Genomic DNA, 72,089 nt, shown 5'->3' on the forward strand with positions numbered 1-72,089 from the left:
CTATAGACACTTTCTGAAACCACTCTAGAGAAAACCGAGAGGAAATCATTGAATTAATCCGCTAATGGTTCTGCTGAAACCGGATGATCGAGAAGACCGCCTGGAAAGAAACAGCTTTCCGGTGCAAATGCATCGCGAGTATCAATCAAATTGAACCGGGTTTTTTTCACCATGGGGACGTCGATGATTGGTTGTTGCCAAGCAAAAGTCGGAGTTGTGTCACGTTTCAAATCGACGATTTGACGCATCGCGTTTTATTACACCGGCCAGAAGTTTTCGGAAGAATAAATGTTTGTAAGAAAAATATCACGTGACTGAAACAACTTACAAAATGAGGGTTTGAACCTTAAATAATCTCACGCGTATATTTAATTTTTTTTTAAATTTCAAATTCCTTGAAAAAATGCAAAATAAACGCAAACCAGTTTGCTTTCCAGGCTCAACCTGACAGATGCATCTGAGCAAAACTTTACCTTTGTTTGTCCCCGAAAAACCAACCTTGCCAAACGCACTCTGCTGATTGAAAAAGTAAACAATCATGGTTTGTTTATTTGGAATTTGCTGTCCGTTCATATATACACAGGCTGGCCTTCTGACTCACTTCACAGGTGTTCTGCCACAAGTCTTGACGTTCCAGAGTAAGCTTCGGGGGAATTTTAACACAAACCACCCTATGACGTCTGATAGCCGGCTGGCTTCTGGGCTGGGCGAGTGACAAATTCATTTTCATACAACCGCATGTTTATCCACCTACATGTAGCTATTCAGGTATCTACCAGATGATGACGAAGATGCTACAAACTAGGACTATCGTTTGAAACTGTGCTACTTTGCATGTCACTCCTCTGTCCTTTCGCAATAGAACTGGAAATGTTTAACGGACTGAATTAAAGCAAAACTATGGGCCAGCTTTTTTTGGCGAAATGAAGAATAATAATCAATTGTTGCATGTTTTGATTTTGAAATTTAAAACGGGTTTGGTATAAATATATGTAGGTACCGTAAAACGGGGTAACATAGATCACCGGAGTAATTTTGATCGACATAAAATTTGTCCAGCTATGAGTCAATAACTAAGTCTAAAGTTACAATATTTCAAACATTTTCTACGTTTTAAAACCTATAAGTTGAGTTTCAAATAAAAAAAAAACCTGGTTTGTTTTTAAAATTTTCAAATGAAGGTAAACATGTAATTTCTAAATTTTGAAATACCTTTTTTTCGAAGGCTCGCAAACAAACACCTTTCCTGATGAAATCAAAGCATTTAGAAGCAAACAGGTTGATTTATGTGTTTATGTGTAGTTTTTTTGTTGTAGTTTGAGGTTAATTATTGATATTAAAAAATAGGGAACATTTTCAAGAGTAAGCCAGTCTAGGACGAAGGGCTATAAATTCCACCAAATGAAAAAGGTTAAAAGAAAAAATAAAAACGAGATTAGTGCTAGAGCCTAAGGAATTGAATAAAGGCAAAATTTTATTTGCTTCTGTAGTTAAAAGTTTTATAAGTTATGTTAAAAAAAATAAGCCTCTCAATTTATGCAGCTTCATTGGACCGCGAAGAAATCTACACCAAGAAACACAGAAATTCAGAAGATGTTTTGTGTCCTTTATGGTCAAGAAAACTCGTTCATAGGAATCCGGTACTGGTTTTAAAAATATGAAATATTCCACAATCCCCTTAACACATTAAATAATCGAAAAATATTGGAAAAAGTGATAAATCTTACACCGGATTATGGAAGTTACTTCTTATTGCGGTAAGAAGTAACTTCTCTTTATGCGGTAAGAAGAAGTTTCAAGAGTATGCTTCTATACCACACGGCGTAGAATACAATGGATATTAGGGCTAACACTCCCTGTTTACTAGATATCTATGTAATATGATGCTGATGCTGAGATTCGTTTGCAGGATAAACTAAGGTTGCTAGAAATTTTTACACTCGTATCTGGGCAAATCAAATCCGGGCAATTATATTTAAAATCTAGAAAAATCTGGGCGTTTCATTTCGAAATTTGTAAACTTTGTAAAATGGGCAATATCCGGGAAATTTGGTCGAAACCCCAAAATTATTCAACAAAAATCGAGTAGGAAAACTCTTGATACCTTTTACCATCTAACACATCAGTGGATTTCTAATGGTATTTAAGCTTCTTAAAAACTGGTAATTGTAATTTTAAAAAACCCTTTTCAAATAATTTCGATTTTGGACGCAAAAATTGTAATTTATAAAATTTTCTTTAATACTGGTTTGATTTTGTCAATGAAGTGAAAGATTCCGGGCATTTTTCAATGAGCAACCGGGCCGGACCGGACTTTCCCTCAAATTTTTTATCAAATATCAAATACTCTTACTGTAACTGACGATATATATTCTTGTCGTAAGGCCAAACCTATGAAGAAAAAAATTCCCATATATCAATTGATTAAGGAAATTTAGAAGAATACTCCGATCAAAAAGTTGTCACTAGATGCCAAAATACCATTTTTTTTCTATACTCCCGTTCACAGTGCGTACAATTAGCATTTTAAAACATTCAGAAGTTTTCTATATTTTTATATACTTGTAGTTGTAGCAGAAAAGTGTGAATACTGTGAGTGTATATCTTTGGAACCGGCAGAAGTTATGTGCAAATATTTTGAAAATAAGAAACCCTTAAATCAAATCGATTGCTCAAATATGTCAAATGATTCGTTTTTTTACAATGAGCGAAATAAGAAAAGTACCACTATGTGTTCGGCTTGTAAAAATATGAATGATTTAAAATCACCAGAATTTTCTTCTACAATTTGTTTTGAATTCTTAAATGGATAAATCAAGCATAAGTTTACTTTTTTTGGACATTGCAATTGGCGTTGAGCGTTGAAATGAATAATTGTGCTTTTAAGAATTATTTATAACTGCATTTTAAGGAGTTTTCTATAATTTCAAAGGTTTTAAAAGGGGGCTATTTATTTGAGCTAAAAAACTGTATCAAAATGCTTGATTTGACGAAACATAGATTTGATGCTGAATTTAAATAAAAAACAGGCTTCAAATTCAAAAATATTAATGTTTTTCAAAAATGGATTTACCCGGCTGGGATGCGTGCTAATGGGTGTTAAATAAAAAAATGAGAATTTTTTCAATCACATATTGTTATATTTTTTTCATCGATTTCAGTATTTTTTATTAATAACATAATGTATTTTCTTCAAAAAAATGTCAGTGAATGTTTGAGTAAGGGCCGTGGTCTGATGTTCGACGCAACTTTGTCGCGATGCTCTCACAAGAACGTTGTACGGCACTTTTCCATTTTCCGGATACAATTCCGGATTCTTGTAGTCAGTTGCTTCGTGTCCTTGGCCCTCCAATTGTTTTTATACACTAGGGCACTGAGTGAGCCAAAGAAATCCTCTATTGGGCTGCACTGGGGCAAGTTTGTTGGATAACGATCTTTCGGCAGACAGCGGAAAATAGCTTTCGTCATCCAGAACGAATGACGTCCCGCGGTTTTTTTTTTTGGTCATCTACCGACACTGTGATTTAACCGTCTCAATCAGCTCCTCCGTGTACTCCGGCGACCTCGTGTTCTTCCTGCAGACGATTCCTTCCATCTTGAGGGTACGATGGATCAATACGTGGGAGCAGCCATATTTCCGACCGGCGTCACGCAGGCTGGTTGCGTCCTTGTTTTCAAACAGCTTCTTTAACGATGTCTTCCTCTGCTTCGTCATTATCGTCACAGGACGACCACTTTCGACCTTCCGCTCTACGTTCAGGGAACTCAGGATACGATATACCGTACTGACAGGTAAATTTTCTTCCTTAAAATGTGCCACCGTGAACTTTTTTCCTAGCTGGAAATGCGTTTCGTAGAACCGTACAATGCGTTCGCGGAGCACGTGCTGTTTCGACGCCATCTTTGCTTTGACTAAATTCAAACTAGCAAACCAAACACGCCTACTGTTTCTAGGGAGCCCAAAGAGCAATTTTCTTGGAGAAAGAATATTTTACGCTTTTTATTTGAGTTACTGAAAGGTATTGAAAACATTCTCATTTTTTACACCCGTATAAAAATTCTGACAAGACTAATCAATAGGCCTCATTTTTGGAACGATAAGCTATGCATCGTTCAATCGAAAATTATTACTGATCGAATAAAAACGCAAAGAACTAAATCACTGTTTCTAACTGCCAACTTTGTAGTAACATTCAAAAACAATTTACTGTGAGTAATGTAAGTAACTAAAATGAACGAAATTAAAAATAATCAATTAAGGAAATACAGTGAAACCCCGATTTTGTCACGCACCGATTATGTCTGCCCCCGATTTTGTCTACCCCCGATTTTGTCATCTTTTTTGACCCGATTTTGTCACTAGGTTTTATTTAATGTAAAAATACTCAGATTCAAACCTTCTCATTTTGGGATGATTATTAATTGATATCGCGTTAATTGACAATATTGTTATACCACATGAAAACATCGATAGCGACTATGAATGATACAAAGAAAAAATGTCAGATTTTATACAAGTGTTTTTATCCACATTTGAACAGTAATAAAGTTGGTAAATACAATCAAAATAATAAATATAACGACACAATAAATCATCGATATGATATACAAGCTTGTTTTGAACCCTCGGAGCTAAAGGATTATAATGGCGAAATAGCTTATTTCTAAAAACACGCTTTAAAGTGGGCGTGTTATTCCAATTTCCATATATTTTTCAAAAAAATTGAGTTTTTCTTTCGAAATCAAAAGACGGTATTTAAATCTAGCGTAATATTTCAAAAGGGCGAAACTGCCAAATGTAAACAAATCGAGCTAACGGTCATTCCAGATGCACGCGGTTGCACTTTACCTATCAAACGCGGTTTCATTTTAAAATTACTTAAAACTTTCAAAAAAATGATAAAATTCAATTGGGCGAAACTTCCTGTTGATGCATTTTCGTTGGAACGTGAAGTTACGCCTATTCAAAATGGAGTGAATTTTTCTATTCGTGTAGAGCCAAAAGGCGTAACTGAGTTGACCGTGTGGGACAAAACGGCCTAATTAGTTTTTGCGTGTAGGATGAATGGGCGTAACTTCAAAACAGTTCAAAACCAAAACAAAACCGGCCGATCAATTGGGCGAAACTTGCAGGCGTAACTGAAATCGAAATCAATAATAGGGCGAAACTCGAAAACCTCTGAAACTACGCGAAAAAAGTTAAAGTTCTTGATAACCATCGAACAATAAGTGAATATAATGCACATTTTTTGATTTTTTTGAACAAAAAGTGGTCGATTTTATTAATAGGATTTGAATAGGTGTTCCGAATTTTCAAACGCGTTTTTCTCGTTTCGAGCTAACTGCTAGTTTCGCCCTTTTTAAATGTTACGCTAGAAATGTTATAAAATGATGTATTCCAGCAGGTGGAGGTCGAGGTGAAGGTGAAGAAATATGGTTTTGATAAAAGATCGAGTACACGGTTCCACGTTCAAGATACTAATGAACGAGAATTTATTTCCTCATTTGAAATAGGGTATTCAAGTCTCGCTCTCTTGATCGATGAAAACTTAGTTCATCTTACTCATTTCTAGGTTTAACACAACAGAAAATAAAACTCTAAAAATTTGACAAATTCTGAGGGCCTCAATTGAGCTTACTTCAAAGCAATTCCCTAAGATGACGTCATTTATAGAGAAATCTAAAGCATCAGCCGAATCAACTATGTTATCCGTACAGCTTCATTCGGAATAAGCAGAAAGAATGCACCCCCAGTTGTCAGTTTTGTTTTTTTTATTGGAAGTTGTTTTGAACAATACATTTTTAAACTTATTTCAACACCTTGATTTTTTATAAGATCATAGGGACTTGAATCACTGAGGATCATTAATTCTTCGTGATAATGCCGGTCCAAAAAGAGTGTTTTAAGAAACATATCAAGATCATTTTTTGATATTTCGATGAAAAAGAGCCTTAACGCTTTATTTATCAGCTAAAAGAACGCAAAAAACACCCTACACTGTTTAAATTACGCAGTAATGATGTTCCTGATTAATTTGATCAGAATTATAAAAAATAGTGCTTTCTAAAAATTACCCGATTTTGTCACTGTCCCCAATTTGTCACCCTAAAATGCATCATGGGGGTGACAAAATCGGGGTTTCACTGTATAATCGGCATAGGATAGATACTCTAGATTTCGACAGGAACTAGTTTTCAACAAATTATTAATTAAAGCCTTTTTTTCTATTTGGTTGCTCAAGTTATTTATGTTAATATTTTTCTATTTTTGCTCTCCCAGTTCGGCATATGTTGAATTTAAAAATTATTCTACATAAGCTGTTTAACAGTAGTGAATCATTTATTTAAAGTAACATTCGAAATCACCGGCTAAATTCAATGCCATCGACCAAATAAGAAAAATTTTGAATAACGAAAAAAAACTTACCATTTTTCGAATAGAGGCAACATAATAGAAACCAATGGATGAATAAGGTTCTGAATAAGGTAATTTTTTACACCCAACTTTCTGTGTATGTTTATACAGTTTTCATGGTCTAAAAACGCCGTGAAGTAGACAAGCAATTCCAATATGCAAATATTCATATTTCTTTGCAAACAAAGGAGGTGGAAATGTTCATGTCAAAAACAAGACCATGGAGAGGATTTAGTAAAAAGATAATAAAAGTTTGTTTGAGACATTGGCCCGATCAGGAGAGCATATCAAAATAATAACCCAAACATACCTCACCAAGATATTTACATCTGATTCAGTTATAATTAAGTACTCAAAATTTTCGGTTTTAAGTTTCTCCAATCTGAATTATATCTTATTCTGATTAACAGACTTGAATGGGGTTGAACTCATTTCCCGATCAGGAGGGAAAAACAAAATTTTATCAAATTGAGATATTTTGATACTTATTTTTTTCTATCTAAATGAGTTATAATTCAGTACTCGTAGGATGTTAAAATATCTCAAATTATATCAAAAAATATATACGATCATAGCTAAATTGTATCAGTTTTTGATATGCTCCTATCAAGATTATATCTCGTTCAGATAGCATAGTTTGATATTGGACAGAACAAATTATATCAAAATTATAACTTATCAAGATATGAGTGCTTCGAGAATTTTTCTAGTGGGAGGTCAATAAACCACATTATTTGATAACACCATGCCCCATTTTTGGTTTCCCAAAAATTTGATTCAATTTTATGGATCTGTTGAGCGAAACTCTTTAATGTAACCCGATCAGAAGAGAAAAACTAAATTATATCAAGATAAGATATTTTGATATTCAATTTTTTCCTATCTGGATGAGTTATATTTCAGTACTCGTAGGATGTTAAAATATCTCAAATTATATCAAAAAATCTATACGATCATAGCTAAATTATATCAGTTTTTGATATGCTCCTATCAAGATTATATCTCGTTCAGATAGCATAGTTTGATATTGGACAGAACAAATTATATCAAAATTATAACTTATCAAGATATGAGTGCTTCGAGAAAATTTTCTAGTGGAAGGTCAATAAACCACATTATTTGATAAAACCATGCCCCATTTTTGGTTTCCCAAAAATTTGATTCAATTTTATGAATCTGTTGAGCGAAACTCGTTAATGTAAGGTTTGAGCCGTTGACTTCGATGTCCGTGTTTCAGAAAAAGTTGTACGTATATCAAAATAAGATATTATCATTTTATTTTAGGACAATCTGAAAAAAAATCTTGATCATTGAATATGAGCTCAACCCCATTCAAGTTTGTCAATCAGAATAAGATATAGTTCAGATTGGAGAAACTTAAAATCGAAAATTTGGAGGACTTAATTATAACTGAATCAGATGTAAATATCTTGGTGAGATACTATTGAGTTATTATTTTGATATGCTCTCCTGATCGGGAAGGTTTGAGCCGTTGACTTCGATGTCCGTGTTTTAGAAAAAGTTGTACGTATATTAAAATAAGATATAATCATTTTATTTTAGGACAATCCGAAAAAAATCTTGATCATTGAATATGAGCTCAACCCCATTCAAGTTTGTCAATCAGAATAAGATATAATTCAGATTGGAGAAACTTAAAATCGAAAATTTTGAGTACTTAATTATAACTGAATCAGATGTAAATATCTTGGTGAGATACGTTTGAGTTATTATTTTGATATGCTCTCCTGATCGGGTTCCAATGATAAAGATTTTTTTTCGGATTGTCCTAAAATAAAATGATTATATCTAATTTTGATATACGTACAACTTTTTATGAAACACGGACATCGAAGTCAACGGCCCAAACCGTACATTGATGAGTTTCGCTCAACAAATCCATAGATTTGAATCCAATTTTTGGGAAACCAAAACTAGAGCATGGTTTTAGCAAATAATGCGGTCGATTGACATTCCACTGAAAAGTTTTCCCGAAGCACTCATATTTAGATAAGTTATAATTTTGATAGGATTTGTTCTGCCCAATATCAAACTATGGTATCTGAATGAGATATAATCTTGAAAGGAGCATATCTAAAATTGATATTATTTAGCTATGATCGCATAGACTTTTTGATATAATTTGAGATATTTTAACATCCTACGAGTACTAAATTATATCTCATTTTGATAGGAAAAACTTGACTATCAAAATATCTCAATTTGATATAATTTTGTTATTCTCTTCTGATCGGAGGAACAATACAAAAGGTAGAGAATAAAGATAAAAAGTCTGATTCATATAACCAATCAAGTTTTAGATGAATAACATTAGTCAATTAATTTATTTATATGGTTTTTCAGACAAAACAAGGAAAAACTGTCGAAAACTAAGTATTTTACCCTTATATAAATTGAAATGGAAAGGTATGAATTGGCTATATTAACACGTTCGTCGCCATGGGATCCATATTCGTGTGACGGGTGTTTTTACTGGGAGGCCCCGTCACATCAAAAACGTGTGACGCTCTCTTACTCATGCTCTCAGCCGCTCAGTTGAGCCACACGGTGCAAAGCTGGAAGCTCTCCCTTTTTATTTTGTCGCTCCAAGAATTTCTTTGGGCCCCGCTAGTAAAACTACCAAAATGACCCAATGTTAACACGTTCGTCGCCACGCTCATTTTGGTAGTTTTACTAGCCGGGCCCAAAGAAATTTTCAGAGAGAGAAAGCGAAGAGGGAGAACTAGGGTGGTCTAACCGGTTTTACCGAAACCGGTAAAACCGGTAAAACCGTCCATTTTCTCAATACCGGAATACCGACTTTTGGGACGGTAAAAAACCGGAATTTTCGGTAAATTTTTCATCATTATTTGGCATTCTAAAATTGACGCAGCTTTTTTTTACCGTTTTTTTTTACCAAATATTTATGAGTACAAATACTCAAATTTTGTTCAATCAGCTTTAAAATCAAAGCTCAATAAACCTTACTGCAAGGTTTATGTAAGATTTGATTGTTGCTAAATCTTGTCGATGTAACTTTATGAATTAAAGCTTTTTTCATGAAACTTTACACATTTCAGTTCAGCTATCGAACAAACGCTCCAAAACATTTATAGACTGTACAAATCTACAATGACTGAAAAAAAATACAGCTACAAGAAATTGAAGTTTGCTTAACAATAATCACTGAATTTTTCATTGAAAAGCTGAAATTTGATAAAATTTGCAGGCCAAGTTTATCAAAATCGTTCTAAGCAGTGCCAGGGTTTCACAAACTTGAAATTTAAAACGAAAAATATTGAAAACTGATTAGAAACTTCCTAGTTTGTTTCAAAACATAAAATGTTTCAGCAGAGTCAGCATTTAAACACATGTTTACATCAATTCTAACTTCAGTTCTAACGAAACTTTCAACAGAGTCAGCATTTAAACACATGTTAGACTGTTTGTATTATTTTTTTTTGTCAATATTGTCAAGGTAATTGATGGAACTCTGTTGTTTTTATTTTTAACGCTGTTGAAGCATTTTCTTTTTTCAGATAAAGCAGTAACAAAGTTTTTATAATTTTGCAACAGTATTATAGCAACAAAAAGCGTATGGGTCAGATCCAAACAACTAAATTTTTGCTGAATTTTGACTTGTTTTTTCATGAATTTTTATTTCGATTTGTTCGTTTTATTTTTGGAAGCGCAAACTTAATGCGATCACGACCTAGGTTGCGGGATTGGGTCAACCAAAAACTTTGTGGCAGTGTTTTGAGTTTTGTTTATTTATTAGTTAAGTCGTTGTTTTGGCGAAAAATCTTTTTGTATACCAATTTCATATCATTTTCATTAAAGGCTTTATAAACTTTTAATAAATCTGTAAATTCTGTTCTTAAATATGAATACTGTTTTATAGGACAAAATTTCGTTAAAAATAATATGAAACTTCTAAAATTTCCGCAACCTCACATCGAAATTATAATCACAACATGAGGATGATAAATATTATGATTATTATGAGGATGATGATAGATTTATGACAAAGGAATAATTTGAAGGCACAATACCATTTTTTTATTGGAAATGTTGCTGAATCTACTGCGTTATAAATTCTGAGCATTTTATGCCATTACTACTGCAATTAGACTTCATGAATTCATGAATAGGGGAGGAGCGGGCTATATGCGCCTATTAAGCAGAACACTGATTTAATCAAATATCACATCGAATATGTGTACAAAAACTATATACACGTGTGCAGGCATCTGTTTTCTATACATCGGAGTAATTTTTATGTTAAATTTTTCTTCTGTTTCCAAGAAAACGATTTTATTATAAGTTTTGTCTAAAATGCCGAACCTCAAACCGTGCGGGCTAAATGCGCCTATTTATGTTTTGAAAAAATTTCTGTTTTTGTGGCAATATTTCCGTATAATTTCATTGAAACTGCTAAAAAGTAATAATTTACGTACGATAAAGCTGAAGTTTTATGAAAATCTATGTAAATTATAATTTTATGGAATAAAACAAAAGTTAGGGTTGCCATACTATGGAGGCAGTTCATCCATGAGAAAAACTTTATCAAATCTGTTTTTGGATCTTCAATTCTCTCTTAAGATGTTATTCAGAGCTTAGATTTGAAGATTCAATGATAAAAATCCTTTATTTATTCTATTGAACCTGTTATTTTAGGATGGAGGCATTTTACAAACATGATGGGGGCATACAAAAACACTCTATTATTTCACTATATAATCATTATTCAACCTCCACAAAAGCTGAAATATGTTTAATTTCTTAAGTTCATTTGAGTCAGAAACAAAAACCATCCTAGTTTTTGTTTTAAGCTTCTTTACGTATAATTTTTAAAAGTCGAAATATTACATCAAAATGTATCAAAACTTTGTATGATTTTTTAAATTTTTCTGAGTTTGTAAATTCATGAAATTCTTTCTTGCCTTATGTTCTAAGAGTATCACACTCAAAATGTATTGGTCAGATAAGCTGTCTAGTCAGCCATTTCATCAAACAGCCGTAGGGTCATTTAACCCGATAGGCCCATTTAGGAAACCTTTCCCCTACATATACCGAAATACCGGATTTGAAAAAAACCGGTAAATCCGACCACCCTAGGGAGAACTCCCATATTTGAAACGTGTGGCGAAGCTGAGCGGTAAACTCAAGTAAGAGAGCGTCACACGCTTTTTGATGTGACGGGGTCCCACAGGAAATACAACCGTCACCCGAATATGGGTGCCGTGGCGACGAACGTGTTAAGAGAGAACATCTTCTCTCTATTTAGCAGTGCTTATCGTAAATGAAAGAGAACTGTGTAGATTTCCCTTTTTTTGGCTTCCAGATTTCAATGTTGCAAGCAAAGAGCCTCTAAACTAGCGGTCGGGGAACCGGGGTAAATTACCACAAATTTGGTAAAAGTGAAATTCTTGGGGGTAACAGTGAATATTTTGTGAGTGAAAAGTGTATATTTTCATTTTGCAATTTTATGAATTTGTTGATTTTATTTCAAAAATCAAGAACTAAGCGGCATATGCAGAAGTGAATATTTCATCTGAGGCATTCAAATAATACGGACACCTTATCAGGAAGTACAAATCGAAAGGATTGAAAGGGTTCAAAAGAAGTTTTTAAGATATGCACTCCGACGACTGCCATGGAATGATGCCGTTAGACTACCACCATACGTAGAGCGATGCACTTTATTATCCCTCGAAACCCTTCGTTGCAGGCGGACATACATTCAAAGAATGTTTGTCTTTGACCTGTTAATGAATAACAAAGACTGCCCACAACTGCTACAAAACATCAACATTCACGCACCAACGAGAAGACTTCGACAACAAAATTTTTTGTGGACACCACTCAGTCGCACCGTTTTTGCACAAAACCACCCCTTGTATAACTGTTGTCGTGTTTTTAACGAAGTGTCAAGCGTTTTTAATTTTAACCAGTCCAAAGATGTCTTTAAAAATATTATTCGTAGTCTTAGAACATAAGTTGTGTTAAGTTTAAGATATGTATGTATGGTGATTATCAAAGGCATTAACATAAATAAATAAATAAAAATACGCTTTGAGAACTCGTTTAGTATTTACGGATACGTTTTTTTTGCTCTTCGTCATGGGGTAATATCAACTTAAATAAAAATGTTTTGGGTAATGTTTCAAAAAGTTCCAGGGGTCGGGGAAACTCTAATAGCATGTTTCTGTCACAATCAGTGCCTGGGACTATACGTGCTCTATTTTACTCTCAATTTAACATTTGTCTTCGAAGTATTTCCTTTCATTAATAGCGTTCAAGCACTACTGAATCCATAATCCATAAATCATTTTCTATAATATCACACCAGGAATAAATATTGTGAATTTTCATAGTTTTCTAGAACAATTAACGTCCTAATCCAAGAGTCTGAAATTGTCTGGAAGAAATGTAAAAAGTCTGGAAGTCTGAAAACCTTAAAAAAATGTCTGGCTGAAGTTCAAAAAGTCTTGAAGATCCAAACAAAATCTGGAAGGTTTAGTTCACGGGCAAATTCTTCAAGAGATGTATGGAGAAAAGACTGTGTTCGAAAAGTCAAATTGAATGGAATTACACAAAAGTGGCGATAATTTCTATCGGTTTCGACATTGGCACAGTAGGTTCAAGGAACCGGTGTTAATTTTGTTTGGCCACGTAAGTTCTTTTCAACCGGCTGGTAATTTCAGTAAAATAGTCGACACGAACAAGAAAGAGTAAGTAGGAAAAAAATATTGTATCACGAATGATATTTTAATAAAGATTTTGTAAAGATATTAGTATTTGCCATCTCCTGAAGAAAGCCAGCAGATCGTGGCCTAGAGGATAGCATACTTGTCTTCTAAGCCAACGTTCATGAGATCGAATCCCGGTCGTGACATAACCTGGCACACATAGTATGATGAAGGTTGGCGGTTTTAGCATTAGTGAAATGCTAGCCGTGTATACCTTGGAATTGTACGCCGCAATGATGCAGCACATGCATGTGGATGGATCTTTTCAAGGGAACTTAGATTGCACTTGGAGATCCTACCTAGTTATATGTGTGCTCGTAGTGCTACCGGTAAACAACTGCAACTTCAACCAATAGTGCAGGGGTATCAAGTAGCATAGCAAAGTAAAAATAATAACGCGGGGTAATACCACAATAGATCAACTTAATGGTCGCAGTGGGCTCTCTCCCCAACAGGAAAAAAAAAATCTCCTGAAGAAATAGGGAACATTCAAATCTGTTGAAGGAAAAATTTCAATTTATTTTTGTGCTTTCAAAGATTATTAAAAATCCCGTGAGGATCAATGGAATGAAAATTGTTGTACAATGTAAATCCACTTTGAGAGACAGTCTTATGAGCTGTAGGATGTAAAGTACAAACCCCTGAGAGGGGCAGTACTTAAAGCCAGGAATGGTAAATATACACCTCTGAGAGGGGGAGAATCATAATGGGTATGAACGAAGTACGAACTGCTGAGAGAGGCAGCGCTAAAATCAAGGTAACACAGATACAAACCACTGAGGAAGACAGTATTCGGTTGTGGATAGATTAAATACAAACCTTTGAAAGGGGCAGTATCATGCCAAGGACAAAGGCAGTACAAAGCCCTGAGAGTGGAAGTACTTAAAAGTAGGAAACACAAGTGCAAAGAGGCCGCACAAAAAAGTTGGGATAAAGTCTTTGCTTTTGGCCAATAAATGTTTAATTCAACAAAATAAAATTAATTTTGGATACGTCAAACTTAAACTTCATATCCAGCCCACAGCGGCAGGAATAAGTTGAGGCAAGAAAGTCACATTTCTCCGGCAGGAGTCAAATTCCGATGTGTGACCTGTGTGTCTTCCTGGCATCATCATCGTCGTGTCCACCTTCATGAGCTTCCAGATTCCGGTACTGTCAAAACCTCCACTCTGATCTCCTCTTTCAGCTTCAGTCATTTTTTCAAAGTCTTCTGTACCGAGTGATTCAGCACGGAGGAAAAAGGGGGACATTCCAAACGAATCGGTCCGGATTGGGATGCATCACTGCTGGCCAACTCCTGCTAGAGTCAACAATTTGCATAGAAAAATGTTTTTCCTGCTCGTGTACCCCACAAACACATCTCTAACTGGCCGGCCGGCCGAAGACCGGAGGCGATTTGTGAAAATGGCGAAAGTTCAAATATCCGGCATTGGATGAGGGGAGAGTTCTCTTTTTTCTTGTTTTGGCCAGTTTGCTCCAGGATTCCGATTTAACAGCACATGATGAAGTGCGATGACTGTCTGAAGGCTTGTGTTATTGCAGAGATGATTCCGTTCCGGGTGCTCCGGAAGCTTCGGACACAGGGCTTTCGATGTGGCAAATTTGCGTAGCCCCAGAATAAGTTGAGGCCAACCGAACACCAGCCCGTCATGTCGTGGTGTTAGGCCTTAGCTTTAAAGAATTGGTTGGGAATCACCAGAAGAAAGATTTATAGACGACGGAGGAATTTGTATACGTTTATCCCATAGAAAAGATGGCTCGTTGAAGAAGTCCCGGGGAGAACATGAACAACGTTCGAGCTGCTAGAATTAAAATGGATTGTCGTTCATGGGGGATGGGTTTTGCCGATGGAAAGGCCATTCGGGTCATCGAAATGATGAATATACTTCAGAGGGAGAGGCTTTCGAAACAATTACTTTGGGTCCAAATTGTTCTAACAAATTGGCCCAATTTGTAAATCACATAAAACATGTTTCCCGTTTACCGAAGAGTGGGGATCAAAAATCTCCGGCAGACAAATATTCCTGGAACAGTTTTTCACAATCTGTGAGTGTTAGTTAACCTACTAGTTGACAAAAAATAAGCATTCATAAACCAATATAGAAGATGGGCAAAAATCAACTTGTAAGAATATTATAACGAAAGGACTTAAAATAATTTCTGGTGAAAGCAGCAGATAAATTAAACAAAACTATGAGACTTGGAAAGACATGGAAGACATGGAAAGAGCAATGTTTACAAGTAATAATCGCTATTATTAGTATACATATTTGAGTTTTGAGTATTAAAGTGTATGATCCATTAAGAATTAGTAAATAAATCACGTAATTCCATCTGATTGCTGTTCATTTTATAAGAAACCCTGACATTCACTTGAAAAAAAAATTCAACAACATCTGTTTAAACGTCTTTATATATAGCTGAGAGAAGTCTCCTCGACTATTGCAGCCCTTTTCTCTGAATCCTTATAATATTTTAAACGACGTAATGAAAGCGCACGCGAGAATGGTATTTTTAGATTTACAAAAATCTCATAAAAAAACCTCATCCTTTAGATAATTTTAAAATCCAAAATCGAGTCTACCTAATGGGTACATGCATGAAGATTGATGCAATCCATCGTGCCGGTTTAAAACGTCTAGAACTGGCAAAAAGTTACACGTGGATTCCAAACCAGGGCGGATAATTCCGAAGATTGGATGGGAAAATTATTCACCCGTAATAGAATCAATTCTGCCATAACTTTTAGTTGATTGATTTTTTTTTTTTTTTTTGGAGCAGCTCCTGTTCGCTCCTCACTTTGAAGATCAAACGACCGATTAAAGTCCATTCCGAAAGGGTATAATTTGAGTTGATTGCTTTTACCAAGTGAATTATTCAGTTATTTTCTCAATTGGTATTTGAGTTTCATTTTTTTTTTTTTTGCACGAACTAAAATGCTAATTGAGATGAGTTTTTCTTTCTCAAAAATTAAGCAAACAATCCAATTGAAGCATACACGCATTCGCTTCGCACTCTCTCGGCTGTTGTTGTTGTTGAAATGACGCATTCAATATGCAATGCTAACCACATCGTTATTTCACGGATATGCGGAGGGAAGCCATCCGGATAATGTGTCATCTAATTATTTCCAGCCAAAGAGCAGAGCACTGGTGATGAGCTAAGATCTCAACAAGCATATGCGTGCATACATACACAAACACATCCTACAACTTTTCGAACATGCCAAGTGACAGAAGCCGAGAAGCCAAGCTGCTAGTGCTATGTGTAGTATGAAATTTCGTCGGAGCACAGCTTCCACTTAAGTGACAATCAATTAAACTAGCTCGTCAAGTACGCGCCCACCGTTAGAGTGGTGCTGAAAAATATTTCTAAGAATTTCACAATTTGAAACTTCGGAGAAATTTTTCAGAATAAACAACCAACGAAAGCTTGGTTTCTCTGTACGGGAGCCTTTCTACTTACATGGCGACCGTCAAAAAATGGTTGCACGAGTTTCTATTTCCCTGTTCAAGTTCTTTGAGAAAAGTGGCATGACAAATCCTCATGCTTCAAGTATCTAAAAAAAACTGTGCGATACATTTGTGGAAATTCTAATACTAGAATGCTGTCAGCATGAAAGGTGATACAATTGTTCAGTGTCTGGTTGAGTTGATTCAAACTATGACAATTTATTGGTTATATATTTGACATCCTTCCTTTCCATACATCGTTTGATAGGAACATTTGATTTCACTTCATCTGAAAAAACTAAACAGTGCATTCAGCAATTTAATTATTTATTTAAAGCTAAGTTTTTGGCAGCAAAAGTTGCACAGAACATTTCCAATTTTTGAAATTGCAAATCTAACGTTTGTCCCAGTCCATTCCACTTATCAGATGGAAAATAGAACCCGTTCTTAAAAGATTTCCCAAAATTTTTGCGTAACCTCTAATGTCAATTCACTAAATGATTCCAACCCTGAATTCTGCGAACGGCTTAAGAAACTTAAAAAACGAAGAACTGACAAACAAAATTCTTATAATTCGGGGAAGTCAATGATTTACATGAAAACTCTGACTATCAACAGGTTGAAGCATTTCAAAGTATTATAAATAAGTCTCCCTTATATTCATCGCAAAGCAAAGCGTTTTAAACATTTTGAACTTCAACTTTAACTTTTAAATACGTTTCATGATCCATAATTGTGAATTAATATGATATTTTACTTAACTTCTTACCAATAATGATTGTTTAAGAAAAAACTTTATATTGAGATCCCGATTTCCATGTTTCTTTTATTTACCTTATTTAAAAAAATTTCTGCTATTTATTCATTTTTTATCATAACATTTTAATCGGAAAAAGAAAAATTGTTCCACAGCGTCTTTTCCTAATTTTGTTTCAAATCTTAATTTTGAATTCAATAATTTTTCTTTTCTTCTGCCCTTAGAAATACTACATTTAAGTTGAAATGCCTGTTATATTTTGCTTCAATTTTTCATAACACTTTGGAATTGATAATCGAAGTCAATTTTTGTTCCGTTTGACGGGGGAACATAAATCATTTCCAAAAAAAATCAAAATTTATTTTAAAAAAAGCGCTGTGATTTTGATCGGCAATCCACAGACTCTCTTATAAGAAAAATAAATAAATTAAAGGGAATCTATCGATTTTTGCTTTCATCCAGTCAAAATGAATAATAAAAACCGGAGTTTCACAGTTTCACTTTATTTTAAACAATTTTGGTATTTGGATTTAAAACAGAGCCGCAGAAAAAAACCGCCACATGAGGGGATTTCGTGAATGATTTTTTCTATCATATTTTCGCTCAAACAAACATGAAAAAAAAGAATTTTTCATTTTTTTTCATTGCTATTTGATTTTTTTTTTAATTCTTTAACATTAAAAGCTTTTCGAATAATAGGAACTTTTGAAACTATGTTCCAAAGTCTTTGAAAATATAAGCTAAATTTTTATAATGAACCCATTAGTAACAAAATAGGGAACTTACTTTCTTTGATGATAAAATATTTGAACTAAGTTAAGAGTCTGCTGGATTTGATTGGTTTGGTTTGAGTTAGAAATTGTTCTAGGCTCAAATCAAATAAGCTGGATCTTCGAGGCCCTTGTGCCAATTTAAAAATTTCAACCATGAATGGAAAAGGTTTAAATTTTAAAAAGTGAAAGTAAAAGATTTAAATTTTTCGGCAAAAATTCGATACTCACAAACTTGATCCAAATATGTATAAGATAATAGTTTGCAATTTGGCTCTTGAAAAAAATGTTGAACAGTTCAGCAAGAAAAAAATAAATTCCCAGTAGTTTTTTTCAACGCAATGATTGCATTTTTCACTATCAGCAAATACTTTTCATTTATTATCAATTCCATGATTTCATAAATTGTATAATTAAAAAAAATAAAAATCAGTTTGTTTAATTGAATAAAACTTTCAAAATAATCTCAAATTCTTTTTAATATTTGTGATTTTCATATGAGTTTTTATACACTACTGAAATATTCATTAAATGTTGTAAATCATGAAATTCAATTCGAAAAAAAAAAATTTTTCAACTATGCATTTTAAATTCAATCTGTGAAATAAATTTAAATATGAATTTCGAATGATTAATCTGATCATGAGTTTTCAACTCTGAAACGCCATATCTTAGCTTTGTAATGTTTGAATTCTGCATTAGGATTATGTTTAAGAGCTTTGAAACTGAATATGAAACAAAAACTCAGGATTTTTTTTTCATACATACTCGGATAATATTGAAAAGCATACGAGTTTCAAAAATCATGATTTAATTTGGAATGAAATGCAAAACCAAATTCAAACCATGATTTCAAAAAAAATGTTAATTTCTTATTTCTAATGATTATTCGAACTAAAAATCATGAACCAAATATGAAACAATATTAAAAAATTTAAAAACAAATAAAATTTTTATCCTAAAAATATTTCACTAGAACCTTCGAAATGATTTAAATCTCATTTCAAGTTTAAGATACACTAGGAATTAGTTTACGGGGTTTTGACATCAATTCTTAGTCAAGATTTATTCTCTAAAATAATCAATAATCAAAATTTGCCGTTCCTACGGCCATGATTTCAAATCATTTGCAATCAAAAACTCGATTAAAGAATTTGGATTTAGAATCAAAGTATCAGCATCAAATTTAGAATTTAGATAAATGCAAAGGTTGTAAATTTCAAGCGACTGCCGATCGAGACAATATTTAAGGTTTGATATTGAATTTTAAGTTGTGTACGTCGAAAGCAGGTTATCGTACTGTTAATCGTTCAGCGGTTTCATGGAAATTGTTTAAGAACATTATCGCCGGGTTTTGCCAGGATCTTTATTTGCAAATCAAACAAAAAAAATGTGATGTAATTTTTTTTTATTTATGCGTCTAAAACGAAGTTTTTCGAGCAAGTTTTATTAAAATAATCATGAAAGTGTTTTTGGAAGTCAAAACTGCGATTTAATATCTGCTGGTGAGATTGATGAACAAAAATTTGTTTTCAGATTGGTTTTCTTGATTTTTGTTGAGTGATTCCTGGGTTTTGACCAACTTTGCCCGGATTTTTTATCAAAAAAATGGAAATCAAATACCTGGATTAAGCGTGGTTTTTATGAAAAACAGCCCGGATTTGCCCGGCCCGGATAGGTTTTTTAAAAAAAATCCTTTCGAGGCGATGGTTACTCATAGTGTAATCATAACGATCACTGTCAAAAGAAAGCTTGTCAGTTAAAAACCGTCCAATTTTTGTTTGTTTTTTTCGGAACATTTTCCAGTTGCTTAGTTCAGGTTGCCAGAATTTTTCGAGCACGTATCCGGGCGGGACAAATCCGAAATATTTTATATAAAAACCAGGCTATATCTGGGTATTTGATTTCAAAATTTCCTACCAAAAATCCGGGCAATATCCAGGTTAATTTCTTAACAACCCTGGAGCCACTCAACAAAATTCAAGAAAAACAAATTGATTTTTTTTGTCAAACTCATCAGTGATATTAAATCGTATTTTAGGCTTCCAAAAAACCTCTCATGATATTTTTTTTTATAAAACTTGCTCGGAAAACTTAGTTTTGGACGCATAAATAAATAATAAAGTTACAACCCTTTTTTTTTTGGTTTAATTTAGCAAATAAAAATCATGGCAAAACCCGGCTTTTTTCAACGAAATCCGGGCAACCGAGCCAGGCTGGACCAGTTCAAATTTTATATTAAATATCTAGGTGAACCCGGATAAAACCCGGCAATCTGGCAACCTCATGCTAAATATCTGGGGCAAAATGACAGAAAGTGAGACCAGACAGTTTTTTTGGTCCGTTTTTCCTGAACATTCTGATGGTGCGTTTACAAAACGTTCGCAAAACTAATCAAGATCATCGTTGTCAAAATTTCAGGTAGCTTAAAACTTTTGAATTTGATTATTGCAATTTCGTTTATGGATAAAGCGACGAGAAAGGACAATGCATTGCATGATTGCGCTATCAAAAACCTATACGAGTAAGTTCATTGTTTATAATTATGTAATCATTTTAGTGATGATTTTTTCTAGAAACTTATCAGGCGGCAACACATCAGACATGACAAAAAAGTGTTTCGCCACCAATCAGCTGCTTTGAAATGCTCCGCCGGATGGAGTATTTTTGAAAGTAGTAAAAGAGTGTTTAACTTTGAAGTTGATAAATGAACTTTAAATTCAAAAATAAAATTTTTCATTAAAAACCCTTCTGAAATTCCTAATACTACTTGCCTGGAATAAATATTTCCAAGAAACTGACCGAATTTGGTCCGGATACTAACCGATTTTTGTGTGAAAATGGATTAATTTTGGTCGGATAACGGATCAATTTTGGTCTGGAAACGAACCGAATGTTTTGACAGCACACAATATATCGTCGTCAGGAAAACTGTGTCACCAAACATCAAATTGGTTCGATTTCTGATCTTTTTTCGAACCAATTCATGGGTTGAACGAACGGAATTCCGATCGATTTTTGTCCGATTTTTCGATCCGGGAAGTTACGTGATCCTGAGAAACACACTATTTTACATTTGTCAACATTCAACACCATACCGTTTGAACGGCACCAACAGCCCGGATCGAAAAATCGGACAAAAATCGGTCGAGATTTGGTCCGTTCAACCCGTGAATTCCTAAAACCGACCAGGAAATAAACCAAATTTGAACCAATTCTGTGCCCTGATGATACAACTTCCAAGACGACGTAAAATCAATCAGACCAAAATCCGTAAGTTTTCCGAAAAAAGTTGGTAAGTTTTTCGACCAAAATTGGTCAGTTTACCGACTAAAACCGGACTGTTTTAATCCGAATTTATTTATTCTGCCATGGTAATTTTTGCCATTCCTATTTTTAAAAAACCAATAATGCCGTCTGCAATTATCTGTCTTTATTTTATCTTAAATTATTATAATGAATGTTGAAAATCACTTTACACTAAAAATCACATATCATTTGGTCGTGTTGCTTCGCTATCCGGTCCATTGCTGGCACCGGAATGCCATCGCCTTGACGAAGGTCCTTGTAGAAGATTTTGGACGATACCTTAAAACTTAATTTACTTTGTTTTTACACCATTTTAGCACAGAATATTCTATGACATATAAACTTATCTTAAGAGCAAGTTCACTGGTGTTGGGAAAAAGTGGTAGAAATTTTGACATTTTGAAAATTTTACCATGCAAAAATGCTTTCAAGATCTTGGGGCGTTGTATTTTTTCACAACACTGTTTCTATTTCAGCCGTATGTGATAGAAATATTGCTATTTTTGCATCACATCATGCGAAAATACAACACGTGTTGTAAAAAAACTAGAAGGCCACAGATCTTGAAAATGTTTTTGCATGGCAAAATTTTCAAAATGTGCCGTAAGTGTCGAAATTTCTACCACTTTTTCCCAACACCAGTGAACTTGCTCTAAAAGATTTCACAACCAAAACCTCATTGCTCTAGGAATATGGGGCCCAACATGTATTCAATATTTTAAGTATTTATTGGCATCTGAAAAGTCATTATTGCTATGATTAATCCCCATTGGAAAGTCTGCCAAACTTTGCCCGCGACTTGGACTCGTTCAACCAGTGAAACCAGACGATGATGAATTTTTTCGTTGATTTTAGCTGCGGGGAAATCATCCGGAAAAACAGTCAAAAACCGAATAAAAATCGGACGGTTTTTAATTGAAAAGCTTTCTTTTGACAGTAATCGGTTCGTTTGTGGGACTCGCTCTGATCTGGGATCATTTACATCATTTTGCACGCTTATTTTTTATTAACCATTTTTGGTTCGAAAATAACCAATTTGTGGTTTTCAATGCAGAACTGCCAATATGGTCACCTATAAAAGATTTTTTCGAAAAAAATTCAACCATAAAGGAAGTACTCATATTCGAAACATTTTTTTTTTCATTCGTCGCCATTTTTAAAGTTTGCTATTTTTAAGAAGCACACACTTTCTCAAAGAGAGAAAAAAGGGTTTTGAAGTTTACTGAAAGAAAACTTTCTTCTGCGATACGACGGATCGTTCCGGGCCATCCGGACACGTGCGGAGTTTTGAAGGTTTTTTTTTCTATTTACAATTCCTATCAGTATTCTTCGGCCTTTTCCGGAAGTTATTCCAGCGGAAGGTTACGGCCACAGATATGTTGTTTTCACCCACTGCGTTTTTCTCAATTTTAGATTACAATTAGATCTTAAATTGTCATTAACGAGCTTTGAATCTTCTCCCTTCTTCAGCTTCATAACACATCGGAAAACTAGTCGGCTGTCTGGAAGTCCTAACTGAAATCGAACGGACGTTGACAATCGGGATCGACCTATCGAAGTATCTTCAGCTACAAAAGCCTGCCGAAGAAGCATCGGAAAAAGGACATGTACACAGCTCGAATACAAAAAAGATTCAGGTAAAGACCACGAAGATAACGTCCTACAACGACCGGGCCAAGTTCCAGCTGATGAAAATACTAAGGGATTTCTAAGCATGTTTTAATTAAGGTAAGGTTCTATTGACAGTTCTATTTGAATTGAATTCTAAAGAGAAAAAAAAGAATTTTACAGGGACAGAAATGACAAATTCCTTCAAAAAGACCCATATATGAGCGGAGAGTTTGGTTCCACAGCGATAAAATGTCTTGAAATTTTATCATACTTATCAGAAGAAGGTTTAAAATTGGTGAAAAGATTTATGTTATCGATGCTGTGGATCACTGCTCAATAAAAATGCAATTAAATATACTGGATTCTATGTATTCCGATAGTATTCGAAAATAATGGGCAATGCTTATTTGGCTAAATCAACGCCGTTTTCCACGCTTTTGGAAACGTTCTAGAAGACAGAAAAAAAATTCAAAATTAGTGTGAGAGGAATCGCAATGCCAGCTGCACAGTGCTTTATAATCGTCAGTAACATTTCATTACTATGATAATTAATTTCAGTCTCAAGTTCAGAGTTCAAATCTTCTAATTTCTTGATAATGTTTCTAAATCACGAATATTTTTTATAAGCCAGGCAACAAACTGATAATTTGCTTAGTCTGACTTTAAACTTTAATTGAAGCAAAATGAATGATTTTAAATTATAGTCAGAATTATGAATTGAAAATTTAATTTATTTTGAAATCAATCCTGTAAGTTTAATCCACGATCCACCCTTTCTAGAGCTTAACGAAACTACTCCTGTTCCACCAACTGGCGACCGTGATTTTGACTGATTTGTGTTGTTGTCTTGTTTAGCACTCGCAGCTTGCCACTACTTCCACTGGCACTGTCTTCCTTATCGAAGGAGAAGAGAACCCGACCAAACCGACCGCAACGAGCGATGATCTCAATCAGCTGGCCTGCCTGGCATTCACTTAACGGAAAACCGAACCGGAGAAACCCGTTTTTGAAACATGACCCCTCCATCTTCGATGCGTCCAGCCGCATTTTAGCTAGACACAGACACTAATTGAAGCGACTATTTCACAACACAACTGAGTGGATGTTGTTTGGAACTATCAGAAATCAAAAGACAGAGAAGAACGTCTTCTGAGCCTCGGGGAAAACCTCCAATCGGGACCACACACCGGAAGATGAGATGCCCTCAAGATGGAATTGGGTCCGGAAATGGGGATACTTTAATTGCAGCAAATCTCCCGAGAGCGAAAGTGACGGACGGCCGGAAGAGGGTCTATGGAGCTGCTTTAAGAAACGTGCCCTACACAGTCTTCGCATAACCCTCTTTAACGTGAACGATAAGAGCTTTCAAATATCGTGATAAATGATAATTAATTTGGAATCGGGAACAATTTGTTTTCGGTGACCTGGATACCGAGTGACGTTGGGTAATTTATTATGTCTCGAAGCTATTAGGTGCTATTGATGCGATTAAATCTGGTCTGAAACGGTTGAAATTCGAATTTAACAGTGTTTGGAAAAAAATCAGTGTATTTATTCTTAAGTTAAGAATTCAAACTTATTAGAACGAAGCCTTTTTTGCTGTTTCCATCAGAAGATTAGTTTCAAAATAGAGCAGTTAAGATCAGTTAAGTATATGACTAAAGATTTTCATGTATTTTGATTTAAGCTTTCAGTAATATTCAATAATTATTCTGGTTCAGAGAGATTTCAAAATTTCGTGACGGAATATTCATGGTCTTCGGGAAAATTGATCATCAAGTCAATTCCGGCAACACTGCTTACCTGTGGTAACTTGTTATATCTTTGCTGTAATAAATAAAGTTTTTATTGGTGAAATTTACCTTTAAAATCAATTCGAATACTATCATTAGGCGGACGATATCTTGGCATGTTACGATTAACTCAAGGTTTACTGGTTATCAATTGTTAGGCTAATTTTCTCGTGAAATAAAAAAAACCGGTGCAGCTCTCAGAGCCACTCTGTTATTTGTTTTTATTTTGCGGTGCTTATCATATAACCTCAAATCACTCGTTAACATAGACAACAATGTCTGTTTGCGAATTCATAAATTGTTCCGATCCTGAGAAAAACGCACGGGTCATTAAATGCAACGGGAAATGTAGGAAAACATTTCACATCTCATGCGCTCGTGTCTCGGAACCTCAACTCAAGGCTCACCAGGAAAACGACGGAATATTATGGCTGTGTTCTGATTGTAGGTTGCAACATTCAGATGAATTCCTGGAAAAGGTAGAAGTTAATAGGCAAACTATACTTGAGTTAGCCAAGAGACTTGATACCTACTTCGATGTCCTTGCAATGAAACTCGACACCAACTCCAAAATGATTACTGAGCTCGCCGCAGTCAACGCCTCCACAAATGCTATCAATGTTGAGTTGATGTCAGCACGCTCGTCACTACCGTCGCGCCCTGAAGATCCTTTTTCTGACATTCACGAGAGGGTTCGTGAGTCCCTAGATGCATCCATGGATCGACTGCTTCGAGTCAACAATCTGGATGATGAAGGTTGTCCTACCTCTCGCAAACGTAAAGCCAACTCAGTGAACGTCTCGCAGAATAAGCGCACTAGAAATGAAGAAATATGCGTCACACATATGGATTTGGGTTCCGACAATATTGATCCGTTACCTGCCGCCGCTTCTACTTCGTTCAGGCCTGCTTCAAGTACACTGCCTCTGCCCAAGAAGCCTAATTCTGCAAACAAAGACCGTTGCTTAGAAAGTGATCTGATAAATCCCTCATTCGATAGTCAACTCACCCGCGAGCCTGACCCGCAACAGAACCATGTAATAACTGCTCCTGTTTCGGCTAACTTTGTCGATCTGACTAGAGATGCTCCTTCCAACCAACTTGATGCTGCTCAAAATCACGCGCCTGTGAATGGAAATATGATACATTCAGCACAAAATGCAAACTCAATGAATGCCTATCCTACCATTTACTATCCGCCGATGTGGCCACCATACAGCGTTCCACCGACCAGTTTCTCGCCAAATTGTTGGTTTATGCAGCCTCCGACTCAGTTCTTTCCACCGAGTTACCCATCGTCAGTGCCCTTTTCATCCTGGCAACCTGTGGCAAGTAAAAAATCTGTAGCGAGAAATAAACATCCACGATCTAATGATCAAAAACTAAGCACCCGGCTTGCTGCTCCAGCGAACAGCACACAAAAAATGGATGATCTACTTACATTTTGTGCTCGAAACTTTACACCGACTACATCATGCAACGACGTGGTCAAGTTCATCGTTTCCAAAAATATTCCCGAGTCCGCCGTAACCTGCAGCACGATGACAAAGTTGGGGAAAAGAACAAGTTTCATCTCGTTCAAAATTTCCATACATAAAAACTTCTCATCTGCACTTACCGCAAAAGGTTTTTGGCCAGCTGGTATCGTCATATCTCCCTACGAAAAAACGAAAGCCGTTGCTTTACCTCAAAACGCATAGCAACAATATAGCTCACCTTTTCCTGTGGAGCAATCCGGATTTGCACAATCCTTCGCACCGAACTTATCCAGAACACAACTTGTAAATAGGACGTCGGCCCTCGACGACGCTCTTATCAACATCGACGCGAGTGAAGCAAAACATTCCGATATTGTTTGCTTATCGTCCCAAACCGACGTCGCTCTCTCGACGCTCCCTAGTAAGCAGCGCAAATCGTCCGTGAGCACAAATCGCAAGCAAGAATTGACGATTTATTATCAAAATGTTCGAGGCTTGCGCACAAAAACTAGAGACTTGTTCGTCGCCCTGGCTGAATGTGAGTACGATGTGATTGTTTTTTCTGAAACCTGGTTGCATGCTGGCATCAAAAGCGCCGAGTTTGCTGCAAATTTCCAAATTTATAGAACGGATCGCTCTTCTCAGACTAGCATTCTTGGAAGAGGGGGAGGGGTCCTCATTGCCGTAAGACCGTCCCTCTCGTGTAGTGAAGTACCTCTTTGTCACAGTTTACATCTCCAGCAAACGTGTGTACGCATCAAACTCGGCTCATTTTCATTGATTATTTGTGCAGTTTACTTGAGTCCGGATTCGAGTGCCTCCAGCTACAAATCTCACACTCTTTGTATCGAACAACTATCCGAGCAGCTTTCGCCAAATGATTCATTGTTAGTGATAGGCGATTACAATTTGCCATACGTCTCTTGGATATTCGACGACGAATTAAATAGTTTCCTTCCTGAAACCGAGCTGAACTTTGATGTTCCTGATTTACTACAATCAAAGGAATACATCGTCATAAACGCTTTAACGGATTTTGGACTGCATCAAATAAACAATATTAAAAACTCCAACGGACGTCTGTTGGATCTAGCATTCTCTAGCGACTCTACCAGTTTCCAGTTATTTGAATCCCCGCAGCCACTTATGCGTGAGGATGCTCATCACCCTTCGTTCATAGTTTCATTTTGCTCGAACATGTTCGAAAATGTTGACGAGGGCAGCGATACAAGATATGATTTTAGAAACTGCAACTTTGACGAGCTCGATACTATCATTCAGCAAGTAAATTGGCCAACCATTTTAGCCACCAGTATGCTTGACGTAGACTCAACGACTGAAGCTTTTTACTCTTATATAAATGATATTTTGAGCAAAAACGTACCCGTGCGCCGTTGTCATACCTCCAAAAAATTTGAATGGTGGAATCGGGAGTTATCCAAATTTAAAAATCGTTTGCGAAAAGCTAAAAAACTATATAGACGCAACCCCACGGACGTGTCAAAGCAACATGTGAGAGCAACAGAGTAAGAGTACTTAAAACTAAAAGATACCAGTTACCATCGTTACCTAGCTCTTAAAGAAATAAACGAGCGAAAGGGAGCTGGACCAGATGGTCTCCCCCCACTATTTATCAAACGATGCTGTAACTCTTTGGCACTCCCAGTAAGCATAATTTTTAATAAATCATTGGAATCATCAACCTTCCCAAAAGCCTGGAAAACTGCTGCAATAACACCTATCCATAAATCTGGGAATATTCACCTTGTAGAGAATTACCGTGGAATTTCTATATTGAATTGCTTGGCAAAGGTTTTCGAACTGTTGATCTTTAACGCAATGAGCACAGTTTCATCCCATATCATTGATGAATGTCAGCACGGTTTTAGAAAAAAGAGATCAACATTGTCAAACCTGATGGTGTATGTCCCCTTCGTTAGCAGTTCTTTGGCAAATAAGACGCAAGTGGATGCAATCTACGTGGACTTCTCAAAGGCTTTCGATCGACTACCTCACAAGCACCTGATTGATAAATTGGACCAAATGGGATTCCCAACTTGGCTGGTGAAATGGCTTGAATCATATCTTCAAGGCAGAACTGCTTTCGTCCGACAAGGTCACATCAAATCTCGAAATATGATGGTTCCATCCGGTGTTCCTCAAGGCAGCCATCTGGGTCCACTTTTGTTCAACCTCTTCATGAACGACCTTTGTGAACTTATCGATTCCGAATTAGTTTTCGATGCAGACGATCTCAAAATGTACCGCTCAATAGCTCACTACACAGACTGCCTGTCACTACAGCAGGACCTCGATAAGCTTATGCTTTGGTGCAAAGTGAATATGATGGAAGTGAATCTTAAAAAATGTAAGATTATTACGTTCACCGGAAGTAGGGTTGCAATTTCGCATCAATACACAGCTGATAACGTGGCTATTGAAAAAGTTGAGTCTATTCGAGATCTCGGTGTTATTGTAGATAAGTCGCTATCATTCAAGGAACATTTAGCTGTAACGGTGGCAAAAGCAAAAACAGTCCTAGGATTTTTGGTCAGGAATACCAAAGGATTCAGTGACACTACAACTCTCAAAGCTTTATATTGCTCACTTGTTCGCTGTGGATTGGAGTACAATATTCAAGTCTGGGCACCAAACACGATCGGAGGATTGAAGCTACTCGAGTCAGTTCAAAAGCGATTCCTGAGATACGCACTGCCTAACCTACCATGGAACGAACCTCAACGTCTACCACATTACCATGCTCGATGTGGAATTTTAAACATCGAACCGATTGGTTCACGTATTACACTACTTCGTCGTCTGTTTATATTCGACGTCATATCCGATAATATTGATAGTGCTAGCCTTGTGGAAATGATACCGTTTCATGTACCTTCTCGTTCCTTACGGGGTTTTGAGCCTCTGAGATTAAACAACTATGGTAGGAACGAATTTTATAACCCGTTTGACATATCTTGTAAATTGTTCAACCAAGTGTATGTATATTTTGATTTCAATGTAAGTAAAGATAGTTTTAAGATAAGATTAAGTAATCAGTCTGTATTGCATTAAATTGCCGTAGGCAGTGACCAATAAATAAATATTAAAACCTCTATTTTCTCAATCTTTGTAATGTGTTACACTTCACTGTGGGACAACCCCTTACAACAAAGCGGCAAAAAATATATTTTTGCTTTTTATGAACTTTTTGGAAATTAAATGAATTGTTACGTTCAACAAACTACATAAACTATTTTCAGTTTTGGTTTCGCATATGTGCTCAGAAAGGATAATAAAATTGGAACATTAACTCGTAAAAATGCATAGTGTAGGTTTGATTCAATACTCGTTTAAATAAAATTATTTCGGAATCGCGTGAATATTTTTGAGTTCTGTGTTCACAAAAAATATTTTTAGAGAATAAATCAAAACGTCTCAAGGTATTGAAGAATATATGCAAATAAAATGCAACATTCAAATTTTATTATTTTTGGGGAAAAAAGTATTTGTTTTAAAATCTCCGTTATTACTACAGATATTGGAATTCTATCGTAGCTTTTGGTCACAATCAATTACAATCATCTTCCTGCACGTAATAAACAATGTTTGTTTAATGATGTTTTGCATAAAATATAATATTCTTCCAAAATGGTTAAAAATTACCCATTTTTTGCTTTTAATATAACTTTGAAGGATGCAAATATATGCTGCTATATTTTCTTGCATTCGAATTATTAGATTTTTAGCTATGTTTGAAAGACAAAAAAAGTTTCGGGCAACGCTAGGCTTTTGTTTAAGAGGCCAAATTGTTTAAATCCGTGGAGTAAACCATAAAACTACTCATTTTTTATTCTTTTTTGTTAACTGTGTAAAAATGAAAAATATTTTGAAAAGAAGCTTGAAAATAGGCTTTCTTACGATTTATTAGAAATTGATGTAGCATTTCTTTTATTAAAGAAAGGTTGAATTGAATTTTATTGGATCTGCAGTATATATTTTTTTAAATTTTCCAAGTTTGATGTCTGTGAAACGATAACTGCTTATGGTAGTGATCTGAAAAATTGAGGATATCTTAGTTAACTATAAAACTACAATTGGCTATAAACTATGACAAATATCATTACGATGTTTCCGACTATTTGCTGCCTCAAACCCCATAGTGTATTTTGGCCAAAAAAGTGCGCCAATTTTTTTACGAACTTCTAAAGGTATACCGCAAACAAAAGCTGACCGAAAAAAATGGAACAAAAAATAAGTCAACATCAGTTTTCAAATTTATGCTCCGCGTGAGTTTATAACCTTGTGTAATAAGTGTGAATGTGGATTTTGAGCTCTGGAATTGAATTTAAATATATACATATCTCTCAAACACTATACTTTCATATAAAAACAGAAAATAACCCCTTTAAAAATATTCGAAAATGAATGAAAAAAGTGATCAATGGTCCCCCAGTTTACGGTATTCAAAATAACATCGAACTGAAAACAAACAACAAATTTGTTTATTACCGGCATAGTATTTATAAATTAGGTAGATATAATTTTGTCAAAAAAGTCTGCTCAGGAATACATACCTATCACCTACCATATCTACTATACCACACCTCGAAGTTTCATACATTACTAAGTGGTTTGCCATCAAAACTAAAACTTAGATTTTTTCCGATTTCCCTTGGCCCCCCCCCCTTTAGTTATTTTTGAGAGTCAAAAACTGAGAATATGAGCCCCTTGGGGCACCTCTAAATCAAGTCCGATGGAGCTGAAATTCTGCACATGTCATTTTTCTGGGCCAATCTACTAAATGTTTTCGATCATTTTTTTAAAACGATATTACCCATTTGGCTGTACATACATGGATTAAAAATATTACTCTATATTTTCTGCGCAACGTGGCAAGCTATCCGATAATTTTTTTTAATAGTAAATTGTTATAGTACCAACATAAACTTCTATATTTTGTAAACCAGAAAGGTTGCCAAATTGCCCGATTTCATCCGGATTTGCCCGAATATTGTATTTTAATAATGAGGAAAGTCCGGTTCGGTCCGGTTGCCCGGATTTCATTTGAAATGACCGGGTTTTGCCCGGTTTTATACTCATTCTCATTCTCAAATCAAACTTAAAAAAAATCTAATTGTGTTCTAAAGACTTTTCAATTATGAGTCCAAAACAAATATTTTTGACCAAGTTTAAAAAAAAATCATTAAAGGTTTTTTAAAATCCAAAATGCAATTCAAAAACTGCTGATACATTTTGATAAAAAATTCTTTTTGTTTTTTTTTATTTTTGATGAGAAGTTCTTAGGTTTCGACCAAACTTTTCCGGATTTTGGTCGACAGTTTGGAAATTTAATGCCCTGATTGTGCCAGGTGTTAAGATAAAATAGCTCGGATTTGTCCGGCACGGATACCTGAGGAAAAAAACTAATAACCTTAGTCAGGGCCGTAGGAAGAGCTGACACAAGGGGGGGGGGGGGTGGCTTTTGATGACCTTTTTTTCCTATGACATTTTTGCTCAAAAATGCATGAATTGAAAAATTTAAAATAACTTATTATTTTTAAATACTATTTGATTATTCATATTTAAGCTCGTTTTTCTAGTTAAATAGAAACTAGTTTTCCGTGTTTAATACATCCTAAAATCTTTCAAATGACAATTAGGATTTGTATAAAGAATCCTTTAGCGCCAAAATAAGTAACTTACTTTCATCGATGGTTGTAATCTTGAGTTTGCATCAAAATCTAGTGAACTTAACTTAAGATTGCTAGAAATTCTGCCGCACGTATCCGGGAAGGGCAAATCCGGGCTATTTTATTTAAAACTTGAGAAAATTCTGACAATCAATTTTCAAAATTTCAAACCTTTATTCGGTCAATATTCGGGATAATTGTACAAAAATCCAAAAACTTTTCAACAAAAATCAAGAAAAAAATTGACTAATTTTTTTTCGCAGAAAAACACAACCAGATTTTGAATCGTATTTCAGTCTCTCAAATAATCGTTTATGTTTATTTCAATAAATCTAGCTTGTAAAATTGACGAAATTTAAAGTAATAATGATGCTATTTAATTTATTTAATTTCGCGATTAGGTGTGAATAAATCCGGAGAAAAGTTGTTTTTTTCCAACAAAATTTGGGTGACTGAACCTTTTTCTATTTTTATTTTGATAAAATATCCGGACAAGTTTTCTTATGTGATTTGAACTTTTTATTATTTTTTTTTTTAAGAAAGCCTTCGAATGAAAATTTCAAAATAATTCGAATTTTCAAAGGTAAAAGTAAAAGACTAAAATTGTTTGTCGATGCCAAAAGACATACCCCTGTTAAACAGCTCATAACTTTTTTGTCAAATAAGATACGAAGTTACGGTCTTTTACAAAGTTGCTCAGCGGAAAATTTCCTTTTAAGAGCTTATAAATTGGCACAAGAATCATTAGCAGGCTCTGTTGCACAGATGAAACAAAAATGAAGTTGGTTTTTCAGTACAAAATATTCAATTTTTCCATACAAACCTTAAAGTCCAAATTCACTCATGTAAACGTTACTTAAAAATTCTGCAAAAATCATAGGTTTTCGGAAGGCAATTGAAAAGTCAAATAATCCGAAATAAAAAAAACCAATATTAAACTAAACAGACCCCAAAGGTTCAAATTTAACAGAAACAAAACCTTTATGCAGAGCATTATTAATATTTTGAAATCAGATTTTGATTTAAAGTATTAGATTGCTTATATAGAAACAGGATGAAAGAAAATCAAGGCCGTGCGAACGGGGGGGGGGGTTTTAGGGGTTTAACCCCCGCCATGGAGATTTTTTCCAAGTGAAATTTTCAACGTAGTAAAGGGAAATTACACAATCTTAAAAAGTGTTAAATATGTTTTAACAAGAAAGTCAAAAAAATGTCTCACCTCTGGCGGAATTTAGTCTTAACTCACCCTAGACTTGCAACATTTCATTTCACGAAATTACATGCATATATGCCGTTCATGAATTTAAACTTATTTTTAATTATAAATTTCGATTCGCAGTTCAATCAACATTTTGAATTGATACTCTAAACTTGACATTCAAAAACACTACCTTGTCTTTAGAATGGGTTTTTATTAGGAAGTGTAACGAAACAAATTTAGGGTTTGAAACCAACCATTCAAGCATCAAAATTAATAAATCGAATGCTAATTTGATATATAACAATTGGGAAGCCAAGTATCATGACTCATGATGATCATCAGAATTAGCTAAATAAAATCTAAAACCTAGTATCCTTTACTTTACTACTAAAAATTTTGATTTACAAAACATCATGCTGATATGAAATATTCTTCCAGAAACCAATTTCAGTCTCCATTTTATTAAGTGTTTTTTGTTCATCTAAATGCTCAACATCACATTCAAGAGGGATGAATGAGATTTTAATTCAAACTGACTTTTAGATATTTTTAAAGCAAAAAACTTATTGTTTTGCAGGTTTGAACAAATTTCATTAAATGAATTCATTTGTTTTTATAAACTTTATTTAGTAATGTCAGAAATACTTGTGATGAAATCTTTCTAAATTTTTCAAAACTGTTGAATTTAACTTTTCCAGATCTTTTTAAAAAACTATTACTTAATTGAATTAAATAAACAAATTCAAAATCAGATTTTTCTTTATAGTAGATTTGTTATTTCATCCGGATCCAGATTTCAAAATGGAGTCATCAATTAAATCTATTAATAAGTGAAGAATTGTTAGACGAGTATATTAAAAAAAATACCTTTAAAATGATAAAAAATTTAGTTTTCTTTTTCACATTTTGTTCAAATAAATTAACCGAATTTTAAAGTAAACCTGTTTATGTTTTATGAAATATATATTTTATAAGTTTGTTTTTTCAAAAATTTATTTTAACTTTGTTCTTTCAATATTTACAAAACAAAACTTGGCACTCACTATTTTTTTTTTATTTTATCAGTTCCATATTGATCATTTCCCACTTTGCAATTTGTCAGTTTAAATGAACATGTTGTGTTAAATATAAAGTTATTATTATGAACATCTGAACATTTTTTAGCTTTTAATTTTAATAACTGAAAGAATTGTAATATAGAAAAGGGTTTTAACTTTGACTTTGGTCGCTGGCAGTCTTGAAATAAAATTCAATTATCAACTATTGAATAAACTCTCCTTAATGTTCAAAATGGTTTTTTTTCCCTATCAAGAATCCACATTTCAAATCGTGATTAATTTGTTTTCAAATTGAAGATAGTAAGCGGAATTTTTAACCAATCCTTCCCCTGAAAATGAACAGAAGAAATGTAAAATAATAGTATAGTAAATAACAATCATTTTTATTTCTCTATCAATTTTTTATCATGGTTAATTTTTAACCTGATCTGACATTTATTTGAGTTTTTTTTTAAATATGGTCGTATCTTCTTTGTTTTCTATTTCTCTGCATTAATTCTTGTGTCCGAAGCTTCATTCGGAATTTTGATTTTTCTTCTTTTTTATTAGTTTTGGAAATATGTATTCCAATTTGAAAATTTGACTGCGTAGAACTCGTTTTCAAGCAAATTTCTATTTCAGTATAAGGAACATCACTTTTGTAAATTAATGAGTTAACGGAAATAGCATGGATTTGAAACATTCATTCTGATTTGTTTTGAAAATTTCGATTTATCTTATCAGTAAAACTTTTTATTTTTTAAGTTTGTGTGTTTATCATAAGTAAGAAAATTGTTTAAAAATCATCCTTTTTAATTGTATATTTTTGGTATTGTTATTATTTTTGAATAAACTCAAATTTTGAAACCCCCCCCCCCCCTCCCCCTCCCCCATGCAGGTGTGAGATATCGAACAAAGTATGCAAAAAAATGTAAAAATCAAATTTATAATTTTTTTTTGAAAAAAATAGTTTTTGGAAAATTGCTGTTATTTCTTTTTTAATCTCAATCAATCACAAACACATTCCTGCGCCCAATTAACAAGGTTTTGAAGAAATTAGATAAATAGTATTGAAATGATCTAAGAATTTCAAAAAATATTTTTTTATTTTGATGAGCCATAACTTTTATAATACTCAAAATAACGACTTCAAACCTGTTGAGTTTAGTTATTCGAATTAAAATGTTATTATTTAAGGGGGGCGTAGGATCTAACGGGTAAAAAAAATATTATTTTCACGAATTTTTTTAGAGCTATCGTTCAAACAAATGAATTCAAATTTTTTGCATTATACAAATCATTGTTGAAAGTAAATTTAGTAATTTTTTCGTAGAAAAATATTGAAAAATGAGCCGGTGACGGAGCACTTTCGAGTATGCTTTTTAGAAAACAGGATTTGCGGTGGACACTGTATCTCAGCACAGAATCATCTGAAGTCAAAAAATCAGAGCAAATTATTTTTAAAAGATGTTTTTCTGGACCCCAACGATTTTATTTAACTTTAAAAAAAAACTATGAAATGTTTGTGGCTGTTGGAAGTAAAAACTACGATTTTTCACGAAAAAATCCGCCATTTTTTATCTGTGAAATCTCCCCAAAGTAAAAAAAAAAAAAGAAAATCGATGGGGTTTGGTATATGTTGGAAATATGTTCCAAATTTGAAAAGAATCGGTGAAGTAGTTTTCAAATGACGATGTCCATGGACTTTAAAAATGTGCTTTCGAGAAAAACGCGTTTGAAGTTTCTGCTTCCTCTCTCTTGTAGTATTATATAAGAGGAGATAAAGGCCTATAATTGCTACAGTTTTGCTTCGATTGACTTGAAAATTTGACACAACATTCTTGAAATGTTTTACAATAAGAAAATAAAAAAATCGATTTTTTGAAAGTGTTTGACCCTTTTCCCCCCTTAAAAAAGCGTATCAAAAGTTTCTTTATGCAGTCTAAATATGTGAAACAAAAACACATTTTTCATTTTAAGTACGTTCTTGAAATTTATTTATTGCGACCTTCAAAAAGAGATCAATCGTCGTTCAAATTTTATTCGTAATGAAAATTTTGGAAAAGCAGTAGAGGACATAAAACCCTACTCAAAGCCATTTTGGAAATTCACTAAAATCTGAAAAAAACCCCAGAAGCCAATTTCTACTTGGAAAGATAGGGATAAACTTCTTTTAACTAATCCAGATAAAGCTCAAAAATTAGCCCAACAATTTTAGTCTGCTCATGATTTTAATTTGAACGTTGTAAGTCCAATTGATTCTCAAATTTCCCTTGAATTTGATGATATTCTTTCTAAACAAAATGTATTTGAAAGTTCTTGTGAGACAAATATTGATGAACTTAAATTGATTTTCAAAAAAATTAAAAATATGAAAGCCCCGGGGGAAGATGGGATTTTCTATATTCTTATTAAAATGTTGCCAGAAAGCACTTTAAATTTTTTAGTTAAAATCTTCAATAAATGTTTTCACTTGGCTTATTTTCTTAATAAATGGAAAAAACGCCAAAGTAACTCCAATTTTGAAACCTGGAAAAAGTGCTTCAGAGCCTGCAAGTTATCCACCAATTAGTTTGCTTTCTTCTTTAAGTAAACTATTTGAGAGAGTTATTTTGAATAGAATGATGATTCACATTAATCAGAATTCTATTTTCCCTGATGAACAATTTGGTTTTCGTCATGGACATTCTACTACACATTAACTTTTGAGTGAAACTAATATGATTATTGCTTGCAAATCTGCAGGTTATTCAACTGGTGTTGCTCTTTTTGATATTCAAAAGCTTTTGACAGTGTTTGGCACACAGGTTTAGTAGCTAAATTTGCTCGATTTGATTTTTCCGTATATCACACCATATTACCGAGTGGTAAGCAAAGCAAATTATGCAGCTCTGTGAACCAGTCTAATTGAAATACTTCGTCCAATTTAAGATTAAGAAATCGAACGCTAGCTGTACTTTCGTTAACTGACAAGCCTGACACATCAGCCCACTGTCAAAAGGAGACTTCCGCCAAGTCATTTTCCAACATCTCGTGGTTCAACGTAGCAGACGACATCTTGATGTTAGTCTTCTGGTTAAAATATATTGAAGGCCAAACCCGTCCTATTCCAAAAAGCTTGGTGCCGAATCGTTGGTTCCATCGTGCCTGTTCTAAATTATTTAGAAGGTAATATTGAATCATGCTCAAATCATTTCGTGAAGTTCATGCAACCATCTATACCCTAGGAATCTAAATTCGACCGCACGTTCTTGACAGCCGTAACGGAAGCACGCGGCGACACAATTTGTAAGTGCGAAAAAGTGAAATAATTGCAAGTCATAAAGTGTGTTAATTTAAAGTTTTTATATTTTTATCGAAATACAGTTTTTCTGGAGATGGCTGAAATCATCCAGTAGGCCGAAACGTAAAAGAATTGTTATTATTTGATTCGACAATCACCGAAAAATATCAACTTAAAAATATAACAACAACTGGCGGTGATCAAAACCCGTAAACACCGCACGTTCTTATGTAAGAACTACACGCCAAGTGGCAGCGCACTCCGAAAGGAAAGGCGATAAAGAGATTGTAGGAAAGGAGCAAAAACCAGGACACGATTAGATGTTGAGGCTCTAGCATGCTCTTAGGTGCCTGAAGTCCAAGTTCACCCCGGGACAGATAAGAATTTCTTAAAAGCATCTTTAAGAAAACTATCAGAGATTAAGGTATACTTTAATAACTTAATAGCGAACTGTTCTCTAATGATGCACTCTACCATGTACCCGAAGGAATGACGTGCATAGGTGCATGGATTACAAGTTTATTATGTGTTTCTGAATTCCGTCAAGAGTACGAGACGAAGAAGATTGTGCTCATAAGAAATCGTCTAGCAAATTAAGGTATGCTTTAATAGTTTAAAAGCGAACTGTTCTCTAATAATGCTCTTTCTCACACACCCCAAGGAATGACGTGCTGAGGTGCATGGATTACAAGTTTATTATGTGTTTCTGAGTTCCGTACGAGACAAAACGAGACAAAAAAAAAGACGTTCTTAGATTGTGCTCATAAGAAATCTTCTAAAAGATTGAGGTAAGCTTTAGTAATTTAAAAGCGAACAAATCTTTAATGCTAAACTTCTCAACAGCTGCGAAGCACAGTTAAGAAAATCTGATTGGAAAGTTGGGTGCAGAATCCCATTGGAACACGCAAGCCCTCAAACAGAGGTAAACATACATTTCTATCTTCTTCAATGCATTTCACTCATTCCGTTGCCTTCAGGGCTTTTGCATAGGTTGGAACAACCACCGGTTTCGAAACATACGTGCACCACAACTAATCCAATCTCGTCATCAGTATTGGTTTTCTCAAATGAGAATCTGAGACAGTGAGAGTTTACCAATCTGCACAAAACAGGCAGTAGCCGAGTTTGGGCAGAGAGCAGAAAGTTTGTAGGTACCGCGAAAGTTTTCAGCTTGTCGGACGTGAAAGCGCAACCGTTCACCAGTTTGCGTCGCGGACGAAGTTCAGTCGTGTCCGAAACCAACTCGCTCAGTTGTAATCGGTTCGTACGAGATCACCATCGAAGGAAAAGCCAAAGTGAATTCACCACCGAGGGATGAAGAAGAAGTGATTTTGCATGTGATTATAAGGCTGATGTCATGCTGAAGCAACTAGCAACGCAACGCAACGCAACGTTCCAATAAGATTGCGTTGCAACGCATTGGTATGTCGTGCTGGCGCGACCTGTGACTTTGAAATTCCCTACAAATCATCACTTCTCTACGTCTGATAATGCTTTGAATCGTCTCCTTTCTTTCGGGAGCCATCAAAAACTCATCAAATCACGACCAGGATTGCAGGAATGCCAAAATTTGAACCGACAAAATTCCTTGTTTTTTTTTGCCGGAACTAAGAATTCATGAAAATTTTCTCGCCGATTAAGATATTTTTTAGTTTATTATCACAAGTTCGGACAGATCTTCGTACTATTGTGCTTAAAACCCGGAATCACTGCTTCAAATCGAGAAAAAACAATATCCCTATTGGATTTCCTACTAGTCGCGTTACAAAACACATTGGCATCAGATTGGTCGCGCTATACAAAGCGACCAGTATGACAGGTCTGCGCGACAGGGGTGTCAGGTGTCCTGATTTTTCAGGATTTGTCCTGATTTTCGAGAGGCCGTCCTGATTTTTCAAAAACGCTTGAATTGTCCTGATTTTTGAAAAATGACCCTTAAAATGTCCTGATTTGTCCTGATTTTTTAAAAAATATCCCAATTATAACTAAATTTGATGAGAACATCAAACAAATCTTAAACAAAATAGTTAAACCAGTTAAACAAATGATAATATTTGATTCGAATGACGTTTATATGATGTTTTTCGATTTTAACTGCAGGCCAGCTAAGGTTATTCTCGCTTCAGTTGCATAATTCGAGGCGTCTTCAGCACCTATATTTCGCCTTTAGCTATGCAATCTAAGAAGAACTGCCTTTTATTTTCACCAATTTGGTGGTGTCCTGAAAAATCCTGATTTTTTTCTTCGCAGTGTCCTGATTTTTGATAAATCGACCTGGCACCTCTGCTGCGCGATTTCCATGGAGATCAAATGAGAGCTGGTTAGTCGTGTGAACGTTGCGTTGTAGGTCGCGTTGCTAGTTGCTTCAGCATGACATCAGCCTAGGTGTTGTGTATGAACGGCCATTGAATTTGGCCACCATCACGAAGAGAGAACTGAGCTACTCGTTCTCCGTATATGTTGTGCAAGTGGAATCACAGCGTATGTATTCGAATTGTGAGAATTGGATCCCAGTTTGCCTTCACCTAGACATCAGCACGATCCCGCAATCGGATTTGTTTTGATCAATCCTTCTTCGCAGGATTAAGAAGGAGTGAGTCAGGAGTGGTGTTTACTGCTAGGCAAAGGCCAAACAGCTGTGACATCGGTGGTGCACAAGAGAGCAGAAAGCGAATGGGTCGCCTAGCCAGGTTCAACGAAACCCAGCTGGATTATGTTAAGGTAATGCTAGTTTAAGGCGTAAGAATATTTACAAATAAGCAATTTTCTCGTTATGAATATTACATTTGCACGTCGTTATTATAAAGCGTTTCGATTCCACGCATTACGAACAAGATTTCAAACATTGTGTCACATCCTGTTGCTACACAAAACAATTGCACTGAAATTTTGTCGAATTGAATGAAAGATTATATTTGTCGATATTATCATCGACACAACAAGATTCATTGAGATTTGTTAGCTCTTGGTCATCACCATTGAAGATCAAACGTTCCTTGTGAACTAAATTATCCTCGTCCATACACTTTTAACAATTGGGCAAGATTTGAGGGAGTTCATATTCTGAATTGATCTATAGTGATTGAAGGTGGGAAGATGGGAATTTTATAGTCTGCACGTTTGAATGGTCATCCTAGAGTTGAGAAAGTCGGCAACAACCAAAATTTTTCAAAATTATTTGACTAGCCGAACCTTACAAGTATCAAAATTCATGCTCTGAAAGGACACCCGTTAGAGCTGGTGTCCCTCAGGGTAGTATATTTGGGCCAATTTTATACAATATTTTTACTTCTGATCTTCTTGATGTACCAGAAGGAAAAGGTAGAAGATTATATGCTGATGATACTTTGCTTTCAGCCAAAGGTCGAAATTTACGGGTGGTAGGCAGTAGATTGCAACAAAATTTAAATTCTTTTTTGAGTTACTTGAAAATGTGCCTAGTAAATATCGTACTGCAAAGGGCCCTTAGAATACTTATATTATACGCAGGATTTCAGGGCCACGTGTTTTTAGGGGCCCACATATTACCATCTGATTTTTTTAAAAATTTTTTTTGTTCGAATTCCTTCTTTTTGGTTTTTATACCTTGCTTTAGACGAAGTCTTTTATCTGATTGGAAGCAATTGTCCTTCATATCCTTCTCTCCCTTCATCTAAACCCGGCCCTTGTGAGCGATTAAAATTTTGTTGAGGCTAATCGATCTTGGAAACTTTAATCAAATCATACATTTATATTTTTTGTCATTGGCAGAAATTGAAAATCAAATTTGATTCGGAATTTCTAAATTTTTCTTGATTGATTTAATCTGTGTTCTAGACTGCTCCATCGTATTGAATGAAACATTTCAAGGAGTAGAATATAAGGAATGTATTCGAAAAAAAAGCAACACTTTGTTTTGTGAAAATCTTTTGAAAGCATTGATGGAAATTGATGAAATTTTCAGTGAAACTGCGTAGCAATGTAATGTTTAAATGTGCGAGATTTTTTGACGATCTGTCAAGTGGTTTTTGAGATAGCGTCCGATATTTTCATAGACCAAAATGTTTGAACAGGATCTTGAAAACCCTAGAAAAATTCCTTTGAGAGATCGAAAAACAACTGGAAATCATTTATTCGATCAAAGTTCTTGTTATAGATTATTTTAAGAGTCTGAGAGACTCTAATGGTGTGCTAAAATTTGAATCAAAATAAGAATGACTGATTCCATTGAAGGTTTAATCGAGCCCAATCCGAACATTTTAATAGGTCAATTCTTCTTTCTAGCTCGCACAAAAGACTAAGAACAGGCCAACATTCATGTTGACTAGTTTAAAGAGTTACCTATCGGTTAAATAAACAGAAAAGGAGGGTTCGTTAGCTAAACAGTTGGAAAGCTAGTGGGGTGAAATATTGATAAAAAAGAAATCTGAATGGACTGCAAAACCATTTTTAGGAAGCACCTGGAAGATCTCCAACAAAAGAATTTTCGTTGACAAGTCATCTCTGGTTGATTCGGAGAAGATGAGGAAGAAAAAGTTGAAAAAATAATTACTAGTTTTAATTAGGCAATTCGCGAAAGCTGTAAATCCGTAAGTGGTAAATAATGATCGTCACAATATAAAGCCAAATATACAAGAGAAATGCCTCTAACTTCGATTGTTTTTCTTGAATAGTACTTCTATAGGATCTACAAATTGATTTGATTGGATTATTTTGATTGGATTTGGAATCGTGTCTTTATTAGAAAACTGTGGTGGAGTGATAATAAGTCAGCGATGTTGTTTTCTTTTGCAGAAGGTGGACAATGGGCTAAACTTGCCATAACTTCGATGAAATACATATTTTTTAGTAAATTTGAAGAAGGAGCTCCAGAACATAGATAACATCATCCAAAAAAACCTTGATTTGGGAAAGCAAAGGTTTATAGTGGAAAGTAGAGATGGCGCACGTGCCGTCCACAAATAAAAGTCGATGCACTTATCCATTTGACCCTTTTTGAAAAACCACTTAACTGATTGTCAGAAAATGTTTCACATGTAAACATTACATTGCAAGGTAGTTTCACTGAACACTTCATCAATTTCCATCCACGCATTCAAAATTCATCCACAAAACAAAGTGTTGCATTTTTTTTTTCGAATACACTCCTTAATGAATACAAAATAGGCGCCCCGACGAAACGACACCCGTTTAGCACGCTTGATAAGAACGAACTAATAATTTATTGGTCAGAAATTCCCAACCATTTCAAGCTACCGGTCACTTGTTAGAGCAATTCAAAAGACTAAGTTGAATGTAATTCGATGATTGGATTTTCCATGAATAAAAAGTTAATGTTGTTTGTTGAGAATGATTGCTCTTAGGCAAGTTGTGTTATAACCTTCATAAACTTTAGTGCTTTTGAAAAATAAAAAAAAAGTTTTAATTTTCCTACGATATCGTATAGAATTATTCATAATCGTTTGTCTAGTAAACTGATTTATTTAAATATTCCATCATTTTACATACCTGATCTTGTTAACATAGATCATTACAAACGAGCACAATTAATTCTAAACGAACGTCACCGATCTGGTCCAGATACGATAAGGAAGCTGGGACGCGTATAAGCTCTTTTTCATTCAAGCGATTCAGTCTCATTGAGACAACTGCGCGGAGATCAACTTTAATTCTCAGTACTGCCCAAGCGACGGTAAGGAATGCAGCAATCAATTACACGACTCTTGATTATCGCCGTCGTTGTCCTCCTGCCGTCTCAATCGGAAGCTTTCGCTCCCAAACTTGGTAAGTATTTTGCTTTTTTGTTTAACGACGTTTGAAGGCGAAATTTAATCGCAATCTCTTGAAAATCAGCTGTCAATGGCAGCATTTGCGAAGCGGCCGGCAAGGTTGGCCAGTGTGTGCTGGTAGCGGATTATCCGGAATATCGATTAGCTTTCCATAAACAACGTAAACAGCCCACTCCGGAGGGCGAGAAATTTCTCAACGATCACTACTGCGGAAAGTTGCCGGATGGACGAGCCCTGGTTTGTAGACCGGTGCATTTGAACGAACCGGATTGTGGGTTGCAGCTGACGGATCGAATAGTCAAGGGAAATCTAACCGATCTGGACCAGTTCCCTTGGGTGGCGTTGTTCAAGTACACCAAACCGTACGGAAAAATCGGATTCGATTGTGGTGGATCGCTCATCAGTCGAAGATTCGTGCTGACAGCTGCCCATTGCCTGGTGGGTCTGCGCAATGGCTGGGAGGTTGTGGCAGTTCGACTCGGCGAGTGGGATATCGAATCCGATCCAGACTGTCCGCAAGATTTTTGTGCGCCCTCGGTTCAGGAATTTGGACTAGAGAAAAAGATGGTACACGAACGCTTTACGGTGAAGAATATAAATCGGGCCAACGATATAGCATTGGTGAAGCTGGACCGGGATGCCGTCTACAGTGATCATGTTGCGACGATTTGTCTACCGGAACCCGGATTAGTGGATTCTAAGCGTTTGTATCAGGGAGTGCAATTTGTCGCCGGATGGGGATACACTGATCATGGTGAGTGTTTTTAGCTTGTAGGTTAGTATGGCAAAAGTTTCATCATCGATTTTCAAAAACTAAACATATACATTTTGGACCAAAGACTGACCTGGACAAAATTTAAAGTCAATCGGATTAGATTTAAGGGTGCCTCAGAGCGCTCGAAGTTTAGATATTTTTACCCTGAAAATCACCTAAGGGAGGACAAAAGAAAATCGGTAAAATCGAAATTTTAATTTTGATGCCAAATGAATGACTCAAATATGCATGAACCTTAAGATCGTTTTTGGGTAAGAGCAAGGCCGGATTAAAGGGGGGCAAAAGGGGCAATTGCCCCGGGCCCCCCGACTCAAGGGGGCCCCCCGAGGGAAATTTTTTTTTACTTTAATCATACTACTACAAACCATGAAAAGAAAACAAAACTAGAAAATCGGAATGAAAAATTGAAATATAAAAACTAAAGGGCCCCCTAGAGCAGTTGTTTTCAGATCGTGTTCCGCGAAGTTTTTGAAAGTGCTCGGTGACGTACGCAATGAAATCATAAACCAACTTTGAAAAACTCTGATATTTTTTTATCGTTTCATTTTTATTGAAACATGAAAAAAAATCACAGGGCATATAGTACGAACCAATAAATTTTGTTTTATGTTTTTTTTTCTGGCGGCTAATTTCCTGCAGGGATGTTGGCAAAGAATGGTAGATTGTCAAAATGCACTGCTTTAATCGAACAACGTTATGTTGCAGGACTAAGCGTGCAAAACACTAAATGAAAAGGCTGTTATTGGGCCGAATTTGGTAAGTTACCGATTAGAAAAGCTGGAGAAGCGCATACTATTGCTGAAAACTTAATCAAACCTTGTACTCAAGAAGTCGTCCGTATCACGGTTGAAAATAAAACAGTGGAATTGGTAAATTCAATTCTGATGATATTTTTTAGCTATCAAGGTTCTGATTTTTTCGAAGAAGATTTGTTCCTTTGCAAACCGTTGCCAACTTCCACGACGGGGGCTGAAATTTTCAAGCTAATTGATGATTATGTAACGGACAAAAATGTTACATGGAGAAATTGCATTGATGTATGTAGGGACACGGTGCGAAAGCTATAATTGGAAATACTGCTAGAGTCGTTGCCAAGAAGTCTTGGACGAAAGCATAAAAATAATCAACTTTATTTAGGCTCGACCGGAAAATTCAGGGTTATTCAAGGCGTTGTGCGAAGAGATGGGTAGATAACATTCTACGCTACTACTTCATACCGAAGATCGCAAGTTTTCTTGTAGAAAAACGTCGTCTCGCCTGTTTGAATTAAGATAGGAAGTCAGAACTTCTTGAGCTAAAATAATTTGGCATTGGGGGTAAGATTAAATTTAACCAAACTTGTTACCGCATAAAAAATCGAAAAAGCGTATTTGTTCTAATCAAATCATTAATTTTTGATGACACATATTTTGTTAAAAAACACAAGACTGTTCAAAGCGTAGCCATTCATTACTGATTTTATTAAATGCGATGACAAGACACATCTTATTTAAACGATAAATACTATCAAGTTTTCAAAACTCGGGTTTTTCATTCTTTCAAAAATGTAGGTGCTCCGCCAAAATTTTTGGTTTTAAAAAGTGCTCCGTCGAGCAAATAATTTGAAAACCCCTGCCTTAGAGTAAGCAGTAAAGGAGCTCCCTCGCATTTTGCGAGCTGAAAATATCCAATCTTCGGGATAAAACCGAATTCGAAAAAAAAAATTAAGAAGAATATGTCTTAAAAGACATGAAATTTTAATTTTTTATCGAAACATCTTAGTATCGATATTCTGTACAGTACAGGTAAAATAAAGAAAAAAACATCTCCTCATTTTCATTACATTCAAACGTTTTGCACAACAATAATGTTTGTTGTTACGTTAAGTTTCCAAGTTATGGTTTACTGAACTCAAATAGCAGTATCCGGGTTATTATCGCGTATTATAATAATTTTTCACCTTTCAATCATTATTAGCTTAGCTTGGTTGACTACTCATATCCACCTTAAATCATTAAACTCGAAATGCTTCATTTATAGGTTTTTCTAAACGATTCTAGAGGAACTTCGAATTTCTTATATTTGTGTTCAAACTATACATTTCGAATTCCATGATCGCTGGCGTGGCTAAGCAGAACAACTGATAAACTAGTTTTTTTCCTAAACATGATCCCTGTTGAACCAAAGAGTTTGCGGAAGGGCTTTAATGGTTGAAGACGGAAAGTAACGTAAAATGACACAAATTTTTCCAAATTGTGTTTCTATGAATATTGCATTTCTGAAAACTCTTTGATTCTATGCTATTCTATGCCTCACATTTTAGAAGTCTTTCTCATCAATAGTAAATCAATAGAAAATTAAGTTTATAAAAAACATATTTAATCTGAAATAATAAAAACATGATGAAGAAAACCAATGTTTCCTTGTAATAAATATATTTTTGAAAGGTTATCTTATCAATTGATATGTATTTCATTTGGTAATTTTTTCTGCAATGGAAATTTTCGAAAACATCTCTAATTCTCTCTCACCACAAATCAGTGAAAACTTTAATTTTTTTCTCTTGCACTTCCACGGTTCCTAGTCAATCGTCTACCCTAGTTTAGACTCATTAGTTTCATCTTCTGTTATTTAAAGAATTATATATTTTCTTAAAATGTTGAAGTAACCCTTTTTAACTAATTTTTCAAGGAAAAGTAGCATTAAAATAAAGAATAACTGATTTTAAAATAACTTTTCTATAATCTACAATAAGCTATAAACCATTTAAAAAATTTTTAACTGCACACTAAAATTGTCAAAATTAATGTTATCCAAATTTCAATTTTTAAAGTTTCAATTATTCCATTTACAACTGGTTGATTAAAGGCCTTTTACTTTTACAAAGTTTAAATGTGCCGAGGGTATTCGTTTCAAGTAAAATAGATATTCTATTTCTTTTTCCACAATGCATATTATTTTCCTTATAGTAACTCTGGGCATACCTATCTAAACTACGGCCTCATCTGTTTATAATCTGACCACTGACGGGGTCTGCATTATGAAATTTCTCTTTTGAAAGTTGCATTACGAAAGATTTACCTTTTATCTCATTGTCTTAGGGTTCTATTTTTATTAGTTATTTCGATTAGTCGAATTTCAAAACCCTCGTAGTAAAAAAAAAATAGTCTAATTAGCAACTAACAAGAAAGCTCAGCTCTAACAATGCCATGTTAGGCAATCAAATACAATATCTCAATAAAAAAAAAAGAAAAAAAAATAACTAAAATCTCCTCTAACATAAAATGCTAAGAGCGTATTAATCTCAGAACCTCGAATCTGGTGGATCTTAAACACGATATACTCTGATTTGATATTCTAAATCAAAAGTTTCTCTTTTCCTATCAGGACCAATACAAAGTTTAAAGAATAGGTTTTGTTTCCTGTTACCATGAAAATTGCTCTAACATGGATCAAATATTGGAAAATTGAGGTTTTCGTTGGAAAAGCATTACTGACTGCGTTAATATCTAAGGGTAACTATCAGTTTCACAGGTGATTCTTCCGTTACCAATATAGACTTGAAACATGTTCGCGGAAAAGGAAGTTTGAGTTCAGCTAAATTGTATGCAAACCTACTGCACCGGCACATTGATCCGAAAAAAAATGAACTTCCGTGCAAATCACAATGTATGAATCATAGAATTGTTTACTTGCGTGAAAGTTGTCATTGTATCTGCATTTTGTAGCCGGTGTTCCTCTTGTCACGATAAACCTCATCCCGTTCACAAAAAGTACATATTTGCCTTCCATGTTTTGCTCGATATTTTTTGTTTTCATTCAATTTACCAAGAGATACTTTCGCAGTTTATTAAAGCCAAAGATAGTTAAAATTGCCAAAAACACAACACAGGGTAAAAAAAGTATCATAATTACATAGAAAGGTACTTATCTTAATTAATCAACGATCCTCTTGTAGATCAATGACTTTGCCGGAAAAAAGATGGTCTTGCGCCAATTCGGAGGGAGTCGCAGAAATCCCTTGGATTCAGTCAGTTGGAACATCATTGATGGGATTAAAAGTACATTTTCATCATTTTCACTGGCAACTATTAATAATTGCTAAGCAGGAACCACAATTATCCAAAAAATAACATTTATTTAAGAAAGAAAGTTTTGGCAGCAAAAAAAAAACACACCCGTCACAAAAAGTCCTTTTTCACCTTTCAATCATTATTATTGAAATTTTCATTGGTTTGTAAATTTAAAACCCTTTTCCTTCCCTATTTTTGAAAGTAAAATCTTTAAAACAAACTGTAGTCGCTTAAATTGGACCATTCGACAGTACAGGGTTTCTTTATTGAAATTCCATCCCAATTTCTGTCTGTCTCAGACATGAAATTTGTATTGGAATATTTTCAACTGACAAAAATTTTTAATTCACTGAAGTGAATATCCTGAATTCAGCATTTCATTTTCCAAATGATCATTCTCAAATTATCATAAAAGCGATCTGATAGTAGAGTTGCTAATAGTCATTATATGAATATTTCTATGAACTTAATCTTATCTTCAAATACTGAAGTTCAGTTTCATAATTTTTCTGAATATTGAAAATTCAGGATCTTTGTTTAACTCACTTAACTCATTTGGATTCCTTATCTGATTATTTTTCAATGATAACTGATTCTGTGTTTTAAACTTTTAATCTTTATTCTGAATTTTTTTCAAACTATCATTTTTGTACTTATATCCCTTTGGTTTTGAGGGCATCGAATGAAACTATTTTGTTTATTTTTTTATTTCGTTTTTTTATTTTATTTCGTTGTTTCAAATCTGCATGATTCTTCCTAATTGTCACTAGGTAAATATTTCTCGAATAAGCACAAACCTAACAATCAATGATGATATGAAAATCATTTAAATATCTATCCGGTCATTTTTTTTAGATTAGAGAATTTCAGTTGATGATAAGGGTTTAAAAAAAATTAAAACTAAATTTTGCATTTGGCAGTTTAAACCAGATCTTTCATTACTAAGAAATTTCTAAACTCTTCCGCAATGTTTGCACATGATAAATTAACAATTTTTATTTGAAAATACCAGAAGCTATTTTCTACGCAGACAACATGGCTATTTGAAGATAGTATACCGAACTCATCTCCAGTTTTTTCTACGTTTAAAATGTTTTGTATTTTCTGAGATAGCGTTTAAAAAAAAATCGAATTATAGGGGCCCCCCGAGAAAAATTGCCCCGGGCCCCCCGATGGCTTAATCCGGCCCTGGGTAAGAGCCAACTCTCTGGTACTTGTTTAACTTTTGTTATTTTTATAATTTTTGTTTTTTTTTTTGCATTCTACACATTTTTCCATTATTTCGTTTTATTCACAAGTCGGTGTAGTTTTCCATTAAAAATTTGTGCAAAATCCGGAAAAGTCCCGAAGATAGATCTCGAAATACCTGGAAATCAACTATTGAACTATTATCCACTCCATGTTAAAAATCGTTAAAGTAAATCTAGAAAACAAAGTGGTAGGCTGGACGTTAATCTAAGGCGTAGTTCATCGACCAGATAGAGGCAATTAAGGCGATGGGTTAGCTTAAGCTTAATCCAAACCTTCCGACTCATGAAGTGGTCAATAGTTTAATTTTTTTTTATTCATCCAGCAAATATGAAACAAGCTGGTTTTTTTTAAATAAGTCTTTATTAGCCTTTTAATCATTACATTCAAGTTTTACTATAACAGTTTATTAAACGTTCAGATCAATTATGATCAGTTCAACTCTTTGATTCAGTAAATTATAAACATTTTATATTTGCTTTAAATTTGCTTGAGCAATAAATTATTCGATTTATAGAAGAAAATCCTGTAGAGAAAAAAAAAAATTTATATATAAACATAAGCCTAAACTTGCGATGGAGAACTGCATCGATTTGCCTCTGAAGTTGGAGATGATTTTGTTAGCCATCTCTTCGATCGATTCAATGCCCGCAATCCGATGAAGATCTTTGGTGCTGTGCCAACGTGGAAGCCGCAAAATCATTTTCAGAACCTTTTTCTGAATCCTCTGGATGGCTTTTATCCTCGTCGCGCAGCAGCTAGACCAAATCGGAACTGCATACATTATCGCTGGTCGGAACACTTGCTTATAAATAAGCATCTTATTCTTCAGGCACAGTCGGGATTTCCTGTTGATGAGAGAATAAAAAGATTTAGTGTATTTATTACATTTAGCCGGTCGTGGCCTAGAGGATAGCGTTCCAGCCTTCTAAGCCAGAGTCCATGAGATCGAATCCCGATCACGGCACACATGGTACTCTTTCTGTGGTCTGGTGGTTTTAGCATTTGTAAGATGCTAGCCATAATATCCTTGAAAAATGTACGCCTTAGAGTTAAGTAAATTAGATCTCTTCAAAGAAACATGAAGTTTCACTGAGATCCTATATGTGTGTGTTCGTTTTTAAAAAAAAATATCTTCAATGTGATTTTTAAAGTAAGATTCCGATCAAGTATGAGTCCCAAGTACTTCACGTGATCAGACCATTCTAATGAAATCCCATTAAAAGTTATGGAATGATTTTCATTAGGCTTTAAAAATTTGCTCTTGGCTTATGGGGTAATAACATAGGTTGAGTTTTGGAAGCGTTAGGAGAAATTTTCCACATTTTCAAGTAATTCAAAAAGGAATTCAAATTTTGTTGCAATCTACTGCGTACCACCTGTAAATTTTGACCTTTGGCTGATAGCAAAGTATCATCAGCAAATAATCTTCTACCTTTTCCTTCTGGTACATCAGGAAGGTCAGAAGTAAACATATTGTATAAAATTGGCCCAAGTATACTACCCTGAGGGACACCAGCTCTAATGGGTGTCCTTTCAGAGCATGAATTCTGATAGCTGACTTGCAAGGTTCGGCTAGTCAAGTAATTTTTAATAATTTTGGTGAAATATACAGGAAAATCAAATCGAGCTAATTTAGTTACAAAACCTTTGTGCCAAAAACTGTCAAATGCTTTTTCAACACCAGTTGAATAATTTCCAAATTTGCTAGCGTTAATCATGTTAGTTACACTCAAAAGTTGATGTGTAGTTGAATGTCCATGACGAAAACCAAATTGTTCATCAGGGAAAATGGAATTCTGATTAATGTGAATCATCATTCTATTCGAAATAGCTCTCTCAAATAGTTCACATAAAGAAGGAAGCAAACTAATTGATCGATAACTTGAAGGCTCTGAAGCACTTTTTCCAGGTTTCAAAATTGGATTTGCTTTGGCATTATTCCATTTATTGGGAAAGTAAGCCAAGTGAAAACTGTTGAAAACGCAGGTTTCAGTGGTGGAATAGAGTTATCTATATTCATGTTTCGTCTGTGAGGTCAGTGGAATACAACTATATTAATTAGCGATAGCTAATTGTCACTTTCCACTTCATATATTCCATAACCGGGAAAGTACTCATTTCTCTATGAGTACTTTGGTATTCCTTCCCAGAATATCTGGCAACACTGTTGTGTTACCACGAACCCAATTTTAGTAGTCTCGCCTAACCGTGTGATGATGTAAACATTTGTACCGCGTTTATCATCATCACCTGTCATCAGCAATCATTCTATTGTTCTGGATTGCGAATTGAACAACAAGCAAGAGGAACCAAAACAAACAATGCATTGTTTCTGCTGCAATCGGCAGCAATGCGGATCCGCCAAAACCGTAAGTATCAACACCTCCCCTCAATTCGCAGATTGAGAATGCTAAACAGCTTCGCGTGCCTCGCCCTTGGTTACGCCTTCGTGAACGCATCAGCTGGCTGATCCTCAGTAGAGATGTGTCTCAAAGAAAGCTGACTGCTTCTTACGATCTCCCTGATGAATGCATACTTCACATCCAGATACTTCATCCGCTGATGAGTCCGCGCTTCTCCAGATGCTGAATGCAAGGGATATTGTCTTCCATTAACGTGAAAGGAATGATAACGATACCCAATTCACTAAGGAAGTTTGTAAACCACAAACCTTCCTTGAACGCATGACAAAGGGCTCCTATCTCAGCTTCTGTCGATGACAGATTGACCGTCTGCTGACGTTTCGTTGACCACGAAATAAGATTTCCGAAGATCATGTAAGCGTAGCCTGATACAGATCTTCGATCATCGGAATTGTTGGCAAAATCTGCATCAGCATATCCGATGAGTGGTTCCGATTTCGCGTTTCTGCGGAATACCAACGCCGTATCGGTCGTACCTCGATGGTATCGCAGAATACGCTTCAGGCCTTGCCAATGCCTATCTGCCGGGCTGGCCTGATATTTGCTCAGTGCGCTAACTGCAGCACAGATATCTGGTCTCGAAGATGTCGCCAGATGGAAGTGTCGAATAAACGCATTGCATTGGCCGTTTGACCGGTGTTTTTGCATCAACCCTAGCTTGGATGGGAATGGGGTGTTGGGGGAGGGGAAGGGCTTAACTAGAAATTGTTTTCTATTGCCGGCCGGTTTACATACACATGCACACCTCATCTTGACTGCAGACCCCGACAATGTTATTCAAACCGTGTGGAGCACATCTCTTAAATTTAAGCTTTTTTTTTGACAGATTTAAGCTTTTTTCTCAGATTTAAGCTTTCATCTCCTATGCTCTCAAGGTAAAAAAAGCTTAAATCTGAGGAAAAAAGCATAAAAACGAGATTCACGACCACTTATTTAAAAGATTTTGGTCACACGATACATAGACAAATCGTGTATCGTTGCCGGGATCTGCTTGACTGGTGTTTTTTTTTGCCGTAGGTTTGAAACAAAGCTTTTTTTCTAATGCTGATTTACATACACATATGTACAGTCCGCGGAATATCATTCGACAATATCCTTGCTGGCTGATTGTTTCCATCCTGTTTTGTCTTGTGATATGTTTAATTCGGAAGGACCACGCCAGTTATTCGAAAGCTTGTTAATGCCGATATGGCATAGAATCTTATACCAATAATTCCACCTGCAAGGAAGTTCATTATTGGAGTGAATGAAACATGTGACTTCACTTAAATAATTCTTAGCTGGCGACAAAGTCTGAACGGGACATTATTAGTCCACGCTACTCAAATACTTTTTCCATTTTAACCTGTTATTTTATCAAAAATCGATGTTTGGACTTTGACTCATAAAATAATAATTTTGCAACATAAAATTGTATTACTTTTGTAACTTAAATATTCTGCATAGTACTGAATTTGAACTAACATTACACTTTTTTTCAGAATCCGACCCAAACGCAAAATGTAAGTTTGCATATTTCTTCATTAAAACATTCAAAAGATAATTTATTATTAAACTTGACAGTGATAATAGCTAACAGTCCTTTGAAATAATCTTAATTTAAATTTTTAGTAGAGCCAAGCCGATACAAGCTTTACACCATACTGGAGATTGCAGACCAGCAGAAGTGCAAAACTGCCTACGCCCGGAATCAACGAGCGAACCTGGATAACGGCCAATACTGTACTACCGGAAAACGGGGCCAAGACACTTGTAACGGTGATTCCGGTGGACCATTGATGAAGGAAATCGCCGAACAGGGTCGGCACTATCAGGTCGGTATTGTAAGCTTCGGTCCCAGACGGTGCGGCTTAGGACTGCCGGGGGTCAACACTCGAATCGAGCCCTACTATCGGTGGATTGTGCGGAAGGTTTTGGAATCACGCTGATATTACTAATGAGTCCATTACGGGTTTTGTAAAATTCTCTTAATAAAAAAGCATCATTTTTTTTTTCTGGCTGTAATCCATAAAGCTTAGCTTTTCTCTGAGGTCCAATTGATAGAAAAAGAATCTTATATAGCTATATCCCTTAAGGTCTTCTAGCCTGAATAGTATCGTCGAGATTCAGATTCCAGATTCAAATTCAAGATTAAGATTTTTTTTATCTGATGATCACCAAAAAACTCCAATGCTTGAGTCTATTGTCAGAGTCTTGGACAACAATACTGTACATAATTGCTCCCGGAGGGTTGCAACATCCAGAGTCCAAAAAATAAACATTCATTCGCTAAATTACTACGTCGGCAAAACATGTCCATCCGGAGAGAGCCCACGGACAACTGAATCCATTCGGCTGGCCACTACATACAGTAGTAGGGTTGGACATTTGCAAAAGGGACCGAATTTGACAAAACATCAACAAAAAAAACGACTACGAAACCAAACGACCAAACCGTACTTAGGCCCGGATCGGGTTCTCCTCAAATGGAGTTGTCCGGCTGTTGCAGGCAATTTATGTTTCACTTATTTGGGGTCGTGTACACTGGGGGGCTAATTAAAAACTTTTTTTCCGACCACCCACAATCAACAGCTGCACCCTTTCGTTGCTTTTTGGCGCGGAATCATCGGCAGTAACCGGAAATGACCAACCATTTCCGGGAGCTACACCGGGAAGGGGAAATTTGTGGAAACCGGCTGGGCTGGAGGATTGGCAAGTTATCGCTTTTTGATAGACTTCTTCCCGGATCGGATCGGACTACAGGAAACCGACTGCAGGTGCCGCTCCGCAAAACCAAACCGAGATCGAAAATTGTATAAACAATTAAGTGTGGGTGGCCGCAATACCTAGTGGGGGGAACTGTAAAAAGGCACTAGTTGTTTTCATTACGTTGAACAAGCTTTACTATAATTTCACATGTAATGTTCAACATAATTCTTAAAAAAAAAAAAATGGAATCTGTGTAATACATGTTCACGAATTAAAAATAATAAAGGTTTTTTGTAAAACTAGCCTCTGCTGTCTGGTGCAACTTAAGTTCCTTGTTTCCCACGCGTACGCGTTATCTAAAAAGTAACTAGAGCACGTAACTTGATATATGCTGAAGCATTGGATTTGACGCAAGATCATCTTCAAAAAATAGAATGTTGAAAGATGTGAATAATGAAGAGCATTAATTTGGTTCTGGCCGAAGCTGCGTGCCTTTTTTCTGGTTTAGAGTCCTAAATGAGGCCTAAATTCTTCCACATTGTTGTGTAAACATTAGACTGGGTCGATTTGAGGTCATTTTTGAATTTGTTAAACCCTGGGGTCTACAAACTTTCGTTTTGGTTCAAAACTCATCCATGATTGTTTGTAGAATTTTCAAGTGACATTTAAAATTGAATATTTTGTACTGAAAATTAAATTTTTATTTCTTCTGTGGAACCGAGCCCGCCTTTGAATAATTCTTGGGAACTTCTCAATCGACCAACGTGAAATTTTGTGTGTAGTCGATTTCAAGACCGGGAATGGTTGCTATAATACTTTAAAAATCTTCCAAATCTAAAAGGGGGGCTCCAATACAAAAATGAACAAAAATTGACAAAATTTCAACAATCTTCGAAGATTTTTTGTTTGAAATTGATAAACAGAAATGTTTTGTTATGATGAGATAATTTTTTATGAATTGACAAAAACGCCTCAACAAAATTTGATGATATTTTGTATTGATAGACGCTTCTTATTTTCATAAATTAAGACCCTCATCTCTCTCTATATATAAAAATGAATGTTTGTCTGTCTGCCTGTTTCTTATATAACGTAAAATTTAGTATGGGGCCGTTCACATACCACGTGGACAACTTAGGGGGGGGGAAGGGGGTTTGGAAATGTCCACGCTTGTCCACGAAGAGGGGGGTAGGGGTTTGGGTCATGTCCACGTGGACATACTTACTTTCAAAATATTTTCTATAGGTGAATAAATATTAAGATGTTTAAATCAAAATCTTAAAATTACAAAGTGCTCCAGTTCAAGTTTAAACAATTAGTAGCTACTTGAACGCAAGTGATAAATATGATAATTTAGAAATATAAAATTGTTCAAATTTTGTATTTTTTATCAGGAAATTCTTATTCGTTTTTTTTTTTCAAAATCAGCCTTTTCAATAACAAAGAGGCTTTAAGTGGTGTTTTCTAACTGTCAGAACATAGGTATTTCAAAAAAGCTATTTGTAATCTGTCCACGTGGACATCCGGGGAGGGGGTAGGGGTTGGGCAAATGTCCACGCTTGTCCACGGAGGGGGAGGAGGGGGTCAAAAATCTCATTTTTCTGTCCACGTGGTATCTGAACGGCCCCTATGTAAGAGTTTTTTGGGTTGGAGCTGGTTTCTTAAATACTCTCAAACCGATCCGACTTAAAGGAAGGGGGGCTTCCATACGAAATTAATAAAAATATGACCTAATTCGAATAATTTTTGGAAACTAAAGAACCGATTTACGTGTAATTTGATGTGTAAACGACTGGTTTCTATAATACTTTCAATATCCTTTTTATCCAAAACGGGGTGGAGTTGGGGGGTCTGGGTGTCCCTCATACAAAATTTACAAACATTTGACAAAATTCAAACAATTTTCGGAAACTACTGCTGAGGTGATCAACGTTAAATTTGGTGTGTAGCCATTTTCAGCAATGGTTTCCATGGTACTTTCAACTCTTCCGAATCCAAAATAGAGGGCACCCATACAAAATTAACAATTAAACAAAATTAACAATTAACAAGTCAACAACCAATTTCGGAAACTACTGAGCCGATCAACGTGGAATTTGGTGTGATTTCAAGATCACGCATGGTTTCTATAATACTTCCTAATCCGGAAAAGGGCGGCTTCCATTCAAAATCCTCAAAAATTTTACAAAATTTTAACAATCTTCGAAGAATTTTTGATGAGAATTGATAAACGTTAACGTTTTGACATAATGAGATAATTTATTCAACTGACAAATAAGTTAGAACTGAATTAATTGATTTATTGTATTGATAACCTGAAGACCCTCTTATACAATAAATCACACACACATATTATCTACAAAACCAATGTCTAAGTGTTTTCAGAAAATTTGGCACACTTCTTTAAAAGTTCAGATAAACCTGCATTTAAATACTTCTCCTGCTTTAAATTATGCGATTTTTTTTACTGAAAGGGATTATTTATAGCATTGATAATCCCTTCTTTTTTTCTAAAGGGTGACTCCTTCAACCAACAAACCTTCATGTTACGTTGAGACTCAAGATAATCTATTTAGAAGCTCAGATACCGTGAAAAATAGTTCGCTCTTGAATAATGTTGAAACTTTATTTTAAAGGAAGCACATTTAAATTTTAATAATTTATCAAACTTATTTTTTCCATGTAAGGGGGAGCAAAGTATACCGGGTCAGCTAGTTTCTTAATAAAGTTTTGATGAACAACTTAAATTGGTCAAGAGTAACAATCTCGATTCAGAACTTAATCCAAAACCAATCTGATCCCAAATCTCTAATTTTGGAACATTTTTTTTCAAAAAATTTCTCACTTGTTGATAGTAGATTTGTCCCGAATATTGAACTCCAAAAGTTAGACCCCAAAAACACCATTAGATTCCAAAACCCAGCATACATTTAAGAAGGTACACTGTATCAAAAAATTGTCCGTACAGCACGTACCTTGAAATCCAAACAATCAAAAAGTGCACTTTTTCAGTCAATAAAAATACTACAATTACATCAATCGCTCCAGAAAATAGTCCTTTTTTTAGATCAGTGTTAAAAATGTTTATGAATTAAACCTTAAAAATAATCCAATTCATTTTGTATAGAAAGTCCCAAAAACGACTTCAAAAATTGTCCGTACATTGAGGCCTTTGTCAAATATTTGTCAAGTAAACAGTTATGTGTCAGTCTGTCAAACGCAGGAACGTGAATTGAATCTCAGCAAAGACAATTTTCAGTAGTATTAGCGATAAATACGGTAAAATGAACTTTATTTAGCATAAATCAGTAGATTTCAACAATTAGTGGATTAAATTAACAGAAAAATGTCAGCTCCTCACAAAAAAAAAACATCCGGAAACTGATTGTTGACCTGAAGAATGACGGTAAAAGCTTGTCCGATATTTATTTATTTACTTGTCTTTGAATAACGCATAGAATAGTAAAACGGCCATGATCGTCGGTTCAGTATGTCCTTCAGAACTTTAAGAAGACTAACTCCCCGGTGACTAATCGTATAAGCTGATGGTTGGTTTGATCGTATTTTCGGGTCAGAACCAAACGAGCATATTTATATTCCTGTAGACGCGTCCTATGACTGATAAATCTATTTATTTCCCTCCGTGAATGAATGTCAAGTTTCCGGTGTAAATTGCGCTGAAAGCATACCGCACTATTACATGACCACCACCGTGCTTAACTGTCAGTCACAAATTTTTCGGATCCAATTCAATATTTGGATTACGCCATACTCTAACATGTCCGTCAGTCCCAAAAATATTAAATTAGCTTTCGTCAGTGAATATGACGTTCTGCCAGAACTCTTCCGGTTCCAGAACATACTTTTGAGCGTATTCCAGCCGCTTTTTCTTATTTTTGGTAGATATAAACGGCTTCTTCAGAGCAACACGACCTCAGTATTTTTTCTCATGAAGTATGTTCCGTACCGTTTGAGGATTAACCTGTATGTTTTCAAAATTCTTCAGGCTGTCTGCTAGTTTCGGGGCACTGATTATAGGATTCTGACTGATTTCCCTGACAATGATGCGATGGTGACGATCCGTAAGCTTCAGTTTGCGTCCTCTTCCTGGAGTGGTCTCCAGGGAGTAAGTCTTCTTAAAGTTCTGAAGGACATACTGAACCGACGATCGTGGCTGTTTTACTATACCTGCAATTTCGGACAAGCTTTTACCGTCATTCTTCAGGTCAGCAATCAGTTTCCGGATGTCAACGGGTATTTTTTGTGAGGAGCAGACATTTTCTTGTTAGTTTTTGTGGATTTAATTAACAGGAAAATGTCTGCCTTTCACAAAAAATACCCGTTGACATCCGGAAACACGAAAATCTACTGATTTATACTAGATAAAGTTCATTTTACCATATTTATCGCTCAGACCACTGGAAATTGTCTTTGCTGAGATTCAACTCACGTTTCTGCGTTTAACAGACTGACACATAACTGTTTACTTGACTAATATTTGACAAAGGCCTCAGTGTACGGACAATTTTTTGACGTCGTTTCTGGGACTTTCTATACAAAATGAATTGGATTATTTTTAAGGTTTAATTCATAAACATTTTTAATAGTAATCTACAAAAAGGACTATTTTCTGCAGCGAATAATGTAATTGTATTATTTTTATTGACTGAAAAAGTGCACTTTTTGATTGTTTGGATTTCAAGGTACGTGCTGTACGGACGTTTTTTTGATACAGTGTATATAGCAGGAACAACAGAACTATTCAAACAAATATTCCAGATGAAAAGATTGTATTTATCTTACCAAAATAGCATATAGCTAGAAAAGTGAAGGCGACATATCTACAATTAAATACAAGATTTCAACAATTCGATTTCCCCACAAAAACCCAAATGAACAATTGGCCGGGGTTCGACCAGACCGAACTGAACGCCATAAGCATTTTTCCGAGTCACTCGAGTTTAATGTACAAATATTTTCAACTATAGACGAAATCAGTAAAACCTAAAAACTAGAAGCAATAGTTTATAATCTAAGGAACGCGTCCCAGGTAACTATTTAAGATGTTTCGGTTTCGCATTACATTAACTTGAGTTTCAAAATCTGCAGTTTAAAAATTTTCTCATGGCGTTCAGTTCGGTCTGGTTGAATGCAGGCCAATTAAGAGTAATTTGAGTAAAATGAAAAAAAATCCTCGACCAAGAATTGAATCCTCCAAGTTCGCTGTCCAATATCTAACCACGATGCCAACTCACCAGTTGATTTGATCCTCGCTGAGATTTTCTTTCTACAAACTGGTCAAAGGAAGAAAGGGTTAGATCGAACAAAGTGTTAATTGAAGGACTGCACATATATCATAAATCATTTCACTTTTAGATAGCTCAAATCGTTAATGTCTAATTAGATTGATCTCAACATTTTGGAGACATATTGACGAATTTAGTTAACTGCTATTCGTATCAATTTTTTTTGGGCAAAGCTTGTATGATAGAAAATCACTCAATGCCAACGAGTTGGCATTGGAAATGTCTAAATATTCGATTTGGATTATCATTGCTATTACGATTTCATGTTCGCTGAGAAAGTTAGACTAAGCTTGCCTGATTGTCCAGATTTTGCTCAGATTTTTTAACTTTATTTGCAAATTTAAAAAAAAATAAATAACTTGAGTCCTTAGAATTATGTATGTACGAAAAATTGTTTAAACAAATTTTGTCAAAATAAACGAGAACGAATTTCAAATGTGGTTCTAAATCGGATTTGTTTCGATAAAATAAAATCAATTTTTTAAGTGTTTTTCTTTATGATTTTGAAAGAATAACTCCGAAATTTGCCTGGGTATTGCCCGGATTCTGGAGAAAATTTTGAAACAATAAGCTCGGTTTATGCAAAGTTTTAACATAAATAGAAAAAAAAAGCCCAGCCCGGATGCTTGCCAAAAAATTTCTAGTTAACCCAGTTTATTGTTCTTGATTTTTAGTTTGGATCATCATTGGGATAGAATCCTGATTCGAATCTTGGCTTCACATTTCAAACTTACATAAGATGGATTTTCCATATTCGAAACTCATCATTTCGGAATACGTAGGGGAGAGTGGGGATACTTGATCCCCTTTTCTTATTTTCACCATATCTTTTTGGGAAAATTTAGCAACTCGCCGTCTTTGACATTTTCTGACAGCTTGTAACTTCGAATTTCTATGCTCCAAAAATTAGAACGATACTTGAACCCGTTGATGAACTAGAAGCATTTTCGTGGGAGTAAAAAAATTGCGATTTTTCTGAAGTTAGGGGAGACTTGATCCCCTTTCGAAGGAGACTTGATCTTTTATTCAGGATGCCATAATCCTTGTATAAAAAGCAAACAAAACCCCAAGATAGAATGTTATTTGACTATTTTGGTCATGTTTGTTCTCATTTCACAATTTATAGCAGACATAAGAAGAAAATTCTATAACTTTGTCTCAACGCTAATAACATTGCATACTTAAAGGCGCTATTTTTTATAATTAAGAGAAAATTAATTATTTTTTGCTCTTTCTTTCAGACAATTGATTGATAAATACTAGTTTTTGGATAAATATTAGTATTTTCGTAATCAGCAATCATAACGATCAATTCAGAAGAAGAATATGCCGTTTGGAAGGGGGATCAATTGTACCCAACTCTAGGGGATCAATTGTACCCATAATCAACACTTTAGAAAACTTTTTCTGAAAAAAGTTGAGAGTTTTCCATTGCTTTGAAAATATGGCATTATGAAGTTCATATTACGCTCAAATAATTGATACATTGGAACAAATATTTTTTTCATAAGTTTCCCATGTAAGAAACATTTTAAAGTGATGAAAAAAGATCTTCAAATTACATTTTGTGAAATTTTTCAATCAAAGTTCAATTACTCAAACAATTATTTTGTTAAAATTTTTTAAACTACAAGCATTGTTATTTTGCTCATTTTGGCACATTTTTCTAGAACATTTGATCTTTGTAAGACATTCCAGTTTCGAGATATAGCTAAGGAATCAAGTATCCCCAGGGATCAAGTATCCTCATTCTCCCCTAAAGAAAAAATTTAAAATTCAAACCATTAGATTTGGAGTTGAAATTTTTATCCTCAATTAATATGCAGAATTGAACCATGAGAAAGTTTAATGAGTCCAGAATTGAAAAATTTGAAAAAAAAATTTCATCATTTGAAATTTTCGTTCAAATTCACAAGTTCAATTACGGATAAATAATTAAAAAAAAAATTGTATTGAAACCCATAAATCAAGAATCAAGTGAGAGATTTTTGGTCGAGGGTTCTGATCAAATTTCGTTTTGTAATCTGGAATTTCAATTCAGATTTTGAATTCAGGTTAATAATGTAGAATTCAGACGCGGAATTAAAATTTGAAATTCGTTTACACACACAAACCTAGTGAAAATCAAAAATATGGAATAAGATCTGGACTTATCTCAGAGATTTTGTATTGGAAAAAAATATTTTTTTTAACTTTTTTCACACGGGTTAACTTATGAAATATAAAATTACACTAGTTTACAGCATTTTTGAACATAGAAAGCAGAATATCACTTATAATATGAAATCGGGCGCTGAATTCGAAAATAAAATTCAAATTCACAGTTGAACAGTTTTTGAGTTGTGCTCCAATTAGGAAATTTTCAAAAAAATAAAAAAGGATGTGTACTTATGATCAAATATCTCAGACCTCATAACGTTTATTTTAAATCTCTTTTTGAGGGTGAAAAGATTTGCTATCGAGCATCTGAACTTTATTTTTGCGTATGAACAACAGTAGCTGTGATATAAAAAATAATGCATCTCCCTGGAAAATTTTTGTTTTATCAACAGTTATAGACTCGATGGTAACATTTAAAAAATATAAATTTCTGTGGACCGTAAATGTCAAGTTTTAAAATTTATAACGAAGATTTCAAGTTGTTTTGATCAAAATCGGTTGAAAATTGAAGAAGTTCTTGTTATTTTACAAAAACAGTAATATTTCCAATTTTGAATAATTTAACGTACCGTAGTACATTTTAGTATAGGAGAAATAAACATGATTAATATTACTCGTTCTAAGCTTAAATTGATCATTAACTGAGCAGAAGGTCATATGCTATATTTCAGTAAGATCTGACCATGTGGAGGGGTTGTTTGAGTCTCAAGCGTATTTTTTTTTTGCAAAGTATTTGTCTCGAGAGATGCAAGATATAATAGTCTTTCATTTATAAGTTTTTTCCATTGATTGATTGGTTTTTATGATTTTTTTTATAAGGACTGCAACACGAATGAACTTAAAACAAATAGTTAATGCGGTTCAAAGGTTGCGTTTCACAAATGTTCTACTGAGATTTTTTTAATTAAATTATCGGATTCGGCGCCTAATTTTACATTCAAAATGTTGGTCAATCGATAAAGTTCTGAACTTTTTTTTAAATTTTGTAAACTTGTTTTATTATTGATAAATTTTGTTGATAATTTTTGTGAATAAAAGACTCATTATGGGGGAAATTACTGAAAGCATTCTATAGAAACTTTATGAGTCAGGAAAACAAAATTTATTGTTCACCGTAACACTAGTCAAAAGTGTCTCCCAATCAATTCTTTCAACCCCTCTCCCAACTGAAATTGTTTTGCTAGGATGCAGAGGTAACCTCGGTCCTAAAGCACAAAATAGATCTTTCATCCTTTTCTTTTTCTTCCAATCTATCTATTGACTACTAGGACGTGGCCGGCGCCGTTATTGACGTGAAAAGAGAGAGCATCAGTTTTGAGCAGTGTGAATGAGCTGCTAATCCCAAGCACCATTCATTTGACCTCTGATTAAAATTGATGACCTCGGTCAATCACGGAGTAGCAACCATTGGCGATGTGGAACTTGTTCTACTGAGCCACGCCAGCGATCGTGGAGCTCGAAATGATTGTTATGATAATTAGATTTTTGAACAAGTCATGCATACATTTTCTTCAACCATGCATTTCGGGTTTTACGGTTTAAGGTGGATGTGAGTAGTTAATCAAGCTAAGCTAAGCTAAAAAACTCATTATGGGGGAAATTCATCTGGAATTCTTATCTAACTTTAAACATTTGATATTTATATTGCAGATTCTTTGAAAAAAGTTCAAACTTAAATCTTCAATTTTATTTGAGTTTACAAGAGTCGAAAATTATTCCTATTAGAACCGTAAACCTTATTTGTTACTCTTATTTCTGAATATTTGTGTCATTTTCATCAATGCTTCAATTGGCAAGTCACTCGCCACCTGAGCCGATGTCCGTGAGTTCGAACCCAAGAGTAAACATCGATCACATTTATAACGGATAAGTTTTTCAATGACTTTCCTTCAGTTGATGAAAGTTGCGGATGATACTAAGATGTTAAAACGACTATAATCGAAACAAAATACTTAAAAAGGTTTTGCTTTTGGTAATAAATTATGCTTATTTAAGTAAATACAAAAAGATTTTCATTGAAATGAAGCCTTCAAAATCCCCAAATTATTTGCTTTATTTTATGTTTCGACTATAATCGTTATAAAATCTTAGTGTCATCCGCAACTTTTATCAACGATGCATTTGGCGGACTGTTATAAAAAAAATCTTATGCGGTAAACTGTGTTCGATGTTAATTCTTGGAATCGAACTCACGGAGATCAGCTCAGGAGGCAATTGATATGCCAACTGAGCTATACTTCAAATCTCCAACTTTGTTTAACCTTCATGAAAAAATAGACATCTCCTAGGACTTTTTTTCTCGAAAGTTATGATTTGAAATAAATAACTTTTAATGTAAAATAACTTTAACCTCAGAGATTAATGAACTTTTAAGTTTAAAGTCTCTCTGATCAAACAATCAAGAAACTTTAAAATTTTGAATAATTTGATAGTATTTTTGAATAGTTTGAAAGAACTTCTTTCCACTATTCTTTGTAAATCCATACAATGCAAAAATGTTATAGGAAAAAAATAAACCAAACAGTTTTGATGAATGAGATGGTATTTAAGTACGTGATATATTTCTATGCTTATTTGAGAGCTCCCATACGATTTTATTGCTGATCTCGAGAACAATTAGAGCGAATGGAACCAAATTGTTCATGGAAGGGTATTTGAAAACAAACTTATCAACCAATGGAACTAAATTTGATATGAGAGGTTTTTTGGGAACGAAAAAATGGGTATAATTATAAGAACCGCCTGCCACCTTCACCTAATGGGGGTGGGAAGAGGAAAGGGCATTTAATAGCGTTAATCGAGCACTTATCTATCAAAAGAGACCATTTTTTATGAGAGAGGTTGTTTGCATACGAATAAATTGAGACCCTCCGGTTTTAGGGCGAAACTACAAAATAGACAAGTTTTTTTTTCATAGAATTATGTATCAATTATATGGAGTCACATTGTAATTGACATTATGTTGGTAACAACAATGTTTTTATGGAAGTTCGAGAGCCTTTCTCACTTTGGAAGAGTAGAAGTTGGAGAATCCATACCAATAAAACATACATTTTCGCACAATAAAAGAACTCATGAAACTTACAAACATAAAGTAAAAATTTTAGATCTTGAAAAAAAATCAAAGATCAAGTTGTACGAAATAAGATGTAATAATCTTTGTATTTAAAAAAAGTTGTTTTTAATTTATGTTGAAAATGGTTTAAAATTGAAGGGGAGATAAGGGCATAACGCGCACCCGGGCATAGTAAGCAATTCTCTTTTCTACAAAAGTATGTATTTTCTCAAATAAATTTTCATGAGGAATAGTTTCGTATTTCCTATAGTATTAATTTTTCATCAAAAAAGAAATCTTGTTATAATTTTTGAGCACCACCAAATAAGCTATTATGATCTTTGAATCATCTTGATCTATAAAGTACGCACTGCAATTGTTCCTCAATTTTCACCGTCATTAATTTTTTTGATTTTCACTTAAATCAATTTTAAAACGAGTTTTTGCAATAATTTGTTGACTCTGGGTGAACAGAGCACAATTAATCGGGGCACGATGAGCGTTTTCTGCCGATGTAGCCTACTGAATGGTAGAGCTACCTCTTCACCAGTTTACATCTGACGATTGGCCTATTGGTAAGATATCGGAGAGGTAATCAGTCTCGAATTCAATTCCTGTTCGAGGAAAAATTTTTTTTTTTCATTTATCAATCATGATCGATAATTTTGATTGTTGCATTATATGACTAGAAGCATCTTGACGGGTGATGCAAAGCACCAGAAACATAATGTATGAGTGTGTGTGAATTGTTTGTATTCTACAAACAGTCACACATTGCTTTTGTATTGCTTTGTTTAGTGGATCAACGCCTCACCGTTTAGTGTAAAATGTATCGAACATGAATGGTAAATGAAAAAAAAATCACCTCGAACAGGAATCGAACTCGAGCCTACTGATTACTTCTCCGACATTTAATCAATAGGCCAAATCGTCAGATGAAACAAATCAAGCTGTAGCACTATTATCCAGTTGCCTTCATCGAGTGAAATTCGCTGCTAGATTCCACGGCAGAAAACGCTCATCGTGCCCCGATTAATGTTGCTTATGTTGCCCCAGTATGGGGTTCTCATTAAACCCCTACAGTGACTGATTTTCAATTTTTGGCGAAAATTTTTAAAATGCACTTTTAAACGTTTTTATCTACTTTTTCAAGTATCAGCCAGTTAGGAAATAGACGTTTCTAGGGTCCATTATGCCCTTATCTTAAAACTTAAAATTAAGATAATTTTAACAAATTTCATTAACTTTTACAAGGTGTAGCAAAGCACACCGAGTCAGCTAGTGTACAAACAAAATAATCATAAGTTCTTGAATTTTTTTTACCGGTAATGTAACAGTAAGACTCTTAAGAACGTAATAACTTTATTCTTTTTTTTTTCAATCACTTTGCGGCCTTGGGAAAAGTGTATCCAGAGAATTTTTAACAAGATTCTTAGATTGGAATTTCATTGGCATGGCAAGAAATATCTATCAAAAGAGATTGCGACCGATAAAGACCAAATAGAGAACTTCTTAGGCTGTACGCGTTTTGAAATTCAACATCAGTGTGAATTTGACACACCTTGATGCTAACGCATAAATTAACGTTACTGTATAAATAATTACACGCGCCTGACTCGAAGTAGTCGTTTAACGTTGTTCTTAAATGTAAAATTTATTGCAATTTTCTTGCTTAACTGGTGCGTTTTTTACCGCTTCCACCTATCTAGTAATAGCAGCAGTTGGGAATCGACCAACCATATTGGAAAGGTCCACCGGAAACACCATTCGAAACCTCCGCTTCGATTGAAAGGGGACTGCAGATGGTGCGGGGGAGGGTAAAAAAAAATACTCTAGAAAACCGAAAAGCCACGGCGTAACAATTTATACCCCGGGTCCAATTCATTTGTAAGCAATTAACGAGGCAATAAAAGCGGGAATTTATAGAGTCCCGGGCGCGTGTTCCATTCGGGGATCCCTCGTGGGCAGCAAGGGGGAGAGAATTTCTCGATTGAGGCGCTAGGACGAATGTTAGTACAAGCATAATTACAGATATTCCTCCGGTCAGCTCCCCTTTTTCCCGTCATTTTCGATACAAGAGCTTCCGGAAAGGTTAACCAGCAAAAGGTACCGGCTTATGGCTGCTACTAGTTGTTGAATGTCGGTAAACCTCAGCGGAATTGAGAATCGTTTTGGTTCGGACAAACTGTTTTGGACTGCAATTGCCCTCTCTGTTAAATAGCAGTTAGTAGTAGTTTCGCGGACGCGCATTGAGTGAACATGAATTGCTAATGAAGTGCATTTGGCGAGCGACGATCAAGTGGGGGTTGGCTTTGGTCTACATTATCCTTACTTAGAGCTGCCACTGCTGCAGTTGATATGTGAATTATTAATGGGTGGCTTCAGTGTAGATTTTCCTGGTTTAGTTTCAGAAGCCGCCATGAGTCATCAACTTTTTGTAAAAGTACTTTGTTATTTTTTTTAAATATCAAGGATTCAAAAAATGTTGAAGTTGTAGTGTGTTTCGAGATTTTTTTTAAATTTTCTAATATAAGAAAACTCAGAGTTTGTTCAAAAAGCTTTACTACCAGAAACAATTTCACAAGAAGGCCTGAACCGCCGAGAAGAATCCTTTATGAATTTATTAACATTTGCGCCCATTTAACTTCACAGTGCTCTTGACGATTGCTACAGTAAATTACCCGTAAGACATCTTCGTTTTGTTTTTTTGTTAGCTCACTCAACAGTAGGTTATAGCTCATTCATTTCCACAAACCGGCATATGGATTAAATTTACTTTATTACCACTTCAGGCTCGTAAATTCCCCGGTAGTAGAAAGTCCTTCCGAATTTCGAAGCAGACTCACCCCCGGTTCCCTCCAGGCATACTTTGCGACCCCGTTAACGAGAAGCCAGAAGTCCTTCCGGAACCTTCCATCGTCATCATTTTCATTTTCAATAATTAACTTTCTGCTTCATAAAATTCAATCACAGCTCCAGAGATTCACCTCCCGAGCACCCGCTCGTTGAGATGAGAAATGTGCACGACAAAAGACTGGAAAACTGAGAAACCCAGCTAGATCCTACTAAGAATGAGCAGCCATGCCCGTGAGGAAGCTGGCTGCAATCTTCTTGGGCGGGTTTTGTCTTCGAATTCTTTCCATCTTTTTAAATCTCACGTTCCCCCAGGATTTTACATTGGAATTTGTTCTGGAAAAGGATATTGCTGCGTAAGTACGTCAACCGTAAGAAGACTTAACCCTTTGATTTTCTATAAACCTTTTTTTTTTTGTTTCTTACCATTTTTTATAAACTCATTTTTCCAGTTTATAATCCATTAATATGGATCACGAGGTTTGGATCAAGGAATTGGGAAAAAATCACACATTAGCAGAACTAAATCAAGCAGTCGAGCAGTCTTTCTCTGTTTTCTTAGTTAGGACTTAGGAGCTTTTACTTTTAGAACAAGCTATCTTGGTATGAATTAAGGCCAAATCTGAAGCAGTTGCACGACAAACCTCAGCTTTTTTTTTAAGCATGCTAGGTACACACTAAATCTTTTTTCTTGTGGTCGGGACGGTTTCGTCCTGTATTCTCAAGACAGAACTAGCACTCAGGAAAACAACTGTCATTTAATGTCCTGTAGGATCAAAACGATTTTCTGCCGGCAGTTTTGTTACTCTCCTGAGTGTTCGAAACGGATTTTTTTCAAGATTTGTAGCAATGTCCGAAATCGAATTGCTGTTCTCTTCTTCCAACACTGTCCCAATACCACTCACCCTCCTTCTTTGTTTGTATGTATAAATATTTAAAAAAAACTATAAATCTCTAATTTCTATTCAAATCTTGAAAGAAAGCAGTCTCGAGCCAAACTTCCTGCATACCACAAAAGGAAGCTGTATCAAACCTACAGGAGATTTTGACAGTCGTTTTCCTGTAGGGTTTTTCTGTCAAGAGATCGTCCTGTAATTTTCAGCTGTTGAAAATACAGGACTGATGAGTTAATTGTCGTAAGTTTATTTTTAAGAAATATTTTTATACGCTATATCGGTGAAATTCTTAAACATTCGTTCTCAAAGAATATGAATTTCAATGATAAATATAGCCGATAGAATAATTTCAAAAAAAGAAAATACAGGATGAAATCGTCCCGACCAAAGGAGAAAAGATTAAGTGTGACTTATCTAATAAAAAAAATTCTAACGTCATAAATTTATCAAGTTTGCAATTCAACACTTCAATACAATTCACATAGGCATTTTTTTTCGTGGATAAATAATCAAAAATAGAAGAGAAACCTCTATTTTTTTATGTTCTTGGCTTTGTATAAAATGATTCGAAATTATTCGTCTTACATGAAATTGAACAGTAAATGTTTCAGATTGAAGCAGTCCCAATTTTTCCGAACTTGAAAGAAAATTATAATAATTTAAAAGATTTTTTTAAGTCTTAACAAAATAAATACTTTTTATTTTATGAAACTAGCTGATCCGGTGTGCTTTGCTACACCTTTCAAAATCGAATGATATTTTCAGAATTTACTAAAATTTTTATTTTTTTTGATGGCATTATTTTAAATCAAATTATAACATAATTCATAAGCAACCGCTATAAAATGAGAGCTGCAGCTGGAGTTTCGGATTCCAATCCAAAAATAAATTAAACTAATATTCTGAATCTTGATCTATAAATTTGTGTTAAAAATCTGATAATTCTAATCTGTTTCTTTAAGCTTCGCCCTAAAAAAGGAGGGTCTCAAATAAATGATACGCAAACAATTCAACTGATAAAATATGGTTGTTTTTGCTTGATATATTCTGGATTTATCCTAAAAAAGTAATAAAAGGCCCCCCCCCCCTGTTTGACCATTTCTCGGAAAAAAAGTTAAATGTAAGGATTCCTCTTCCCTTCCTTTATTCCCAATTCTATCATCCCACTGCAAGAAAGGAATGGTTTGACATAAAAAAAATTTCTCGTATTAAAATACCATCCCATGCCAAATTTGGTTTTATTTGGGTAGTAAATTCTTGAGTAATGCATAAACTTGAAAGGAAGTACCATCCCCTTTCCGTTCTCCCAATTGAATGGAGGGGTAAGAACCTAATATTCATTAAAGTATTTTTTGTACTCAAATACTTTTTGATACTACCATTTTCTCTATTAATGCTCGAGTTATGCAAAAAATTGTATGGAAGCCCCCCTTTCCCGCTTTATATCTTTCCGTTGAAAAAAGGTGGGGCTTCAATTTATAATAGAAACATTTCTCGTATCAAAATACCCTCACATGCCAAATATGGTTCAATTTGCTTGATCAACTCTCCAGTTATACTGAAAATTTAAAGGGAGACCTCTTCTCCCGTTTTCATCCACCTTTTTGAAGGAGTGAGGGACACCAAATATTAATAGAAGCATTTCTCGTACCCAAATATCATTCCATGCCAAATTTGGTTCCATTTGTTGTTGTAGTTCTTGTGTTATGCAATAAAAATTGTATGAAACTTCCCTCCCTCTTTCCTTTCTCCCCGCTGGAAGAAAGAAGGGGTCTCAAACAATTATTAGAACATGTTACGTTCCCAAATATCCGCCCATGCCAAATTTGGTTCCATTTGCTTGATAAGTTTTTGAGTTATGTAAAAAATTAAAAAGAGGGCTCCTCCCCCCTTTATATCTCCCTACTGAAAAGAGGGAGGGGTCTTAAATAATCATAGAAATATTTTTCGTATCCAAATACCTTCCCATGCCAAATTTGGTTCCATTTGCTTTATTAGTTTATGAGTTATGTCAAAAAATATGAAAGAGGCCCCTCCCTCTTCCAACTACAAAGAGGGAGGGGTTTCACATAATCATTAAAATATTGTTCGTATCCAAATACCTTCCCGTGCCAAATTTGGTTCAAATATCTTGATTAGTTTTCGAGTTATCTAAAAAATTGTAAGGTAACCCCCCTAACCCCTTCCTATCACCCTATTGAGATGAGGGAGGGGTACCTAATATTCATAGAAATATTTCTCGTTTCTAAATACCACCCCATGCCAAATTTGATACCATTTGCTTGATGCGTTCTCGAGTTATGCAAAAAATTGACTTTTTCTTGGGAGGCCCCTCTTCCCCTTCATGAGAAAGGGAGGGGTCTCAAACCATAATAGGAACCTTCCTCTGCCTCCAATACCCCCACCTGCCAAGTTTCACGCAAATCCGTTCAGTAGTTTTCGAGTCTATAGGGAACAGACAGACAGACAGACAGACAGAAATTCATTTTTATATATATAGATCTGTAATGCGATTTGAAGGCAGCCGATTTGAATTGGTAAAATATTTCTTTTTCAGGTGAACAAACTGTTTCTTTATTACTGTGAAATGAAATACCCCTTAATGTATACAGTCACTTGTAATGTTTACTTGTTCAATAATTTGAACACAGCCTGTTTAAAGTAAGAATCCTTGGGTTCAATAATTCTGTCAAAAATGTTTTTCAAATAAAAGGCTTAAGTAATGGTTTCAAAACATATTTCTGAACTCTCCATTTTTATGTGAAGTTTATTTTTAATACCGTTATACGGGGTAACATTGATCACTTTTTCCAATATTTTTCGATTTTTTTTCTGTGTGCTATGATTCATATTTTCAAAACCAGTACTAGACTCCAATGAACGTAAAACATGGTTGCAAAAATTGATTAGACTACTTTAAATTTGTTTTATAAATCGATTTCGTCTCTGTTTAGAATTGAATTTATAATTTAGAAAGAATTTGATAAAATTGATAAGTCTCTATTTTGACGGTTTTAATGAGTTTTCTAAATAATACAAAACACCTTCATAATATTTACAAATGCTAGTTTATCAATTACTTGCTAGTCAGTTCGGAACATTTGGGATATTTTAAACTAAATGAAACAGATAAAATAAACGCTAAATATATAAGTGGGATTCAGATCGACAATGATGCTGCATAAGTTAAGGGGCTAGCTTTCCTAACAATGCTTATGAAATTTTAACTACAAAGACAAATGAAATTTTGCCTTCATTAAACTTCCTAGGCACTTACACTTTTCCCTTTTATTTTTCCTTCAAACTTTACCATT

General features: G+C 34.9%; 2 protein-coding genes across 2 annotated transcripts; one reads left to right on the forward strand and one right to left on the reverse strand.

Annotated features, from left to right (window-relative positions):
- Positions 1–25,072: 25,072 nt before the first annotated feature.
- LOC129739134 (uncharacterized) lies at positions 25,073–27,112 on the reverse strand. Its single transcript, XM_055730533.1, has 7 exons — positions 26,478–27,112; positions 26,301–26,390; positions 26,046–26,182; positions 25,869–25,984; positions 25,739–25,804; positions 25,393–25,675; positions 25,073–25,329 (listed from the first exon to the last, which is right to left on the reverse strand). Exons 3-6 carry the CDS (start codon positions 26,072–26,074, stop codon positions 25,542–25,544), a joined length of 345 nt encoding a protein of 114 aa, XP_055586508.1. The 5' UTR covers positions 26,075–26,182; positions 26,301–26,390; positions 26,478–27,112; the 3' UTR covers positions 25,073–25,329; positions 25,393–25,541.
- A 16,039-nt stretch (positions 27,113–43,151) lies between these two features.
- On the forward strand, positions 43,152–53,830 carry LOC129754294 (CLIP domain-containing serine protease B4-like). The gene is made up of 4 exons (XM_055750265.1): positions 43,152–43,311; positions 43,381–44,070; positions 53,299–53,319; positions 53,429–53,830. The coding sequence occupies exons 1-4, from the start codon at positions 43,227–43,229 to the stop codon at positions 53,743–53,745; spliced, it is 1,113 nt and encodes a 370-aa protein (XP_055606240.1). The 5' UTR covers positions 43,152–43,226; the 3' UTR covers positions 53,746–53,830.
- The last annotated feature ends 18,259 nt before the right edge of the window (positions 53,831–72,089 follow it).

This window comes from Uranotaenia lowii, chromosome 1, assembly GCF_029784155.1.
Source record: "Uranotaenia lowii strain MFRU-FL chromosome 1, ASM2978415v1, whole genome shotgun sequence".
In the NCBI taxonomy this organism is placed as follows: Eukaryota; Metazoa; Arthropoda; class Insecta; order Diptera; family Culicidae; genus Uranotaenia; species Uranotaenia lowii.

Bases quoted from the DNA above. Each gene is read 5' to 3' on its own strand.
- LOC129739134 (XM_055730533.1), bottom strand. From the start codon at position 26,074: ATGGTGGCCACATCGGCGGATAGTAAATG. The intron at 25,985-26,045 runs GTAGGATAGGCA...TTCCATTCACAG, and splicing joins ACATCGGCGGATAGTAAATG to GCGCGTGATTTTGAGCAGCA. The intron at 25,805-25,868 runs GTGAGTTGACTA...CTTTGTTTGCAG, and splicing joins GTTGCGGGTCAGGCTCGCGG to AATTAGGCTTCTTGGGCAGA.
- LOC129754294 (XM_055750265.1), top strand. From the start codon at position 43,227: ATGCAGCAATCAATTACACGACTCTTGATTATCGCCGTCGTTGTCCTC. The intron at 44,071-53,298 runs GTGAGTGTTTTT...ACTTTTTTTCAG, and splicing joins ATGGGGATACACTGATCATG to AATCCGACCCAAACGCAAAA. The intron at 53,320-53,428 runs GTAAGTTTGCAT...TTAAATTTTTAG, and splicing joins ATCCGACCCAAACGCAAAAT to TAGAGCCAAGCCGATACAAG.